We start from the raw sequence: 72,089 nt of genomic DNA on the forward strand, positions 1-72,089 counted from the left end.
GGACGGACGGAAGGACGGACGGAAGGACGGACTGTCGGACGGACGGACGGAAGGACGGACGGACAACCCGAAAACATAATGCCTCCGGCACCACTTCGTAACGGAGGCATAAAAACGAAAATCAAAAAAATAATGTGATTATGAGTAAACAAAGAAGAAAATATAGGTCTGACTGTACTTTTTGAATCTATTGTATGTATAGTACAAATTGAATAAGGATGGGAATAGAATGGTAGGTCCCACTAAAAACCAAAACTTCCAATCTTCGGGTGCAACTTCCTTAAACAAAAAATAAAAAGTGGAGGAGTCAAACACCCTATGTACTCCAATGAATAGGGGAAAAAATTGGGTATCTCCCCCCCCCCCCCCTTCCGTCAGTACTGTGTCTATACATCGTGTTTTATTACTTACCAGCTTTGCTCCACCCACACCAACACCGACGTTGCCGTCAACCTCTACTTTGTTCATGGTTTTCACACCTACTTCCGATTTATTGTTGAGTGACGTCACCACCAGGCAAAGAGAATTCCGAGAATCCGACATTGCCTCACGTACCAAGGCGTGCGAAGGATCTATTTTTCTGAGGAAAAAAATTATACATATATATCTTGAATGTGTAGAGCAAAATACTGCTCCAGAAAAAAACAACAACCCTGAATTAAATGCATTACATTATTTCCGCTTTAACTGACCTAGAAGAAATTTGTCTGCTATTATCTCTCAACAATCACAATTGTACTTTTGCTATTTCTTTTCCATCAGGAGAATGAAAATGTCAGTGTCTAGGGAATAAACATCAGTATCTCTTATTTTCCCTGTTGCTCCACTTCTTGTACCGTATTCACAGCAGTGTGCCTATACCACGGGCGTTGATGGCATCTGAATTAAGGCAAATTACCGATCCTGGGTCACAGAATCCTACTGTGTCTAGGGCCCTGTTTCATAAAGCTGTTCATAAATTTACACATGACATTACGAAAGACTGGAATATGAAGTGCCAATGTGTGTGAACATCCCCCCCCCCCCTTGATACGTTTTAACAAAGTATGACCGTATGTCAATATGTCATTTACATTTGGGCTAAAATACACTTTCATCTATAAAAGCGTGTCTTATCAGGTACAGATATGATAACGATCATCTGCAAATTTTAACTTTAGCTACTGAAATGAACAATGATTAGGAGGCCCAATTGGCTTGTCATACCTAAGTCGTTCGGAAAGTCGTTCGTAACTCGTACGAACAGCTTTATGAAACATAGCCTCTCAATACATGTACGATGTAAGTATATATTGAACTAAAGAAATGAAAAATGACCCGAAACAAAATGATAAATAGTGAAAATTTTGAAAGATCTGAGTTCTCGGGTTCGAATCCCGATGAGAAACCATTTTACTTACTATGCGAGAGATAGTTCCCTTCCAAAACGTATGTGGTACCTGATGCATTGTGGATAGTATAGTGAAAGAAATTAGGCTTGAAGCAGATATGTACATATCCATGTATACATCTATTTTTTTTTCGGGGAGTTTCGTCCGATTGGTTGAGTGCTCGAGATCAGCGGTTTGCACGTGTACGTAGTGTGGTATGGTCATGACCACTTTGTGTATACGCCTTTATGGCCCGAATTCACGAAGGTTGTACAATTAATGAAACCATGGTTTAAACCATGGACAAAAACCATGGAGCGCCAAGTGTCGCACGGAATATTTCGTAACGAAATTGGTCATTTCGTCGAGAAAATGACCGTTTCGTTAACGAAATGATCATTTCGTGGACGACATGTTCATTTAGATACAAAATGTTGTCATTTCGTTTCATAAATAAACATTTCATCGACGAAATAACTGATTTCGTAACGAAATATTCAATGCGACACTTGGCGCTCCATGTGTTTGTCCATGGTTTAAACCATGGTTTCATTTGTACCACCTTCGTGAATTCGGGGCTATGAGTGGGGAAAGCGGACGATTAAAATTGGCCAGTTCAGTATCAGAATCGGCAAATTTGTGAATCTCCTTGCTCTTTTACAAGAAGGCTATTCAAAGAAGATGTACTACTAATTGGCGGGTATTTGATTTAACTATTCTCTCCCCCTTCCGGCCCCATGTACCCTCTTCCTCTCTCTCTCTCTCTCTCTCTCTCTCTCTCTCTCTGTTTTTACCTGTTGTTGACAGCGTTCACAAGGCTTGGGACATGGAGAGAATTATCAACGATGTTTACGAGATCGAACGATATGGTGGATGAGTTCCCGCCTCCCAATTCCACGTCAATGTATCCTTGGGGCGCGGATGCCTCAAGATTTCCTAGAAAGCGCAAACGTTCAAAAGGGTATCGATATTAACTCATAGAATAGGCCTATATTTATTTGCATTGCCCCAAATCATTGGAACTCCCTAAATAAAGGTATATATCATAAGATAAGAATTGCTCCTTCTGTGTTTTCCAAAAGAGACTGAAGTTGTTTCCTGTACAATGTAATAATCAAGATGGGGTCAGGCCAACTTATAGGTGTATTTTACTATTCACTTGCCAAATAAAGAAATCGTATAATCATCTTTAAAAGTGGAGTGAACTAGTGCCGCTACCATATCTCTTGCTCAACTTTGTCCCTCATTTCACTTAGTAGGGGAGCCCGGGTTAAAGTGGACCAACATTTTTTGCCTAGCCAGAACGGGAATTTTAAGCATAGTAAAGCAAGATTTTTGTTTTGTAATGCACTTTCTAAGGACGACCGCTAACCAAAAATCACGAAAAAATGACAGCGATTTTTGTTTCTCATATCATCAGATTAATAAAAAAAAACTGACAACTTAAAAAAAAAGTATGAAAATCCTATATTGCGCTCGGCAGATATTCGGGGCAAACTTCTATTTGTACAACCCCTTTTCAATTTCGACCAGTTATCATCATAATTACTGTATTATTATCATCATGTATGTGCAATTTTGTTTTGCTTTGTACAAAGTTGACAAGGTGAAAAAGAACTATGCTATCATGTTTTCTGTAATACTGATCTTTGAGAAGTACAAAATAAATTGAAATGAAATGAAGCGAAAATATCAAAACATGCAGCCTCTTATAGAGAATTCGCATTTTTTTTTCAGACTGCTATTTCTCTTTATCGCCACTCAGTGAGTTTGACTTGAACAATCTGTCGTATTGTTTAGACAATCATTTCTGAGACCATTATCCTCGTCAAGCGTTTGCTTATGATGATGGTGTCCTGAATTTCTGTTATATCGGAGTTGCTTAATTTGTCTTTCGAACGACAGTTATACGGGATATGTTTGTATTATAATTATGCATGAAATAATGCCTGCTTGCTTACATTTTGCATTGTGTTCGAAGAAAATGTTTGACATTTGAATTCAAGATTCAGTTATTACAGTTATACAGTGCTCAATTAATTCAAGTTCAGGTTGAAGTATTTCATTTCCAACAAACAAATAATTAGAATACAATGAAATGTTCTCATATACAGATAATGTCACGAAATCGGTACAACAATGTGATGAACATAGTAACATGTAATAAAGACACAGGTGAATTATTAACAGAGATAAACTATGGGAAAAGCAGAAACAAAATGGGTGAAAACGGAGAGGACTGCTAACAAACAGAGCTTGTAGTATGCAGTCCCTCATAAGAAAGGGAAAATATCTAATCGCAAAAAAAAAAAATACACCCAATTTGCCTAAGAGATAGAAAAAAAAAAGAGACAGACAGAAAACGCATAAGTACACACAAGGACTCACATTAAAGGACAAGTTCACCTTCATAAACATAAGGATTGAGAGAATGTAGCAATATTAGTAGAACACATCATTGAAAGTTTGAGGAAAATCGGACAATCCGTTCAAAAGTTATGAATTTTTGAAGTTTTTGTGCAGTAACCGCTGGATGAGAAGACTACTGTAGTGTGTGAAAAACTTAGATGTCACATGCGTACAACAATATAAGGAAAATATAAAGAGAATTTCACAAAATTTCATCTTATGAAAAAAGTACACATTCCCCCGACTCGTTACCGACAAATGTTATGGGTAATATTATTCCCCCTGCCTTTAGAAAGAGGCAAGTCAAGTGCTCTTTTATTATGCGAAAAAAAGTGAAAATATGTTGAATTTTCTTTATATTTTCCTTATACTGTTGTACGCATATGACTCACAAGCTTTAGTAGTCTCCTCAACCAGCGGTTCCAACACAAAAATTTTAAAAATTCATAACTTTTGCATCGATTGTCCAATTTTCCTCAAACTTTCACTGATGTGTTCTACTAATATTGTTGCATTCTCTCAATCCTTATGTTTATGAAGGTGAACTTGTCCTTTAACACTCACGAGGAGACTCTCTCGTAAGGGAAGAAAAGATAAGTACATTGAAAGATCTATAAGGAATGTAGTAAGGAAGGTAATGAGTCCTAGGGGGACTAAAAGGGGGTTGTACAGAAGAAGGAAACGGTTGGTCATAACATTGTGTAGCTCCATGGTCATAACCAGGGCACTATTAGAGGCACACTCAGAGGCTTGGGCTCGCTGAGGTACAAAGAGTAGCAAAATAGAACCGGAGTAACAACAATTTTAAAAGTCTAAAGTAAAAAAAAAAAGAAGTAACTTACCGTGTTGTATAAGAAGGTTTTGAATAGTTCTTTAACTGTAACAATATGGAAAAGGTATTTACTGCTTCTCTCAAGAGAATTAAAAGACGGGTCCAGAAAAGGAGAATAAAGATTTGCCCAAAACCGTCCTAGTTTATTCAACTAACTTTGTATTTCATTTATGTACGAAGAAGAAATTCCGAAATCGAATCAAATCAAATCAATTAAAAATCAAGATAACTATACATAGGGTTATTCCGCTTTGCTCTGTGTTCCTCTGTGCCCCGGGTTCCCCTACAGTATTTTCTCAATATGCCTATACAGATCTCTGTGTTTCCGTTGAATCCATCCATGTCTTTTCGATTAGTCAGATTCAATTACTGCCAGTGCAATAAATCTAGAGTCCAGAATAAGATTTTGTCGATTATAGACTTTTCGTGACATGATATGTTGCTAGAGTGGGCATAATTATCCTTTCTGGCATGATTTTAGGCGCTCTAGCGTGTAGCATTATGCTCGAATTGATTTGCCTGTTGTTAGCATGATTCTAGGATATGAATGCTAGAGAAAGGCGTTTTGCATACTGTCGTATTTATACTTCATTTTGGTTTTTCTGTTACTTTGTCAGCTGATTTATCGACAAAGTAGACCTACGCAGTAAATCACTGGCGTAAAGAGAAAAAAAAATGTACTTACAATGTATATGTGAGACAAGCTATATAGTACATGCCCATACTATTATGAATACGTGCTATCAAGCCAGTAATCTTCGAAATTTAATGAACACATAAATAGCCTTTGATTTATTCCTCTATGTAAGTGCCAGTTGGAGTTAATAGGTAAGAGCATGTAAACTCACTTACCGAAGTGGTTTTAAATCACAAGGTGATACGAAATTTGCTCCAGGGACAATTGCTCCTGTCAATTTTTTTCCAAAGACTTAAGGTTTAGGTTGTTATTTTATTACAGGGTTTCGGGTTTAACTTGATGTGAGGATTAGGATTAGGGTTATATTTGTGGATAGAATTTATGTTTGGCTTAGAGTGCAAATACCTCATTGGAGCAAATGTCATATGGAATCACCCACCTTTGGCGATGAACTTCTGTGATGAATTGAATTTTCCCTTATCCTCCGATTTGATCGGTGGAAGGTGGAAAGGCTCCAACTCCACATCGACGTCTTCATGTCTCAGTATGTCAGAGAGCTTGAAAGCAGTAGGGGTAATTTTTTCCCTCTGAAAAAACCACTTCTTGTTCTTCTTTACGATGAGATGACCCGGCTTACATTTTTTAGCATGAAGCAAGTCTGGGGATGGGATGAGATCCTCTGACACTTGTTTGACAAGCTCAGTTGCTATCGAAGTGAAAATGGGAGGAGACATTTTGAACTTTTGAAAAATCACAGGCCCTTTTTATCTCTGTAAAACCTTGTCCTCCTCTTCGGTAATCTGTCAACCTAATGGCACCGCGGTTTGATGCCCAGTGCGTCTTGCGAAGCAACTAAACGTCGTGTGCTATCCGATCCCATCTATTACGAGCTATAAACATTCCGCCCTCCGATTATTGGACGTGAAACGAAACTCCAGTGTGTGGGCATTGAGGTGTGAGCGAATCATAACCCACGAACGTAAAAGATTCTGCTTTATTCATTTGTTTTGGTCCAATCAAATGCACCCAGCCTCTCAATTATTGGGTGAAGTTCTATCAATTTCCACATGCTCCACCCACAGAAAAGCAAAGATTTTTTTTTTCAAACTATAGCTCACTATATTTTGGTTGACCTTATTAATACTTCTTCATAAGGCTCGTTGCTTAAAATTGTCATTGATCGAATTGATCTCAGAACATGTACTATAGTAAGCTCCACACTCGATGGATCACACGTTATGCAATCGTTATGTTCGTCAAGTTTGCTGTCACTTCGCATTTATACGTATCCCACAATGTCACAATGGAATTGAACAAGGTTATTTTGTCTCGTCACCTTTTCCCCCGCAAAAAGAAACCTACAAACAAACCTCATACGTTTACATTTCTGATAATACAAAAATGGAATATGTTATGTTCTTCAAAGAACCATTTTGACTATGTATCACCACCACTCTCCCCAAAATGACATGAAAACATCTGTTCAGCTTCGAAGGATAAAATAACCAGCTTTACCTATAATAGGTTTATTACATACGCAATGGTTCTTACCCCCACCTTTCTCTTGTTCGCTGTATAGTACCATCATTTCATTGCTCTCTCTTCTATACCCTCACAATTCCCACATTCTTACGTAACATACTCCTCCTGGCGAAGAGCAGCGAGCTTAAGCATATGACACGCGACAGCTAGGACAGCGCTTAATAGGCAAAAAAAAAAAATGGTGTTCTGCACATGCGCGTGACAGCTGTTTCCATGATATTTTGTAATCCGGGAATCTGCATCATCTTTAATAGCTTTGCGTCACAGATCTAAAACCTACCAGTATATAATATACACTTACTCTTGATAGTTATACTCTGCTCTGCTCTGGTTGACTACGGTAATGATGCACTGTACGACATTAAATCCTTTCTACTAAGAAATAACCATTTACAACGTTTCCATCACCCGCATTATACAAAGTTTTTTTGTGTGTGTTTTTTTTTTTATAATATCACATGCACATCACATCACATGCGCACAAATTTCAAATCCATGAACGGATAAGATGTTTGTGTGCGCATGCGCTGGCCGTAATATTCAGTGTATGTAGCTCTCCCAAGGTCATCTCGACCGAGTCACATTCAGTCATCAATTCGAACAGAACGGGACTATTGGCAGAACCAAACGTTGTCCGAAGCCTGTTTTCAATACTTCAACTGAATTGGTAAGTCTTCAAATTGAAGAAATTTTTGAATCTTAAGTTGACATTTACCCGCGATACTAATCTGTCATGATTCTGAATGCTACAATGCGAAGCCCCATTACGCTATGCGTATGGGGCTGCACGCTGCTGGCCGCAGTTGTCATGCAATAATGGTTTCGTACAATACGTGTACTAAATCGCCGCCGTACGGCGGCGGCTCTGGTACGAAATCATTATTGCACGATTTCTAAGACATGAGAGCACTTTGGAGCGAGTAAGTCTCAAAGTATGAAAGGTACTTTAACCTGAAACACAAACTAAGACAAGAAAATTCAGGGAAACTTTTGAGGTACCAAAACTTTATATTATCTTTATTTTTTTTTTGTTACGAATAACTTGGTACATTTTATTTTTTGAAGTAATCTTAAAATGAATAGAACGTGGGGTATGTGCAACATAACACGCCTATTCTGGCTTTCTACGCGCATGTATACACACACCATTTCAACCACAATGATAATGAGTTTCTGTTCATTATGTAACTTTGATATCTTTTTTCCCCATATTGATATTTAATCTTACGTCTTTTTTCATAATCTAGCCTTGTTTTGTCGACGTTTCCATTGTTTTTAAACTACACTTTTTGTACAATTTGCTCATATTATTCACATGTATTTTTTAAACATATATAAGAATCTGAAAGAAAGATTGAATCGAATTTGCTTGATGGTGAAATAATCTCAATTAATTGTTGAAACGAATCTTCACCCCCCCCCCTCGCACTACCGAAGGGAAGATGGGGGGGGGGGGGGAGGGGTTGAAGCCTCAATAATTGTTTATACTTAATGCATAGATCATCCTAAACTGGTGTTGTAATGAGTATATGAGGGCATACAATTCAGTGGTAGGGATAAATTACTTATGTTTTCATCAATAGTGCAAGTTACAAATAATTGTACAATTGTATTCCAGTTTGCCAATGAGTGTGTGTATATCTGTAGTGCTTGTGTGTTTTTAGATACGTGTCTGTGTGTGTACATGTATATGTGTTATTTCTACTGCATTATATCTGACGTTTTGTTACATCACCATTATATCACTGAAAGAAGTCTATTTCATCTTAGAAATCACGAACCCTATTCGGATGAACGATTCTTCGAACAACTTCGGAATTAAGGACATGAAATAACACAATTATGAACAAAATGTTGTTATAAAATACCCGTAGAGTTTATTTCTGACAGATCTAAACAAATGAGTTTAATTACATTGGCTTTCCTCTACGCGACATGTTTCTTCCGAAAATAGCGTCAGCCGATTCAATTGAGCCACACTGGTCTTTTCTGACGCTTGGACACGGTCATAGGTTTTGCGTATTCTTCTTTAGGTTTTTTGTATCATTCACATCGGTTAGCGTGTTGATGTTATTTAATTTCGCTTCACCTTTTCTGCATGCTCTTGCATTCCAAGTGCCCAGGAGAGATGTCCTCATCTACATTTTGTGTTGAAAATGGTAATTAGATTATATCGATTTCTCTTTACGAGAAATTCTTCAGTCGAGACCTTTTTCATTGCAACTGATTGACAAATTGCCCGACATAGATGTAGGGCAATTTGTAAATCATAGCTACTACTAAAACACTGATTAGTTCAGTGCATTATTTACGTCGATGTAGGACAATTTGTCAATCAGTTGCAATGAAAAACATCTTGACGGCAGAATTTCATGAATTTGAATGGTTACGCAGTACCTGCAGCATTAGAACCAACATTTTCTGTCGGGCGAATGCTCGGTGTTCCAGTTCAGATGACGCCTGTCCGGTGATAAGGAGGTCGTAGGTTCGAATCCTGCTTGAGCATGTAGGCCCGTGATTTTGTATCATGGCTACTACTAAAGAACTGACCAATTCAGTGCTTATCTATGTCGATGTAGGGTAATTTGTCGATCAGTTGCAATGAAAACATGTCGACGGAAGAATTTCATGAATTTGTATAATTAATGCTACATGCTATAAGGATTAGAACCTACATTTCCCGACGGGCGAAAACTTGGTGGTCTGGTGGAGATGACGCATGTCCGGTGATCAGGAGGTCGTAGGTTTGAATCCTGCTCGAGTATGCACGCCCATGATTTCTCTATCATGGCTACTACTAAAACAATGTAGGGCAATTTGTCAATCAGTTGCTATAATGAAGCATGTTTCCGGGTGAGAATTAATGTAAGAAACAATTTCTCAGTTCTGTTGCCACTGCAAATGGGAATTTAGTGAAACTTGCACACGTATCCATGTCAGTGTCATACTGTTCGGTCCTGTTTAGATATTTTAAATCGCAATTTCGTTTGAAATGTTGGCAGTCCAAACAAAGTAATACAAAACGTTAATGAGAATAAATGAGAAATTGCGTACGCAGTGATATAAAGTGCAAAGAAATTGAAATGTCTGCACGTCTGTAATCGTGCCAGTACCACAAGACACCCAATTCAATGATTTATAATTTCCTACACTGAGACGTACAGACAGTTTATCAGTCCGTCGTCTTTTTCTGTCTCTCTATCTATTGCGAGCGTTCTTCCGTCAAATATCAGAACCAACAAAAATGATAAGTTTGTCACTTCAATTTTCTTCTACGTCATCTACAATCGTGAAGATGTTTTGGCCAATGTCATTATCATGCACCATGTTCACTGTAACAATGCTCGGAACAATCCCACTTCAACACAGAGTACCCCATATTAACCAAATAAACGGAGCCTTCCCACGAGGCCGTCACCCACGAATCACACAGCCCATGAGTTCGTCACGAGGTAAAAACAGCCCGCGATTTCGACAGATAAATCGCGGGGCTTAATGAGTCGGTCTCGTGGACATTGTTTGCTTAGTGTCGAACTCATTGGTTGTATGATCCGTGAGCTATATAACTCATGGGCTGTATGACTCATGGGCTGTATGATTCGTGGGCTGTATGACTCATGGCCTGTATGACTCGTGGGTGATGGTTTCGTGACATGCACCCAATAAACACGTCATATCCATAAAGACGATGAAGATCATCGGTGACATGCTGGAAACTGCATGTGTTTTCATTTGTTTCATTCTAAAATTAAAGAAGACAATGTAAAGAAATTGATGTTTTAAAAGAGTCAACCCACCACCGCACGCTTCATCTTAAAATAACTTTCTTTTTTGCATTTTGACTGTCGTACACACACACACACACACACACACACACAAATGATTAGACAAACAAAGGAAACGTGTTTGTATTCTTACATCAATGTTATTCAAAGCATAAGAAATCTACGAAATGTTCCGCAAGATGTACACAGATATCAAGTTGATAATGAAGATATCAACGTAAATTATGCATTTTTTTTTAAAGATTGCTATAAACAGGTAGCAAATGAATGATAAGAAATTATATCACATTTCTTTATTTTGCGGAATGATTAGTAAAACACGCATTGGTCTTTGGACCTTAGGGAACAACAAATACATTTGTATTGAATGACATTTGATTGCATGCATAACGTTGGGCATCAAAATATCATTTACAGCTGATTCATACATGTTAATATCTTTCCTTGATTACTTTATTGATCCATGCATCACAGCAATCAAAGCAATTTATTTTCGATATTTCAATTCATAATATTCATTGAACATACATATTCCCCTTTTCTTCGGCAATATAAGTTTAATTCAACGACGTACACCAGCTAACACGTTAACCCGGATGTGGTATTGACAAATATCTGGGGGATTATTAAATTTTGGAGGCCGAAGATCAATATTTCCCAAAATGTCTCCTCTCCATCCTGTCCTCATCCAGATGAATTTCACTGAGTTGCAAAAAAAAGTATAAACTGCACAATTCAAAGCAAGAAATCATACCGACAAACATACCATTCATGGCCTACTTAAATCTGGATACGTATATTTTCTTCATGCGTATTCAGTGATATCGTTCAAGTATTCCTGTAATCCAAAAACAGCAAACTGTGCTCAGATAAGTCTCTTCCAAATATTTTCCCGCTTTCTTAAAGCTTTTTGAATGATACTTTATCATGGAAACCGGGCCTTTGAGCAATCAACTTCTTGGAGAATTTCAAAGGCCGAGCATGATTATTTCGTCGAATCCCCCCCCCCCCCCGCGTCTGTCGACAATTACTTACTAACATCATTCACACAACGTCAAATAAAACAACTGAATAAACAATGGTATATAGTCCTGACTATACTGTACACACAATACCAAAACTGTTTAGTCATATGTTGGAATGGAGGATAAGATTTACAAATGTGAATTGTAGGAAATAAGTGGAAATCGAATTATGCAATCAAGTGCATAATACAAAGTATTATTGGCCTACTTAAACATAATTGCCACACTTAACCACCTTGGAGAAAGTTATCATTGTCACCTTTACCAGAAATGCATTCGAATCTCATTAAAAATCAATGTCTAGATATTTCTACTGGAAAAAAAAATACTAGATAATCTATTACAGAGTATATTCCATACAGTGTTAGAGTAAATATGAATATTGAAGAGCTTGAAAAATAACATTACGTTATATGCCTACTTAAGATATTCAATTAAATGCAAAGTCAGTTCAAATGAATTTATTAGGAATTTTCTGCATCTTTACAAATGAAATACAGTCATTTCTTTTTGTTTTCAAGACAATAGAACATACAGTGTGTACATCCGAATATAAAACTGAGGTATACGTGTACAGATTAGATCTGACTGAATTATGGCACATGTATTGGGAATGTGAATGCAGAAGACTGTCGTCAAATAAGCATATAGCTTGAAGATACGACAGCCTTGAAACAGAAAAAAAAAAGATAATGGGCAAAACATACATCTTGCATACTTATCGAAAAGAAAGGAAAAAGAAAGAAAAAAAAAAACCAGTGACATTCTAGCATCACATTGCGACAACAACAACAACAACAAAAAATGTATAGACACTATTTATACAGTGAATAAGATGAGTGCTGGTGCAAGTGAAAGAGCCCAGCAGGCGCGCGATACTTAGGTGCCTTGACAAACTTAACCACCTTAAAAAATATTGTCATTGTCACCTTCACCAGCAATGCATTCGTATTTCTTTGAAATCAGCATCTAGATATTTCTCCTGAAAAAAAAATGCAAGATAATATATTAAAGAGTATATCCCGTAAAGTTTCAGAGTAAATATGAATATTGAAGAGCTTGAAAAATCATATAATATTATAGGCTACTTAAAACATGATTTTCACACTTCACCAATTCAAAGAATATTGACATTGTTACCTTCGTCAGCAATACATTCGTACTTCATGGAAAATCAATATCTAGATATTGCTTCTGAAAAAACCACCCCCACACACAAGATAATCTATTACGGAGTATATTCCGTATAGTGTTGAAGTGAATGAATATCTAACAGCTTGAAAAATTATATATCATAGGCCTACTTAAAACATGATTTCCACACTTAACAACCTTAAAGAAAATTGTCATTGTCATGCACCTTCACCAGAAATGCATTCGTATTTCATTGAACATCAATATCCCGATATTTCTACTCAAAAACCCTGATAATCCATTACAGAGTATATTCCGTATGTATACAATGTTGGAGTAATATAACATGAATATTGAAGAGAGAAAAAAATAAATCTGTCTGACCCGGCGGCGAATCTGGATTACTGATTAAAAAACGATGTTGATTCAATTCTGATTCTGTCTGAGTAATTGTCGCATGAGTGAATGATTATGATACTGGTATTGATAACAGCAAAGTAATAAGATGATAATACATGAAAATCAATTTTTTTCTCCTCCTGCTGCTTACTTTTACACACTCCCTTCTCCTCCTCCGCATCATCATCATATCAAGATAGACCTTGGATGACGTAGATATAATGCAATGCTCACTAAAGACCAAACATGACCGAAGAAGAAAAAAATGTAACGTAATGAACCAAGAGCGAAAACCAAACTTACAGATATGTTGGACAGTAGATAACAACAATGATTCCTATTTGATTTGATTTGATTAAATTTGATTTGACTTGATTTTCTTCAACATAATTAACTACAATAGGTCTAACTTCTTTTCAGTACTAAAATCAGCAAGCGTTAGGGTCAATTTGCGGATTACAATTACAATGTACATGATTCGAAGAAAGGATTTATGCATCAATCAATTATGATAGTTATCAACTAAATTTAAGTATTTCATTTAATTTGCATCTAATTCTTTTTCATTCATTATTTTATTTTCTTACTCATGTATTACTAACAAACCTTATGTAATTTTCAGGCTAAGAACTCTCATTCATTTTCGGATTGTGGACCCTAAATATATCGAATCCTTTCTTATTCTAAATCAACCTTCAAAATAAAAAGGTTCTGCATACACAGTACACCATTTATGCAGTAATTTTTATCACGCGGGAATGGTCTCCGCTGCACCGTAGTTTGTTAAAATTTTGAATAGCTACAGGCAGACAGTTTTACATGTCACATATTTGTCCAAAACTTTCATTCTGTTACGATTACCCCTGCATAGCATGTTATGTGATAGAGGAAATCTTTCGTAACACCTAGGTGTTTCACAACTACATTACATCCCAAACCTGCTTTTCAATCTACTTCAAAGAATGTATCCAGAACGCAAAGAATTATGGACTCATATGTACACCTAAGATTACTTCCTGTAACATTCCTTGATCTTACATTGATGGGTATAGAGAGCATAAGTGAGATATAAAGAAAAATAAACTTTTGTTAGAAACAAGAGGCATCTTTAATATTTATATTTGATATTTTTGTAATATGGACATTGATTATGGACATTGATGGATGAGTGTCACACGCGCTGAACTAAAGTGCATACAATATCGTTTGTTATGTGATAACGGTTTGGTTAAGCTTGCACCGGTCTTTACTAGGTTAGATTACTGGCCCCAGAGAGCATAAATCACTGCCAGCATTTCTCCGGGAGTAACAGATTCGCCCCCAGTCTGCTGGCTGCCTTGGCAGAGATACCACCTCTCATCCATTCTCTCAAGATGTAAGCCGACGCTAACCAGCAGCGATTCCACGTGAGGGAACTCCTCGGTGAGACCGGTAACCCGGGTTTGATCAAGGGGAAGACGGTCTACCGATATAGACTCCGCAAGCTGAAGGCAAAGAAAAATGAAATCAAAGATACACACTTAATCAATTGCAAAGTATTTTAAGCTGTATTTCTTGGTGATTTTTAGCTGTTGGTGTTGTTGGCTTTTTTCTCTTTTATTTTAGCAAGGTGATACGAGATATGCGAGCGGTATTTTGTTTTTCAGTGGAAATGACGAACCTAAAATACGACATAGCTCATGTGTAAAATACATTTGAAGTCACTAGTAGACAGTCTCTCTGTATAGATAAGGTTTATTCGTTGATCCGATACGTGATATCTTTAAAAATACGTTGCTTCTCATTATCATTTCGAGGTAGATTCTAGTTGATGTTGACACATAATTATTCACGAATATTCAAATCACAGTTTGAATTAACACACAGTCGACATCAGTTGTCCCATGACCATTATGAATGCTTTTATGGTTTGTGTTTGCATAATGTTATTGTATTCACTTCCATTCAAACAGTAAACATTATGATCTGTTTCTCACGTTCTCCAAGTTTATCGAAAACAAGCTATATGAAGAAAAATGTTATCCCTTTCTGAAGGAATATTGCAAGCCATCTGAACTACATTGAGCATTTTACCCTCCATCTTTTTAAGGAAGCAGGCTCCTATAACAAAGGTCAATTTTGTTATATCAAAAAGAAACTCTTTAACGTCCTTCTAAAAGGAAACATATCACCATATGGGGCAAACATAAATATCGCGCCCACACCCCCACACACATACTCAAACAAACACACACAGACAAACAAACACACAAACACACACACACACACACACACGAAAACACATAAACAAACATACTGACACACAAACACATAAGCAAACACACAGACACATAATAAATGGAAAGGAAGTACATGCATTACCATCTCCATTAATGCTGATCTCTCGGTCGTTGTGCACTGCAGCAACTTACGACACTGGTCTTCACGGAGAGCTATAAAATATGAATGAAGATTTACAAGACATTATAGTTTAGACACAGTACATGGGCACTTAAGATCGAGTTACTTCAAAACCTGCATTGGGCCAACTGCCAAATCTCTTTTGGAAGAAAGTCATGCAGCACTGATTGCATATCACTATCATGATCATATCATTTTTATACTTCTTATTGTTGTTTCTGTCATATCATCATAATAATTACTGTCGATAAGTTTATATAGCCCTTTATAATCTTACAGATTATTCATGCGCTTAGTATTATTCCCATCTTATAAAACATGACTTTTTTACCCTCAAAGTTTTAAACATTGCTTAGTGTCTATCTAAGCCCCAAATTCATCATGCGACATATACGCCACCAAACAGGCGCTGCTTGACAAAATAACGGCTTCTATTCAAATAGATGGATGAAACTGGTATTGTAAGTCAATGGCTATCAGAATGTTTTTATGTGGGCGTATCAGTATGGAGTAAATTATATAATATAAATAGGAAAATACTTTATTGATTACAACTCTATGGCATAAAAGAACATTCTTCTATCAGTCGAACAGCAAAGTATCTGCAGTTGTCCTACTTCTCTCTCAACGAGGCCAATCCAACAGTCCAAAAGAATATTTCACGAATCTACACTATAAGAGAAACAAAGGCATGTACCAATTTCTCTGCAGTTCTCTTTTGTTTTCATCGCTGTAATCATCATAGTCAGGATCATTTTATCATCGTTATCGTTACCACTGTAATGATCTATATCATGCATTTCAATGTCTTTAAATTTATATACACTGTACCTCTTCTCTATGAATAATGTACACATATATATAGAAATGTATGTACATATAATTTTCAGGCACTGGAATTTTAATATTCAACTCCAAACTAACTAGATTTAAGCAACACCAGAAAGATACCAGAAAGCACTCATTACCAGTTTTTTACCTTCAAATGTATTTCATTTCTTCTTTTGAAGTTTCAATAATAAACAACACTTTAAACCAATTGTTACCTCTGGCGATGACTATACATAGTCATTATTGTGTTGTATGACAATGTATCGTATACTGTCATGACCCATCGATACGGAATATTCGTCATCAGATGGAAATACATATCTGATATTGATGAAAAGAATTTCGAGCAATCTCACCGGCCATAACATCCAGAAGGTCAGCTAAACAGTTAAGCACACCATCCTTGTCCGAACCAGGATACGTCACTTCCGTTTCCTGTGAATCCGAAAAAATAAGAATTTCTTGGCTTTGCTTGTTAACTTTGTTTCTGGTTTAAATTCAATTCAAAGCGGCCACCATAAACATACATTTCAATTCTATATTTCACAAGAAAAAATTATTATTCATATTTTTCGCTTGTGGTCTTTATAATTCGCATTAATCAATAATTGATATACACGGCCTTTTGTCGTTACTCAGATCAATAAACTATGTCCTGTCATTATCATGATTAGGAGTGTCTCAGAAATCAGAAACAGGGGGTGACATGGTCACTGTTATTGTACGTTAGCATTATCCTCCCATGGGCAAAGGACTGTTCTTCCATTTCTCCCGCTGGATAACCCTTGTGAATAATGCATCAATATTCTGCCAGCGGCCACTATCTCAGCAAACACAGAACGTTTTCAGAACGTTTCCTTAACGTTTCTTTTTCTTTTTAGGCTCCCTACGTCTTCGTATAAATTGGACGTTTTTAAAACGAACTTACAACGTCAAATTGGGGACTTAGCATTTATTGCAAAGCACAGGGTTTTTTTTTTTTTAAACGTTTATGGACGTTACAAAAAGTTTTTATTATGTCTCAATGTCTTCGTCCTTTGTAAACGTCCACAAAACGTTTTTATTAGGTCTGTTACGTCGACTTTGTCTTTAATGGATGTTAAAAAAACGTTTTTATTTCGTCCCCTGTACGTGTCTTTATTATGAATATTCATGCATAATTATGAATATTCAAATTAAGATGTGTGATATCTAATTTTAGTAACCATGTCTTCATGCATCACAACATTTTGGTGGCATATGAAAGAATGTGATACAGATTCATAAATTCGGAATAGGGTGTAGTATAGGTGGTAGGACATTAGGAATAGGTTAGAATAGGATTATATAGGATTAGGATACATTAATCTCGGATTGCGTCTAAAATCTCATAACTATAGTTTTTTTAAGTACCCTATAAAAACTAAACATTAGACATTCTTAAAAGGTTTTATGGACGTTCTTGACGGATATGGGAGATTCTCAGAACGAAAAGGGTCATAACACTTTTTTGACGTTCTCAAGGCGTTTTTTGAACGTTCTAGACGGTTTTCAACGGTTTTCCGGACGTCCGTAAAAAGTCCACAGATGTTTTGAATATTCTTAAAAGGTTTTCCACCACGTTCAAAAGGTTTTTTTTGCAGGTCCTCAAAAATTCCAAAAGGTTTCTATTGGTTTTCTAAAAGTTTTAAAAACGTTTTTATAACGTCCGTTTTAAACGTTTTATATACGTGGATAAACTTCCACAAAAAGACGTTCTGAAAACGTTTTGACAAAACGTCCAAATAAAGAACTTGGAATGTTTCAAGAACGTTCAGAAAACGTCCTTGTGTTACCTGGGATGGCACCCGAACTGCTCTTAGTTACTAGTAACTAGTTCTGTTTAATTTGTCACGATCACGTCTTTTGTATAGCACGTCGTACATTAGAATTTAAAAAAAAAAATCAGAATACATGATATTGTCCTCATGCCTTTCTGTTGCCTCGGAGTTTCGTATTAAAAAAAGTGTGAAATACGGAACACATACATTCATTGGATATCTATAACGGAGGGGGAGGGGGTATTGTACTGAGGATAGATTCTCACCCCAAATACAAATCCCGCCACTCTAAGGAGATCCTTATGGGCGCTGAGACTGACTCCTCCGATCATCTCATCCAGAGCATCACATGACACCTTCGAACTTTCATCGCCAACGATGAGATGGTGAACAGCCGACTGAAGCTGAGAAAGTGTGATGAAACAAAACAGATTCATTTGTATTGATGAAAAGCAAAGTTTTGTTGTCATATTACATCGATGCTTTGAACATACTCTTCGTTTGACGAAGAATAGAAGATTTCAAACGGTGACTCGTAAAAATACCGTATACGAAGGCATCCCCTTTAGATTATAGTATAAATGAATTATGTCTTTGAAGTATTTAGTTTTTGAAGGAACCAAAGCTTCAGTACACAGTGACGAATTGGAATTTCCCCATCGTGTTCTCCAAGAGCTACTGGTAAAAAAAAAACCAAAAAAAAAACAAAAAACGTTTTGTACATCCTGTTCCAAGTCTCTGGCACCGTCCTATAGGGTGAAGGAAAGTCATAAGACCTCATTGCGGCTACATGTATTTGAGTTTCTCATCAGCTGGTTTCTGTTCATAATTTCATGCACAAATAAGTTTGTCTGATATGATTATTCAAGTAAGGTTGAAGAAAACAAGTATCGATGGCTATGTCTCTATTGATGCTGGAATAAAAGTACAGGCCTTGTTAGACTTCAAAATCAATTTTTCTTCGGAATGTAGCTTTTTTTTTTTCCAGAAGACGAAAACAAAAATGTTCCGGCACCTTAAATTAGCATCTGGCCTATTTCAGCCATACTATTGAAATACCATGGACCGTCAACAAATATGCTTCACCATGTAGGCGTAGACTGTAAAAATCACGCAAATTGTAATGATGAATCTCAATTCAAGACTGAAAGCTTCTACAAGAATTTAAATGAGATGAACGACGACAAACAAGAGAAATACCAAAACATGAACTAGCTAGTCAGGTACAAATTGGAGTATAAACACTGACCAATCGAGAATTATCAAACACTATTTTGGACCTAAGATTTGCACTTTTGCAATAATTTCAACCGGTTTTATTACAGTAGTATATTCTTTTGAAAACAAATGGATTTTACACACACAGCACATCTTACCAGGTCATTCAGCTTGACAAGAAGTGGCGTCGTCATTAGCTCAAGAAGAGACTTCCTTATGACACTCAGTCCGTCGTCTGGTAAATTGAAGATGGCCTCCATTCCTTCTGCGATTTCACTCCACAACTCTCTTCCTGGATCTTCTTCTGCTGTGTCTGCTTCTAAATAGGCTACGTACAGGAGACAAAGCTGCATCATGCATGTTTTCGGTGCGTTCGAGCGCTCTCCTAAAGCGGACCGTGCCATCTCTTTGGCTGTACCATACCCGAGCCAGAGAACAACTCGAACGCTCCTTAACCCATTGAAGACGAGCCCTAAATATGTGACAGTGCACCTCAAAACGAACATAAAGTCGCACACACTGATTTTGCGTGAGGACTCAAAATAAGTGAAATGGGTCAACCTAGCCGAACTTGACTTTTTCATATTTTCTGAAAGAGCGGGTCTTCTTTTACATCATGCTAAAATTTGGTATCACGAAACAGGCAGGAAAGTGTGTTTTTTAGCAGTTTATCTCGAACATCTTGGGTAGAATAGTGTGATTAGGTGTGTCTTTACAATCCCTTGATCATTTCTGAAAAAAACCTTGTCCACACTCTTCACTTTCAACTCTAATAACTTTTGAAAGGATAGTGCTACTGCTTTGAAAGTTGGCATTAATTATGGACAGAATGTGTTAATGAGGTATGCTTAATTTCAGCTTAATCTGATAATCCCTTCATTGTTGTTACTCTGGTGGTTTACTTCCTGTTTTTTGTCCAATTCATCGCACAGCCAGCACGGTTTGGTAAAGATTATGCGCTTGAATAAACATTGTACTTCAGAGCCTCTTTTCTCAGTTCACACTTTTCCTGAGTTTGTGCTTTCTTTCCAAAATTAGATAGGTTAGGAGAGTCCATTTGATTTGAGTAATACATCATTTTAAAGCTTAAAGTCTGCTCTTTCAGAATATGGTCTTAACTAAAAATTCATGTCTGGCGACTTTTTGTTTGTTTTGAGGTGCAGAGTCACATATACTCCGGCAGGTGTCTACGGGAAATGCATGTTGGAGTAATATCAGCCCGTCCTCAATGGGTTAAAGTGTACGGTACCAAACGATCGATACCGCACCAAAAGTGGATCACTTTCATTTGTGCTCAGAAAGTGTACTAGTTAGCACCCTACTGCATGCAAGAAGTTGGTGTGAGAAGAATGCGCGTAAAGCGTACCTCATAATGTGAGAACCCGTCTAGCACCATTGGGTTTCTGGGACGAACACTGAACTAGGGCTTTTTATATAACGCCTGAAGAGATCCTTGTCATTTGATTGGTTGTTTGACATTGATCATTCGGCCCATTTTACTATGACGTCATCATCCGTGCAATTGTGGCTCAATTTTACCGTGCAATTTCGGATCCATACGATTTGCTCCATCGCACGCTTGCTGAGAGCCCAGCACACTACGCATGTAAAACGCTTGCGTTTGCAGTGCATATATGCACGGACCTAGTACACATGGACATTCATCGTATCATTAATTATTTCATGCACTCGTACATCTCAAAAGCGCCACAAAGACATTTTTAGCATCCCTCACTGCTTTGATCCCATGATCGTCACCGCCAGCAAGCCGGGAGAAGAACAAGACGGAGATTCGAGAAATCTAATACTATATGCGCAGAAGAAAATTACTCACAAAAATCAAGTAAAGCGAATGTGCAGTTCTGGTGTATGTTAGGAAATTGAACCTCAAAAAATTTCGCTTGGGAGAAATAGGCAATTTTTAAAAGAAATTTAACATTTTGGCAGAATGGTTGTCATTTGTAATCTCAATATTTTACTTTTCTCCAGCCTATTTTAGAGCAAAAAGGGACGGTAATGGTAGAGAACAGATATATCTTGCCATTAGGCAAGGTCTTATGCGTGTGCGAAAATGTGCGAATCAGCAATTGCCCATCTTTTGACACAAAATTTGTAATGATCTCAGGTTTACTGCTCCTCATCATCTGTATTTATTCAAAGACATTTCGGTCTGAAAAAAAGGCACATCAGCGAAACAAGACTGAAGTGAGGGAAACGATTCTTTTGTTAGTGACGATACATGATTACACAATCGTTATTGTCAAGACATCTGAATGTACTAATTAAGATGCACATAATCAGGTGTCGGTGGCGATCATTACATCAAAGAAAGACTACAGTGAATAGTCCATGTTATATTAGGTCCTTGGTATATGCGACAGCGCGCTAGCGTAAAGAGCTCAGTGAGCACTCTCGCGATCACAGATTCTCTCTTGTTTCTAAATTAATGAAACATCAAATGGCAAGAATCTAGGCCTATTTTAGGCGTTATATAAAAAAATGATAAATATTTTTCATTCGTGCAATGGACAGAATATTCCATTCGGTAAAAGATGAAATGTTTGATCCATTCAACTCGGCTGCGCCTCGCTGAATCGATCATTCATCTTTCACCTTATGAAATATTCTGTCCATTGTACTCATAAACATTCATTATTTGTACATTATATAACGCCTGAAGAGATCCTTGTCATTTGATTGGTTGTTTGACATTGCTTATTCGGCCCATTTCACTATGACGTCATCATCCGTGCAATTATGGTTCCATTTACCGTACAATTTTGGATCCATACAATTTGCTCCATTGCACGCTCAATGGGAGCCCGGCATACTACGCGTATATACGCTTGCGTTTTGCAGTGTATGTATGCGACAGCGCGCTACATAGCGTAAAGCCCTCAGTGAGCACTCTCGCGATCTCAGATTCTCTCTTGTTTCTAAATTAATGAAACATGAAAGGACAAGGATCTATTCCAGGCGTTATTTAAAACAAATAATAAATGTTCTTCATTCGTGCAATGGACAGAATATTTCATTCGGTGAAAGATGAAATTTTTGATCCATTCGACTCGGCTGCGCCTCGTTGAATGGATCATTTCATCTTTCACCTCATGAAATATTCTGTCCATCGCACTCATAAACATTCATTATTTGTATACTATAGCTCATTCGGTAGAGCACCGGGCTAGCATTCCGGACGTTTCATATTGGGAATGAATTTCAAATTGGGAGTATGGAGAAGGTAAAACTGATAACCTGAAAAGCTGTCTACTATGCACCCCTAAGTCAATAGACAGGTATAATAATACCTCCATATATTTCGACTATGAGGGTCTCATAATTATGAGAAAGATATTTCATTTCATTTCATTTCCGACAATGGATATGGAAAATGTACCGCTGGTATGTATCAATAAGCGGGCATACTACATTGCAGGGAAAGTTTACCTACTCTTAGTATCATGACCTCCAGTCGATGTCAGTTTCGTTTTCTCGAAACCACCCTTCTCGTCCGGAAGCACAACTAAGTCTATGGTTCCATCAGCCCTGATGAGTAGATCGTACGTACGATATGCCATGGCAGTATCGGCAGGAATCTGCAGACGTCGTGCGCTCTCTGACTGTCGTCCTAGTTGCAACTTAACGTCCAAGTGATATATGATATAATGAGTTAAGAACCTCTCAGGGATCGTATATATAGCAACTTGACTGTTGACAATTTTGATAAGCTATCCAGTTGGAAAACTCTGTGTGCGTGTGCGTGCGTGTGTGTGTTTTTTTTTTAATTCTGTAAACAGGTAACAATATATTTTTGATGAATTATATAAAATAAGTGGACTTACAATTAATAAAGAGAAAACATATTTTGTTTGAATGGGAAAGGAAGAAGAAAAACTAGAAATACTTTCATTTGGAAATTTAGTACGAGAAGTAAAGGTTTTAGGAATGTATTTTTCTTTGGATTTAAATATAAGGGAAGAAATGAATTATATGGAGATATTAAGTGAAATAAAAAGATTGTTAGGGTGGTGGAAGCAAAGGGATTTGACTCTTATTGGTAAAGTTCATCTTATGAAAACTTATGCTTTATCGAAATTGAATTATGTTTCTTCTATTACAGTAGTTCCATATTTGGTAATGACAGAGGTTGAAAAAAATCATGTTTGAATACTTATGGAATGGGAAAGATAGAATCAAAAGATATCATAATCAATGTCAGGATCATAATAATGGCGGGGTTAAAATGACAAATTCTAAATATTTTGTTCAGGCGCAACGAATAGTTTGGTTGAAACGTTTGTTATTCGTAAATAAGAATATGAGTTTGAAATTGTATTTTGATTATTGTTGTAGGTCAGTAGGAGGTCTTTTAACATTTCTTTTTTTTATGAATTAACGGGATTGAATCTGAAAATTCCGCAATTATATAGGGAAATTTTGCAAGAGTGGGAAGATAGTGGGTGTAGGAATATGGTTGGGGAATTCGAAAACCCGATTACTTTTGATAATAGAAATATACGTTTGAAAGGACAGATGTTGTTTAATCAAAATTTATATCAAAAGGGGATATATAACATTGCCCATATATTGAAGAAGGGTCATATTAAGCTTGTTCAATACTTTCTGAATCCTAGATCCAGAAAGTATTGAATATTTGAATAGCACTCTTTTTTATTAACAATCATTGATATCTATGATATATATTACCAAATGATTTTAAGAAAGAGAGGATGATTGTTAAATTTCAGTATATAGATGTGGTGACGTTTGATTTTGAATTTAAGATTTTAGAGCAAAAAAATATAATTAAGAGATGTAAATTCAAGAAAAATGTATGATTTCTTTATTAATAATTTACAGAAATTGTATGATTCGAAAGTAAAAGATTGTCATAATAATTTTGATTACAGGGAAAAAATTTAAAGAAATTTTGTTAGACCAAGATCCAAAACGCTTCTTAGTAAATACAGAGAATTTCAATTTAGGTCAATACATGGAGTGGTTTACACCAAAGAGCAACTTTTAAAGTTTGGTTTTGTTGCAAACAGGTTATGTTCTTTTTTACCAAGATCCACAACGCTTCTTAGTAAACACAGAGACCCGAATTCGCGAAGGTGGTACCAAATGAAATCATGGTTTAAACGAGGGACAATAATCATGGAACGCCAAGTGTCGCCCGGAATATTTCGTTACGAAACTGGTCATGAAAAAAAAACTGTTTTTGTATTTTATAAATCCATTATTCAGAGTAGATTCGATTATTGCAGCGTTGTATGGGGTAAACTGCGAAAAACGGATTCTGACAAGTTGCAAATTATTCAAAATAGAGTGTTGAAAACTGTCCTTTTGGTTGAATCAAGATACTTGACCTCAGCAATCTACAATCGTTTGTCATTAGATACTTTGGAAAAACGAAGATATAACAATTACTACATGTTATGTATAAAATTTCTAATGGAGGATTTCCAGAAGATGTTTTGCAATATTTTGAAGAACATATAACAAATCATTTTTTGAGAAACAGTGTGAAGAAATTTATATTGTATAAGGTAAAAACTGAAGTCGAAAAAAGAACTCTTTCCTTTAGAGAAATCCAGATTTGGAATAGGTTAACTTATGATTTGAAATGTAAGCTCTTTCTGTCCAGTTTTAAACGAGCTCTTGATGTATATATCTGCTGTAGCCTAAGCAACTGCCCAGAATTTTCTTTCTTTCTTTCTCTCTCTCTCTCTCTCTCTCTCTCTCTTTCTCCCTGTCTCTACTTGATGTTGTTGAAATAGCATGTTTCTTCAGGGTATTTGCTCCATTTTCCTTTTTTAATGTTTCGTTGTTTTTGTTGATACCTGACACTTGTTCATTTCTTCATTATTGTATATGCACTTTGTTCACGGATTTGTAGAAGAACAGCTTTGGTGAAGCAGATTGCCTTGATTTAATAAACTAAACTGAAACTGAACTGATCATTATATTCCTTATTATGATCTTGTTGAAATACGTGATATGCATTGGACAGACATTTTTTGTTCCACTGACAGGTAGCTCAGTGAGAATTAAGTCTGTTTATCATTATTATTGTTATTATTATTATCATTATTATTATTCATGGTTTATTGAAATCGTGACCCGCAGCAATTTGGATTGCTGAATTGCTCACAATTGTACATAAAAGACATGATGTATACATATGAATATAACAAACCTGTTTGTACTGCAGATATAAACATGAAATTACAATTCTTTATACGTATACGGTAAAATGCGTAAAATGTAATTCCGATACTTTGCTACGAGTAAAAAGCCTCTTGGTGCATTTCGAACAGCTGTTGAGGTGCCTAAAAGATGTGTCTTTAAACATCACGTGTAAATAATGTGTATACAATTATGTGTGTGTGCATTTAACGTGTGTGCATTAAGCGTGTGTGTATTCAAACGTATTATGATTTGTTTGTTCATTACTGAATTGCTCCCATTTGTACTCGAAGAACATGCATAGACCTACACAAAACATAACAAAACCGTCTTTTACTATACAACAAATGCTATCACAAAAACACAACCTTACTCTTTGATTATTTAGCTGAAATATATTATCTTTAACTCAAGAAGTACAGGACTTTTACCATGATTCAACATAATTTAGAAGAGAATAAGGGAAAGTGTTGAAGAAGGAAAGAAATTGGTAATTAAGAGAGGAAAATTAGCTTTGTATTTAATGAAGTGGGAATATGTTAATTAATTGATATGATTGAATAAATGAGTTAGAGTTGGTTATTTGCTTTTGAGAGTGTGACTGGGATTTGTTAGTCTTATAGGGTTCAAACTTCTGCATTTTTCTCTGTCTGGAGCCTGCTGTTAACGCCGATTAGTCTTTCTTCTTTTTTTTCTCTTTCCTTTTTTTCTGTTACTTTCACTAATGGCTAATGCCAATGTTTTAAGATGACTGTTCTAACAAACTCCAATAGACCTATGCAATTAACTCTTGCTATGGATGATTTATTTTTGAAAACTACCAGATACTCTTTACACGTAATAAAGAAAAAAATATATATATAAGAGCCGTGGAACGATACTCGAAGAAAGACAAGGGAATACAACTTTGGCAAGACAATCACTATATGTCAATACTGAAAAAAAAAGTTACGCGAATTACTCTAATGAAGAACATGTAATCGTCACTTCAATTCTCATATGACTTTAACCCTCTAGCATCTGGAGATTCCGTTCGTAATTGCCTATTGTTCCATGGAAGGTACAGCAATATTACTCTCATTTCAACCGCTTTCTAAATTATGTAAAAAGATTCCTGCATGTTTTTCTTTCTGTTATAAGTTATGTATATTTAAAAGCCCATTAAGGCTTTACCAAGAGACTTGTGTCGATTTACATTTTACAAAATAAGCTATACACCGTTATCCGTACTATATCAGACGTACTTAGAGAGCTCTGTCTATTCATATACAAATTATAAATGTTCACGAGTGCAATGGACAGAATATTTTATCAGGTGAAAGATATGATCTATTGAACGAGGCGCAGCAGCATTGAATGGATCATTCGAATATTTTCTTACAACCCTCTGTACTCACGGGTATAGAAAAGGTAAGTGTGACATGATTTTGCTTCCCTGTCTATGTAAATGCTTTGTCAGTGTTGTTGGATATAAAATATAACATAAAGTATCACATGAACGAGTTTGTCTGTCATTGCCTGAAAAGACGTTGTTTCAAATACTCTCGTAGTGTAGCCGCTACAAAACAAGTTTTTATATCGATATGGGGCCTACATGGTTGTGTTCCATACCATCTTTGTTCCACCCGGTACAGCAATGTCGGTGTTGACGTTAGACTCTGCTTCGTTTGTGGCTTCCACATCCACTTTCGATTTACTGCTGAGTGACGTCACCACCACGCAAACGCAATACCGTGACCTTGCCTGACACAGTAAGGTATGCGAAGGATCTATTCTTCTGTTCAATGAAATCACCACAATAAAATTACGGTTAATTTCTTGAATGTTAGATGTGTAGAGCAAAATGATACACAAAACTGAGTTCAATGAACATAATTATTTCAACTTCAACTCTCAATATTTTAAGGACAACACAAAATGAACACATTAAAGTTTGAAATATAACTGGGAGTGAGTGACGCAAAATAATTATTGTCTTAAACAAGAATCAGTATAGAAACAAAAGTACAGAAAGTATAATGACTTAATTTTAGCTTGATGTAAACAAAATAAGACGACGCAATAATGTAATTAAGACGACTCGGAGGACTGGGGGGGGGGGGAACAAAATCTCAACGGGGGCACCTTTATTTGACAGTGTGAGTTCATCGGCGAGGTTTCGAAGCGACCGAGCGGGGGGAGGTTGTGCGAGGGGGTATTCCCCCCCCCCTCCCCCATGGTAGGGACTTTTTATAAAAACAGCGTACGAAAGACGCGTTTATAGAGCATTTAGAAACAAATCTATAAGGAATTAAACATTAAAAAAAAATCACTGTGAATAAGGACTATGCTCATAACTAATGAAACGGGGGGGGGGGTCAAGCGCCCCCCCCCCCCCCCCCCGCTTAGTTGTAGCAAGGATACTGTATGATCTTGGGGGTCTGTAACTATGCGGGGGGGGGGGGGCGAGCGGAGCGAGCGAGAGGGGGAGGGTGTGGGAGGGGGTGTCCCCCCTCGCACGGTGAGAACTGTTTGCATTTTGATATCGTAAATGGTGCAATTTGATGAATATTTTATCGACTTGAAACGGTCCCACTTGTTTAAGGTAGCAGGATATTTCGATGTGGATTATTATTGACCAATTTTCCTATAAAGTGGCAGCATTTAAATAAACGTCTTGCATTGATTCTTACAATGAATTTATGAACTCTGTCTGTTAAGCGATCAAACAGAAAAGGCATTCACACGAGGGTGAACATAAGGGATATATCTCCTTCCACACGAAAGTGATGTTACGTTTTCAGACCTGAAATTCAGCGATCTGGTGCAAACTTTTGGTGCAATACTAGGATTTTTCTTTCTAGCTCCCTTCCCTCCCCCCCCAAAAAAAAAAAGCAATACTGGAAACAACTAGGGTTTTTTCAGGGTAGTGTTAATTGCAAAATCACGACATTTAGCTCTTATTCCGCGTGTGCATTATCTGTGTGTATATGTACAAAGTCTAATGCGGTAGAGGGGGTGTTGTGGGAGGGGGATCGATCGACGGAGCTTTTGCGTTTTTACAATTGAAATAAAGCGATCTTAAGAAACTTTTTATGGAAAATTCGCAAATTGTCATCCCCAAAAGTGTGCCAAGTCTACAGAGGGGACCAATCAATGGGAGGGTGGCAAGATACCCTCCCATATTACAGGGAGCTTTTTTTTTTCATTTTTAGAACTGAAATTTAACAATCTGGCGCACAATTCTGTTGGAATATCTGGAAAATTTGTCAATCAGAGAAGTACAAGTCTGTGGAAGGAGACACAGCAGGATGACGTGGAAGGGGATAGGCCCTAGTCTCCCTCCTACATGAGGGAGATTCTGTATTTTCTGATCGTGTTGGTGCACACATTTTGAGGCATATATTTGGAAAACTCAAAGTGTAACGATAGTCTACTTGTATGTACAGGGCGGGGGGGGGGGGCAAACAGGGAGAAAGCGTGGGAGATTGCTATCCCCACCCTTCTCGTAATAGGGAGCTTTTGCCTTTTTTAAGTTGAAATTGAGATATCTGATACGCGAATTTTTCGGAAATTATCAAAAAAAAAAAAACAATTTATTTTTCGGAATGTAAGTGATAAGTCTTGTACACTCAGAATTATTCAGAATCTTATGGGGTGACCGCCCCCCTCCCTCCTTTGCTACGCCGGTGCTTAGACTGGAACTTTATGTAAGGGCGGAATCTTTGGAAATTCAGCTTCATATGTGATGTGATTTTCCCCCGATTTTCCTTTTTTTTTTTCTTTCTTTGTTTTCACGAACCAAACGTGTGAGTGTGTGTGTGTGGGGGGGGGGGGGGGGCTGCAGCCGCCCCCAGTCCCCCCCCCCGTTCCTGCTTCATGCAATATCCTGTCAGAAACATTTATTTATGCACATTAGTATGCGCCAAAGGCGAGAGCGACAGCTCAGAATCAGAAATTATCGTTTCGCACTGTTCAAGCAATGAAAAATATTCTTATAAATGCATTGATAGAAAGGTAAGAAGAAAAGGAAAAATGAAAAGGTTTACTAAATGTATGTTTCAGGGGGTACACCCGTGGATGAAGGACGCGAAGCTACCATTTATACGCTCAATTTGCAAATAAGTGTAATGTAGCATTTATTTTCAGTTATGACTCAAAATGAAATTGACAATTTTTAGACAGGAATAGTGCCTATAATGCTTCATTTTTGGTCTTTAATTGATGGATTCAATTTGTTACCTATCAGGGGGCACATCGGGAGGGGGCAAAAACTCGTTTTCCTCCCAAAATTTTAATGGGGCCCCCCGGGGGGGGGGGGGGGGGGGGGGCACACAAGCCTCAGACTCGAAAGTTACGTTATGAAATGGGCATTGTCAGATGTGGTGGCGGTGGTATAGTGGCGGTCTTGCCATGCAGATTCCTCTATCAACGGTTTATCTCGAAAGAGTGCGGCGCAAGAAGCGGAGTGGAGGGGAGCGGAGTTCTCAACGCACCCATTCACCCAAATCTCGAACGAATATTCAAACTTTACCTTTATTTTTGTTTATTTTACATTTTTGGTTACAAATTCACAAAAGTACTACCAAATATGTATTTAGTACTTGTATCATTCCAATTTTTATTTTGATTACGAAAAATAGTATAACAAGATGAGAAATTTGGTTGCACATTTCAGCTGTCAAGATGCAACTTTGGTACCCCTGTTCTATACGAGCTGTATGTGGTCAATATATAGCTTGGTATTACTGAACACATACGTATACTCAGTATCATAGTAGGTGTGAGTGTCGCAAACGTTAAACGACATGTGGACGAAATCTGAGAGGAAATTGTGCGCAATGTAACGTTACGGCTTAATACACAAAGCCAAGAGTTAACTTGGTCAATTTGGGGATGCTGATTTCCGGAAAAACGAAACAAAATAAAACACCAAGCTTTGGCTTCATTTTTTCCAAGTTTGGTGCAAAAAAAAGCATGATTATGATGTCAGATATTCAGATGAATATTTTCTGATATTGTGGATTGTCTTGATACAATTTGTAGACTGCAATCTTGAAATTCAAAATGGCCGCCATAGCTATTAATTTCTGTATTTCATCCATTTATTATCAAAGGTTGTAAGCATTATCATGATTATGAAATGTTTACATTTGGGGCAAAAAGTATTCTCATGATGTCACATATGCTGATACATTTTTTTCTTAAATAATGATGGATCATTGTATTTTTAGTAGGTAGCCATCTTGAAACTCAAAGTGACCACAATGACATATGCAGTTGGACCAATATCTCATATCGCATTCATTATATAAGGTTCAGGGCAAAAAGCATATACGTATGATCACATCGGATATTCTGAAACATTTATTTACTCTGAAATGTTGGTTCTTTTTGATAGTTGGTCATCTTGAAATCCAAAATGATCACAATTGCAACAAAAAAAAAAACAACTATTTTCACCCATATCTCTTCTCGCAAATACCATGCCCATGAGACGAACATTTATATTTACTTGCTCTTCTTCTGAAATGGCGGATCATTTTTATAGGCTGTCATTTTAACATTCGAAATGGCTGCTTTTCTACTGAAGAATATCAACATAGTGGCACACAGTGTACATTCTTTGAAAAAATAAACACACACACACATACAATATGTCCAAAAAAATATACAATCAAATTTTCCCATTGATGACACCCAATGTGATTAAACTGTCTAAATGCTTCTTCAGGGTCTCAAAACATAACATCTTAGCTCTATTTTGCAGAAAACCCCATTCCATTTGGTTAAGCGGTCACAGAGAAATAGTGGAATGTTGTAAAGCATGTCATGAGTCTGATTCTTCATTCTTCCTCCTTGACCTTTGAAGCAAATCAAATGGGATTTTCTGTAAGATTTGGGTAATGAGTTATAGTTTCATACCCTAAATTTGAATTTGGATCGATTCTCTACTTTTAAAGATATCATTGCAAAGGGTTCCGTTGTAATGTTTTGGAACGTACGGTATAATATTATATATATATATATATATATATATATATATATATATATATATATAGTCCAAGCAAGTACCCTGTGAGGGATAAACCTGAAATACCCTCTCAGAGCTATTAAGCGGCTCAACGAAGCGTTGCGATCGTTATCTCTATTCTCATTGCCGGTCGTTCCGATTTATGACCAGAAATTCTGCGGATTTTGCAGGCTCGTGCGAGCCGCCAAAAGGGCCAATATTAATAGTACAAATATAAACAAACAATGATAGAAATAAACAAAGAATCAGAAATAAGTAACTATATATTGCTGATATAAATAAAATATCAAAAACGAATGTTATTACAAAAATAAAAAACCTCAAAAATGAAGATAACACAAAATATAAAAAACCTCAGAATCAAAGATAACTGCAAAAATAAGAAACACACAAAGAAAGAACATTTCAGAAACAAATGTAGCTATGAAAATAAGGACACACCAAAATAAAGACAATCGCAGAAATAAATGTTCACCCAGAATTATATAGAAAGTGTTGTAAATATATAGACCACCACAGAAATAAATGTTCACCCAGAATTATATAGAAAGTGTTGTAAATATATAGACCACCACAGAAATAAAGACAACTTCAGAAATATAGACAACCACAAAATTGAACGAAACGACTACTTCAAAATCTTCAAAAATGGACTTATCGGTTTTTGCGAACAAACTCTTCATATCTAGCTGTAGAAATAAGGACAAACCCCAAAATAAAGACAATCGTATTACGCCCTCTCTTATCTTCTCATTGTCAGTCCGTTTGACGTGTTTCCTATTTTTCTGAATACTTTTCTCTATTTCCGGACAGTTCTATATTTTTGGCGAGCTGTATTCGTGATAGACTATAATTCAGTCGTTTCGTTTAATTTTGTGGTTGTCTATATTTCTGAAGTTGTCTTTATTTCTGAGGAGGTCAATGTATTTCGAACACTTTCTGTATTATTCTGAGTGAAGCTGTATTCCTACGACGTAATATTAATACATACGCATCTTATATGAAATAAGAATATGAACATCTTCTATTGACGATCAAACGCAATTTCAAAACCCAGTTTTGGCAACTGAATGGATTTCGTTCTCCTACCTGCCCCGTACCTGCCCGTGGCCGGTACGCGATTGCGGTACGCGATCTTTTTTTCCCGTACCACTAACGCGTCACCTCCATTCAAGTCGCCGTATTATCAAACGGGCAGATCTGACGCGATAGTGGTATGCAAAAAAAAAAAAAAAAAAAAAAAAAAAATCGCGGCCGGCGAACACTTGCCGAACTGTAAAGACGATGGTTATCACACATCTCCTCAACTGGAACTACAGCTGTATTTTCAGTTATGATTCTCTCACAGTCCCAAGTAAATATAACACAAAATGCCTCCTTAGTCTTAAAAAAATGCTATCGATGCAGTCATGGCAGCGTATATTCCATAATTCAGCGAGGTGGAAAGAGATAATAATTATGCCTAGTTAGTGCACAGGGATAAACTGTACCGTGCTAATGGTCTCACTGGCAGCCAAAGAGTTTAAAAGCGCACCCAGTGCCCTGGCAGCTGACTGGTTTTTTTTTTTTAGGAAACGCGGCGAAAGAATTAAGATAGAAACACAAAAACAACATCACTCCCCCAACCCCCACCGAAGAACCCTGGATGGTACGACTTGTATGTGTTTCACAGTGATTTTCCCCAGCAGACGCTCTGCCGAGCGAGACTGCCAGAACGGTCAGGTTAATCAATCTTTTCAATGTCACAGCACTTTCCAAAGATAGACGCAGGGACGTGATCAACGCACATTTTAGTTTTCTGATAAACACCATCTTTTGATGTCCCCTGAAGATCATACTATAAAGATGTAAGCATCGATTTCACCCTACACACTGTATTTCCAAATTTACAGTTGTGATTACATGTACATTATATCAAATGTGAGATGAGTGGGGTTCCTTCGTACAGTAGCGAACGTTAGCCCACGAAAGCGGCGACCAAGCAAGCAAGGCGAGCCAGAGAGCAATACGATCACCATTCCACGTGGGCTAACTGCACGGAGTCACGCGGTGTGTTCGCGTTTTTCTCTGTTTCAGTAGTGATAGCCTGACAAATGCAGACTTATGCTAAGGGTTTTGATTCATTTTGCAAAAGGTATATCATGCCTTTAAAACTGTGCCTGAACAAGGAGGTTTAAGAGATGGAGTTCCAACTGGCTGTAATTATTCACACAGCTGCCATTTTTCTATTGATGCACAAAATATTTCCACAGGTGCATTTGTGCCTTTGATGATCAGGGTTCCATACCGCCCTCTTTTTGAGCAATCTGAAGATTCATTTTAGACTCTATAGGTTTTCCCGGTCAATTTCATACTTTTGTCATTCAAGTTCCTATTCCGAGCATTCGATTTCACGCATTCCACGCTCGCAGCACTGAATCAGCAATCAAATTCGAAATCCGGTCATTCGAATTCACTATCCGAGCATTCAAATTCACTCTCGGAGCATTCAAATTCCCTATCGGAGCATTCAAATTCACTATTGGAACATTCAAATTCACTATCGGAGCATTCAAATTTAAGACAGGAGCACGCATTTCATCAATGAGCATTCAAATTCATGTCAAGCTGGTGACGGAATCTCGTCGGGCATTCAAATTCGTGATTAGGCAACCATGTTCCAAATAACTGCATTCAATTTAAAAGAAGTCCTGAATTTAGTTAGTTTGGGGCCATGTATGCATGTGTTTCTCATTTGGCTTTGAATATATTGGGATTTATGATGATTATTTATTTTGCAGTAGAGGTCCACCTGTTCATTGACAATTTTGAACTCGCGCTTAGCAAATAGGAATATACAGGCACATGTCCCTCGGACTGGACATAAAATGGAGGTCCCATGTGTAAGAGAGTCACAACCCATGCACTTAAAATATCCCACTTCATTCATCGCAACTGAATATGCAGCTGAATATGGGTTATCCAGCCATCTTCTTTTATAGAAAATGAAACAAACAAACAAAAATTAGGCACTGTATAGGCCTACAGACGAGCATAATACGGAGGGTTGGTTGACACTTTCGAAAAAAAGAAACAATTTCGACAACATTGAAACTGATACATGAACATTTTTTTATGTGTTGTTTGTTGTGTATTGCTGTCGTATTTAATTACTTCTGCGGGACTATGTGAGATCATTTTGTGTCAGTTTATCTTTAAATTGATGAATTTTCATTATGTGGTTGGTGTTGGGGCATTGTCAGCATGCAGTATATCATCAAGAAATATGATTACTAGTCGTTGTGTTGTTTGGATGCACTGCTGATTAGATATTGCAATTTGAAATTTATTGAGATGAAAAACAAAGAATACATAAACAGAGAACAATGTAGAACATGTAAGCAATCCTAATTACACTATATGCAAGCTTTCATTGGTTGTGTTGGCCCCTTTTCCTTTCTTAAAAAGTCTCCTCCATTTTACTCGTTAAATTGATTGCACGAAGTAAGAACTTGATCGCCTAAAAATGAATTTGAACGCTCCAGACAAGCTCATTGGGACTATCACGTGACTATCGCATGAATTTGAATGCACGAGTAGGAAAGTCGGTGCTCGCATTCTGAAATTGAATGCCCAATCGTGAATTTGATTTCACGAAAACGAAATAGAACGCTCATAAATGAAATTGATCGCTCGGATTCTGAATTTGAATGCCCGAATATTTTCGCGTGCGTGCGCTGCGTGAATTTGAATGCACATTAATGAATTTGAGTGACAAAAGTATGAAATTGACCGGGAAAACCTATATTATAACGTCTATATTTTGTTTGTTTATTTGTCAAATATAATGAATGATAAAGCACATGAAACAAAAGTAAATCCCGTTCTAGATTATGTGCAAAAAAGTAAACCTGAGCTGTATGTCGTGAAAATGTTTGAAACTGTACTCTCACTACAAAGCCGATTATATCATATTTCTGATCGCTTGCGACAAATGAAACTGATATGGTATAATTTTCGAGTATAGTAAGTTCTTTATTCATTTATGTTAGATTAGTGTAAAGTCATGTAAAAACGAGTTATTCTTATTTTTATTTCATCAATTTTTGTACAATTTTTATTCGCACATCTCCGTGCCGGTACTATTAATGTGCCGCTTGAAGACATTCCTTTGAGAGTGAGGAGTCATGATGCAATGCCACATGAATCAATTGTCTTCCTATCTGTGAGGCAGCTCCAGTTTAGCACATACTTCAAATATTTCTGAGTGGCGGCATGGAAGATGGGATCAAAGGGAATGAGACTGTTGTTACTCCATTTCTCAAACCTCATTGGTCTGAATAACTGATGCCCCCATTTAGATGATTTGGTGGTAGAGATTGAATAAACAATATTAGCCGTAATCCAGTATCCATGATTCATTTAACAATGAAAGAATCTTCTTTGAGTTCAGATAATTGTGGGGTTCCACAAGGAAGTGTAAGGGCCGTTACTTTTCATTATCTATGTAAATGATTTTCTAATTCTTCAAATGTTCTCTCTTTTATATTATTTGCAGAGGATTCTAATCTTTTCTTTTCTCATTCAATTCCTAATAAATGAGCTAATATTATGAATGTAAATTCGAATAAGATAATGCAATGGTTAATAGCACATAGATTATCGCTTTATTTGCAGAAAACAAATGTGATGTTATTTAGTAATACCTTGATAAATTGCGACGCAATTTTTGAAAATTAAGTGATTAAATAGGTTTATTCTGAATAAGATAAAATATTCATAAATACCCCACTCGTCAAAGAGATGAGTATCAGTTATCCCTCACTCTTTTTTACAAAATCTACGTTTTATTTACAGTGGCCCAAAATTATGGAATTCCCTTGAAAAAAAAATTCTACTAGTTTGGAATAATTTTCTATTAATTCAAAGAAATGTCTCATTTTTTTATATGTACCCCATGAATAGTTTACCTGATTTGGAATTGTTTGGTGATTTTTTTTTCTTCGCCCTGCATCGAGAATGCTGACCTGCCCTTCGCCCTCTCTACTCCCTCCTCTCTCTCCCTCCCTCTCTTTTCCTACTCCATCCCTTCTGTATGTATGTGTGTGTGTGTGTGTGTGTGTGTGTGCGTGTGCATGCGTATGCCTCATGTTACCATCGATGTAATGAAAAGCGTATACTTGCACAGATTAGCTTGTTTGGTACATGTATTGCAGTTATGTTAGCTATGTAATGTATTGTAGTAATATGACGTGAGTAAGTGTGGGGACTACTGCACAATTACAAGTTTACAAGTTCATTTCCATCAAGTCCTAAATGAAACAAGATGACGTTGTATTCCTACTAATCACGTGACACTATGTTACAAGAATATACTATCATTTTGATTTGATTTGATTTGATTTGATTTTGATTTTATTGGTTCCTGCATTATATCATTGCTCATGCAGATACATACACATATATCATATGCATTGATGGTACCATACATATAAATGGATATATATAAACATTAGTTGCTAACAAAGTAAGTTTCTTCATACCTTTAGAATAATTGACTCCTTTGACTCACGACAATGAACAAAGATCAAGAGGGTGTGTGTGAGGAATGCGGGAGGAGGTTCAAGGGGAAGAGAGGTGTGGCAGTCACAGAGCATGAACGAGCTGTGGAAGAGTGGCAGCAGGGCATGACTGCACCAGCACTGAGCTGGGTGAGACAGTGGGAGGTTCCAGTCAGGTTTCAGACCACAGAGCCGGAGACCCTCAGCATGCTCTACATGCTGTGTTTGAGCGGAAGGAGCCGATTGCATGGCCACCGGCGAGAAGTGATAAGTGGGAGCTTTTTGACATCAAGCTTGCGGAAGTTTTGAAAGTGGAATTGGCTGGGAGTGTTGAGAAGAAGATGCGTATGTTTGAGGGGTTGTGTTATGGGGCTTGTGCAGAGGAGTTTGGGATAAAGCCTGTGGGTAGTGGAGGTGGGGGGGGGGGGGGAATGTGGAGGGAGGTTTTGGAAAGTCAGGGTCGAGGAGACAGCGGTTGATGGCCCAACTGAGGGCGGAGAAGAAGAGCTTGCGGCGTAGGTGGAGGCAGGCAGACGGGCTAGTCTGAAGGGTCTGTATGAGGACCTGAAGAAGAGGTATGCGGATGTTAAGAGGGCTGTATATCAGTGTAGGAAGCGGAGGAGGAAGAGGGAGAGGAGGGAGTTCTATAAGAATCCGCACAAGTTCACAAAGAGGTTGTTTGAGGAAGGGGTTTCAGGAAGTTTGGAGGTGTCAAAGGAAGAACTCGAGAGGCATCTGAAGGCCACATACTGTGATGGAAGGAGAGAGGAGCCTTTAACTGGGGTGGCAGGGCTATTGAGGCCACAGGAGCCAGAGTTCAGCTTTGATTTGAGTGAGTTGAAGTTGTGGGAGGTTGAAGCCGTGGTCAAAAAGGCTCGAGCTGGTAGCGCAGCTGGGCAGAATGGCTTGTCCTACAAGCTGTTCAAGTATTGTCCTCGTGTCCGAAGGGTGCTGTGGCGGATCCTAGGGGTGCTATGGCGGGAGCGGATTGTCCCAGTCAGCTGGTGTGTGGCAGAAGGGGTATATATCCCAAAGGAGAGGGATGCCAAAGGCATTGGTCAGTTTAGACCGATTCCACTTCTCAACGTGGATGGTAAGATCCTCTTTAGTGTCTTAGCGAAGCGGCTGTCAGAGTTTGTCATGAAGAACAAGTTTGTGGACACCTCTATACAGAAGGCAGGGATCCCGGGTTTCCCTGGATGCACAGAACATGTCCAGATGATTTGGGAGTCAATCCAGAGGTGCAAACGTGAGAAGGAGGATGTGGATGTCATCTGGTTGGATCTTGCAAATGCATATGGATCAGTTCCTCACAGGTGTCTCAGCTTTGCTCTTGAGTTTTTCTGGGTCCCTAGGGTGATCCGGGAGATGGTGCAGAGCTACTACAGCCATTTCAGGATGAGATATTCACGACCCAGACTTACACAACGGAATGGTAAGCGCTAGAAATTGGCATATCCCCATGGGATGTCCAGTGTCGCCGCTGCTGTTTGTCCTTGGGATGGAAGTGTTAACCCGATGTGTGGCCCCGAGAATTGAAGGGTTGATGCTGGCTGCAGATGTGGTTGTGCCTTCGATTAGGGCTTTCATGGACGATCTCACAATCTTGTCTGGTAACGAGACCCAGGTCGAGGATGGCCTCCATAGGTTAGAGGAGTTGGTGGCCTGGACGCGGATGAAGTTCAAGGCCAAGAAGAGCCGCTCAGTGTCAGTGCGGAAGGGGAAGGTGGTGGCAAGGAGGTTTCAGATTGGGGGAGAAGATATCCCTCAGGTCACTGAGCAGGGGGTAAAGAGCCTTGGGCGGTGGTATGAGGGCAAGTTGAATGATAGGCACCGAGGAGTTCAGATCTATGAGAAAGTGGTGGAGTGGTTGAAGAGGGTGGACAGGACGCTCATCCCGGGGAATGCGAAGGTGTGGTGCTGCCAGTTTGGCTTGCTACCACGGATCATGTGGCAACTGCAGGTGTACGAGGTGGCAGTGTCCAGGGTTGAGAGGATGCAGCAGAAGATGAACTCGTACTACCGGAAGTGGTTAGGTGTTCCAAGAATGCTTTAGATCTGGCATTCTTTTGCAGATCAGGCAGGTTGCAATTGCCTATGACGTCAGTGGTGGAGGAGTTTAAAGCTGGCAAGGTTAGGCTAGTGATGATGATGAGGGAGTCAAAGGACCAGGCAATAGCAGGAGTTAGGCCACCGATCCGCACAGGGAGGAAGTGGAGGGCGGACGAGGCTGCGGACGAGGCAGTGGCAATGGCAAAGTGGAAGGAGATGCAGGGTGCGGTTCAGGTGGGTCGAAAAGTGGTCGGGTTCCATCAGGGTGTTAGGTGGTACAGCAAGCAAGGCAGGAAGGGTAGGAGGGAGTTGGTGGTGGAGGCGGTTAAGGAGAAGGAGGAGGAATATCGCTTTGCCAAAGCTGTACAGCAGGGAGTGCAGGGAGCATGGACTCGATGGGAAGGGGTGGAGCAGAGGAAGGTGTCATGGAATGACCTTTGGTCAATGTCCTCTGGAGCTGTGCGCTTCCTGTTCAATTCTACCTTTGATGTTTTGCCGTCTCCAGTAAATCTTCAGAGATGGGGCATTGCGGAGGATAGTGGATGCAGGGTTTGCAACTAGGCGAAGGGCTCATTAGAGCACATTTTGTCAGCATGTGGAGGTCTATTACAGGCCTATACATGGAAGCACAACCAGGTGTTGAAGGAGATGGCGGGAGTGGCGAGGGTGGCAGTGATAATGATAATGAATAACACTTGTATAGCGCTTAAAGGACAAGTTCACCTTCAAAGGATTGAGAAAATGCAACAATATTAGTAGAACACATCAGTGAAAGTTTGAGGAAAATTGGACAATCGATGAGGGACCATGCAAGTTAAGCCGAATGTCCACTGTGCGACCTGAGTTTGCAAGCTGGTGCGAGCTAGTGGGAGCTCCAGCTAGCACCTGCGAGCCCCCTGCGAATTGCAATGAGGTCGCACAGTGGGCCTCACTGGATGACCAAAGCTCGCACCAGCTTGCATCAACTCTCTTGAGCTCGACTGAGCTCGCAAGGTTTTTGGACATGTTCAAAAATCTTGAGACCTGCGGTTAGCTCGCACCAACTCGCAAGCGGTAGCACAGTAGGCGACCTCAGCTCGCAGCAGCTCGCAGCGGCTCGCAAGCCAGGCAACAAACACTCAAACTTACCTGTCCTTCCAAAAGGTTAGATAATTCGAGGAATTGGTGGAAAAGTTGAGTTTTAAAGACAAATTCCACGTTCATTTATCCAAGTTAGTCTCATAATAAGGAATAAAATCTTGCAAGTATGCATAATATTAGAACAGTGACATTTTTGGCTCATCCTACTCGACCGACACCAACGAGTCATACTGCCAACGAGTTTCACAATAGGCATATAAAAATACAGGTACATTCGGATAATTCGTTTTTCTGTTGCCAAAACGGGAAAAGGAAAAACAGAATATTGAGCGAAAGCCGTTTCTATTTTCATAATTTTAAACAGAAAAACGGTCGTATTTTAATGATTTATATCAGGGAAATAACTTTAAAAAATTAAAAATCGGGAAACGTACTGTTTTAATACAGGTACATTCGTTCGACACTGGGTAAAAACAGCTAACAAGTTCGACACATTTTACTGGGTTTAATGTGTCGGTCTCGTGGGCCTTAAATGGGCTATATGACTCATAAGCTGTATGACTCGTGGGCTGTATGACTCGTATGTGTCGGACTCGTGGCGTGCACCCGAAAGTTTTACTGAAATCGAAAAAATGGGAAATTTTGGCATAGTAAAGTTTCTCTAGTTTCTGCTGAACAATTCTCGTAAAGTTTAGATATTTATATGCAAATAGGTTGATGATGTCATAATCTCTCAAGTTTTCATTTCTAGAGTATAAAAGTAATGACAAACGTTCGTTAGTTTTGTTATCAAAGTGTAAACTGTGATGTTGTTCCTAGTTGAATTACGTGAATAATGATCAGTTAGACATATCAGGATTTGAGACCCAGGCAAAATTGAACTTGAATAACAAACTGGAAATATAAAAATCTTTGTAAAGTTGTAAAGTTAGATGCATTGAAGACTTCCCCATTGGTATATTCGTATCGAGTTTCAAGATCTATTTTCCGAAATATTAACGAACTTCAAAGTGTAATAAGTTCTTTGTTTTTACCCACTTTTGATAACATTTTCATTGTTTTGACAGTTTTGATTCACACTGTCCACTCTCACACCCTCCCCCCGCTCGGGTGCTACGCATAACCTCAAGTAGTCTCCTCATCCAGCGGTTCCAACACCAAAACTTCAAAAATTCATAACTTTCGCATCGATTGTCCCATTTTCCTCAAACTTTCACCGATTTGTTCCTTTTAATGTCGTTGCTTTCACTCAATTCACATTTCTCTTTGGGTTTTGGATTCCTTTAAACTGTCATTTCTTGCCGTTTTCTCGCGTGATCATACTGTCATGGGAGAACCCGTCCGAGGTACATCTACAGTAAAGGGGCAAAAGACGAGCTGTGACACAAAAGGATTCCTGAAAAAGCCAAATGGCACAGGGAAATTTGGTGCTTTCTTTGCGATCATAAGACTATGAAACGCCAGACATACATGAGGCTCAGTAATGGTGATACAGGTGCTCGTAAAGAGAAATCGCTACAATCTGATTAAAATTTTCAACACAAATGTAAATGAGGACATCTCTTTTGATCATTCGAAATGCATTGCTATGCAGAAAATGTGAAGCTAAATCAAATATCTTCAACAAGCTAAGCAATGTGGATGATGCTAAAAAAATGACATGCTACGAAACTGAAGCACAACAACAGAAATGTATGACCATGTCCAAAGTGCAAGAAAAGACACATGTGACTCAACTAAAGCGTCTGACGTTTTCGTCAAAGGAAACCCATTGTTGACACCGCAATTATGTACTTATTTGTTTAAATCTGTTAGAAACAAACTCTACCCGTCTTAATTGTGTTCATTCGTGCTTTTTCCGAAGGTGTTCGAAGGATAAAGTCTGTAATCCGACAACGAAGAAAGGTTCGTATTAAATTCCGAAGATGAAATAAACTGATTTTAGTGGCAAAATACGATGATGGATAAAGCACAAAATTAGGACATTACGCTGTGAAAATGAATGAAAACACACACAGGTACACCAGAGAGAGAGAGAGAGAGAGAGACATGTATAGAAATGTACCATAGACAAGGCAAGTGTCAAAATGTGTCTCGCCCATTCGCGTAGAAGAGATCATTAGTTTTCTAAATCCCACAAGTTCATTAACCCCACCAATGACCTTTGACCTTGTGGTGACCTTCAACTCCCCAAGGGACATTTACCAGCCAAGTTTGGTCCCAAACGGACGTATGGATCAAAAGTTATGAGCCATGATCGAAACGCGCCGTAAAAAACTTAACATTAAGCCCTTAGAGTTTGTTGACCCCTGTCTGTGACCTTTGACCTTGTGGTGACCTAGAACTCCCCAAGAGACATCTACCATCCAGGTTTTGTCACAAACAGACATGTGGATCAAAAGTTTTGAGGCATGATCAAAATGCGCTCTAAAAACTTAACATTGGGCCCTAAAAGTTCGTTGACCCTGTCTGTGACCTTTGACCTTGTGGTAACCTTCAAATCCCTTAGGGACATCTACTATCCAAGTTTGGTCACAAACAGACATGTATACACATCAAAAGTTATGAGCCATAATCGAAACCCGCCGTAAAATCTTAACATTTGGCCCTAAAGTTCGTTGACCTTGATTGTGACCTTTGATCTTGAGGTAACCTTTACGTCTGGCAAATCGTGTAACTTTGTAGAACCACTCTTCCCTCCAAGTTTGATTGATATTTAAAGTCCTCAGTAGTTATTCAAGTTTTTGTATCATTGCGGACGGACGACGGACGGACGCCGCAAGCGATCCCTTGTCTGCACTGCCCGCACCTCCACGGAGGTCCGGTGGGCTCGACAAAAACGCACAAACACAACCGATACTCGCATTTGTGAAGCTCCTTGTTCTTTTACAAGAACGCTATTCAAAGCACAGTATGTACTACTTATTTGCGGGCATTTAAATTTAACTGTACCCAGCCCTCTCTCTCTCTCTCTCTCTCTCTCTCTCTCTCTTAAATCTACCTGCTCCTGATAGCTTTCTCAAGGCTTCGGATGTCGAGAGAATTATCAACGATGTCGATAGCGAACGATATGGTGTCGGCTTTCCTGGCTCCAAAGTCCACGTCTACGAGCCCACGAGCCACGGATACCTTATATTTCCCTAGAAGGCATAAATACAAAAGGGGATCGATATAAACTTATAGCATAGGCCTATACACTTGTGCTGGCCCATATTAGTGGAACTCCTTGAATAAAAATATAAGAATTGTTCCTGTGTATTTCAAAAGAGAGAAAGGTGATTCCTTGACAATCTGATAATTCGCCGTGATCAAGCCAACACTAATAGGTGTATACTGTTATTTGATTACCAAATTGGCATTGCCACCTATAATAAAAGGTTGATTTTTTTTTTTCACTAGGATTAAAAACAATATTGAGAAAGTTAGTGAGATAAGTCAGAATTTTATTTAAATCGGTGATTTCAATTGTAATGTTTTGAGTGATAATCCGTTACACTATAAGCTGAAGGCAATGTGTTCCACGTTTAATCTGAATCATTTGATACAAGGTGCAACTCGTTCTACTCCATAAGAATATATTAGTAGCTGTAGTGATTTGATGTTAGTGTCAACATTATTGAAAGAGGTATATTTTTGCATAGCACCAATAGGCTTAAGCGACCATGAACTTGTGTATGTCAACCTCAAAGGATTACGAGTCAAATGGAAGCCTTTAGTTTATGAATTTAGGAGTTTCAGAAATGTTGATGCTTCTGAATTTATTAAAGCAGGTGATTTTTTTTTTTGGGGGGGGATTTGATTATTATGAGATATATGATGTGAATTATTTGTGGAATAATTTCAAGGGATCAATTCCAAACTTGTGTGATAAGTATGCACCATTAGTATCAGTGCGTAAAAGAGTAAATAGTGTCCAATGTTTGACTAATGAATTTTTGCAGTTATCTGGACAACGTGATTGTTTGAAACGCAAGTTTGTTGAATCAGGTGATATGCATTTTTTATATGAGTTTAAACGAGTCAGAAATATAGCTAACAATATGAGTAAGCGTCTTAAGAAAGACAATCATATTACACAATTTGATGCGAATATAGGTGATTCCAAGCGAACATGGAAAACTTTAAAAAGTTTGTCAGGACAGACTAAGGCCTCTAATTGTACAGGCTGGTGTGTTTACTGATGGTAATGATGTCGCTAATGCGTTTAATAATTATTTTGTACAAGACAACGTTACGAGATCAGGAAAGCGAGATAAAGTTCCTGGTGTGGTAAGAAGCCAGTTTAATTTCAAACAGATAACCGAGGAATTTGTTTTTAAAGAGATTTAACTCTGTCTGTTAACATGTCGAGTGGACTTGATAATATTCATTCTCGTTTTACATTTTGATTTTTGATTTTTTTTTTTAATTTGAAACAAATTGAAACAAATTGAAACATATGTGGTAAAATTTCAAGAATTATTGGATACATAATGCAGTTAAAACAGTACTTACCAAGAAAGGTACTGATTATATTGAACATTGTATATCAGTCTCATACTCCCACATATTGACTATACGGTACGGTAATATGGGGATTATCTTCTCAGTATACCTCATTGTAAACCTACAACGCCTTCAGAATAAGTACGCGAGGCTGGTACTGGATGCGGACTTTTACACTCCCAATTCCCCTGTTATTACGAGAATTAAATTGGCAGTCTGTGTCCCAAAGAGTCATATATCAGTTGCAATGTATGTGTATAAAGTTCTAAATGGCCTCGCTCCATATTATTTGAAAGAATTATTTGTATTACCAACATATGAGGTATTAACGAGATATGCTGTAACTTGTCCATTATATTTCCCTAAATCAAGAACAGAATATATAACAAAAATCTTTTCAGTACCATGGCTCAACCTTATGGAATAATATTCCTCATGTTAGAAATGCAGTATCATTATCTTCGTACAAAAAGAAATGCAAAATTCTCTCCAGTATTGACCGGTTATGATATTACGTATATTCGTAAGTGGCTAAGATATTACTATGTTCAAATTTGTTAGTTGAAGTGTTATGTGTATTCATATTTATTGTTTCTTTAATAGTTTTGATATGTGGTAAGGTATATCATTTACTTTAAAGGTAAAATGTGATTATCATATTTTTGCTGAAATAAGCAAGTTTGCAGTTCCATTTTGCTCGTGGTTCGAGGAGGATCATTTGTTCAGTTCAGTTAAGTTCGATTTTATTTCTGCCTTTTTTCGAGGAAATAAAAAAGATTTGAAAAGAAATGACAACACGTGTATCTGACAACAGAATAGGGAAAAAACATTGCATTCATAGTATCATAATGTATCATCATGTAGGTCCCGCCATACTTTTCTTTGATCAACCCCATCTCGATTTCGAATTTGACCAGTTATTACATATAATTACTGTGTTATCACCATGTATATTGTTGTGTTTTGCACATTGTTTACAAGGTGAAAGAACTTGTTTGATTTCTGTTATAATGTCCATAAATGAGAAGTATGGAAATAAAATGAATTGAATTGAATTGAGTAATCACAATCTTTAAGGCATAATCATAACAATGAGATCAAAGGAATCAAGGATACACTTGTTTCAAAATAAAGAGGGAAAAAACAAGCAGGAGACTGCCGTCTTTAAGCACATGATAATGATGGCAGCCTCAGAATCTCAAAAAAAGGAAGTAAGAAGCATAATGATACATATACAAACTGGGCAATTTCCAACTGAAATGCTTTATACTAATTTTGTGGCGTGCGCAAGGGGACGCCAGTGGGATTTAAAAAAAGAAAAGAAAAAGAAAAAGCACCATGTGCAGAGTGGTGAATGAAGTGCATTAAATGCAGTGAAATGTGCTTTTGTTATTACTAATAATCAATTAAAACAGCTTTTATAGATGTGAGTATATCTATTACATGGTTGTGGATTTGCATGTGTTCATGTTAAATGTATTTAATGTGTGTTGTGTGAGTGTGCGTCACGTGTATATATGTGTGTGTTCACGTTTTATGCGTGTGAGTTGATTTGTACTGATTAGTTTAAAAATTTGAAGAAAGCCTACGTTTGTTTCTTATAAAATAAATCATTAGACTTTATACAAATTCTCCAAATGAATAATCAGAAAAGTAATCAACTTTAAGTAAAACTTTTTAAAGGGATTGAAGGGGGTGCGTTCGTAACCAACACCCCCCCCCCCCCCCCAACGCCCATGCGATGCATTATAACCCCATGAAGTAGTCCCGCCTCTCATAAAAACTGGGCCCCGTGAACACGGTGAAAGACCAGCTATACTAGCGGTGCATGTGCATCTGAATACGGTATTGGCAGGTATGGGCTAATAAGCCAGTATTCTCCGGTGGAAAAATGAAGACTCCTCTGATTTATTCCTTATCAAAACCAGTGGGAGTTTACACACGAACATGTAAAATGACTTACCAGGGCCCTGTTTAATTAAAAGATATAATCGATTTTAAATTTCCTTAACTCACAGGCTGCCATAGACTTATGATAGAACCAACTTTATAATCAATTTTAACTCTTCATGAAACAGGGCCCAGAGTGGGTATAGATCACTCACCTTGGGCGTTGCTGTTGAGTAAAAACTCATATTTACACATGTTAGATTCAATCTGAGGAAGGTAGAAAAGCTCCAACTTCTCATCGGCGTCTTCGTGTTTCAGTATATCAGCGAGCATGAAAGCAGTAGGGGTAATCTTTTCCCTCTGCCAAAACCCTTTCTTCCTCTTTACGACGAGATGACCCACTGTACAATATTTGGCATCAACTAAACCTTTCGCTGGGATGAGATCCTTCGACATTTCTTTTGCAAGTGCAGTTGCCGTCTTACGGAAAATGCTAGCAGGCATTTTGAACTTTTGAATAACAATAGGCCCTTTTTAAGCTGTACTAAAACCTTGTCCTCCTCTTAACCGAAAGGTGGCTCAGTCGGTAACCTGTCAACCAAATGGCACCGCGGTTTGATGTCCAGTGCGTCTTGCTGAGCAACTAAACGTTGTGTGCTATGCAATCCCATCTAATAGGGGCTAGAAACACTCCGCCCCTGCGATTTTGGGACGTGAAACGAAAGTCCCTTGTGTGAGCATTGAGGTGTGAGCGAATCATAACCCACGTACGCAAATGATCCTGCTTTATTCATTTCTGTTGGTCCAACCAAATGCACCAAGCCTCTCAATTTGGTGAATTTCTAACAGTTTCCCCATGCTCCACCCACGGACAAACAAGGTTGTTGTTTTTTCCAACTATAGTTTGGTCGACCTTACTAATCTTCCTTCAATATAGGCTCGTCGCTTAAACTGTCATTGGTAGGAGCTGATCTCAGAACATGTATGCTTCATACTCGATGGATTACACGTCATACTATCGTTATGTTCGTCAAGTTTGCTGTCACTTCACATTTCCGAGTTCCACGATGTCAAGATGGAATTACACAGGTTTATTTGACTCGTCACCATTCCCCTACAAAAAAAGTCTACATTTGCATATTTGATGATACAATAATGGAATATTGTTACGTTCTTCCAAGAATCCATTGTAACTAATTAGCATCACTCTCTCCAAAATGACGTAAAAACATCTCAGTTTTGACGGCTTAAATACCCAGCCTTGCCTACAATATGTTCATTACATGAACAATGGTTCTTACCCCCATCCCACCTTTCCCATGTGTTTCCATGTTCGCAATACCATACCATCATTAAATCGCTCTCTTTTTTACCCTCTCGTATACGACTCCCCCCCCCCCCCATTGTTATGCATTAAATACATGTTAAATTCATAGGATTGACATAGAACGATCTGATGCACAATTTTGTGGAATATTCGGAGATTTGTCAATCCCTATACTAATAGTGTGCAGAGTCTAAATCAATGGATAGAAACCCAGCAGGGAAAAGGCAAATCAAAAAATGACAGGAACTTTACATTTTTATTAGGATTGAAGTGACAGATCAGATGCACACACCTGGAATTACATTGTTATTTGTACATGAGAATGCATTATCGATATAACAACCAACAGAAATTACATTGAAACTGAAAAACCAACCCTTTATCCACGCAAACACGTGCGAGCACACACAAAAACAAATCATGTCATTCATTTCATTTCTTTTCATTTATTCCATTGTCCATAAAATGGAAAGTCTTTACTATTTAAGCCACAAAACATAAGTACACATTCTTAAAGCACACATTTCAAAATAAACACAGAAGATAACAACACACATGTCATTAATTTATAAATAAATAGCACAGAATAAAAACTTACACTGAATGAAAAATACATCCACGACATGAAATATTGATCCTGTTACTTCTATGCCTAATCTACATAACTTTTAAAACCCAAGTCTTACAATGCAACAACAGTTGCAAAAACAATGAAATAAAAAAATATGGCTTATATAGCACATAAAAATAATAACAGCAGTTGCAATGTACAATGAAATAAAAAAGGCTTACAAAGAACATACAAAAAAAAAAATTGACATGCCATCCTATGAAAATTTGGAACATTGACGACACTTTCAATAAAAACTTACTACCTTGAATGAAATTTCCTATGAATCTCACTAACAAATTTGAATAAAATCCGACAGAGAAAGTTGCTGATACAACAAGAATGTGACAGATACAGCACACACAAGTACAATGTACTAAAAAATCATTTTGGATATATAAGCCTACTGATTTTTCTTAGTAGGCTTCGTAGCCAAGATTATTCTAGTTGTTTAACCTGGAATGAACTGACATAATTTATTATAGTATTCCAGTTCATTTGATGATTTTACGATGAAATAAACTGATAAAGTTGCCCAGTTTGGACTGTTTGATTGCTCCAAGGAGTCAACTGGTATGCTAAATAGTGTGCCAGTCCTTTACCTTGTTTTCAAAGTCGAATCAATTTCATGTCATTTCTGTTTAGCCGATCTCAATTGCTGATTAATATCAAATACTATTTCTATATCGAAATCACGTGAAAACATGCCGTAAATAGTCTTAACGTTGTTCAAAAAGTGAAAAAAATAACAAAGAAATCACATCCAACTTCTGACTTAATTAGCCGTAAAACTCTGGTTGAATAATTGACGTAGAGCTTCCGCAATGTTATGATCATGGAGGTAACTAGAAAAAAATGATTGTATAAAAACGTCATATTGACGTCTCTAAAATGTTATCAGTCTGCTATCGGGGAAGTCATTACTTGATATAAGTCGCAAAAACTGACGTCAGTATTATGCCATAGAAACGTCGGTAATATGGCGTGATAAATACGTTACAAAACTTACGTAAACATTTAGTCATAGATAAATCGCAAATTATGACGTGATGAACACGTCACAAATCTGACGTGAATTATGCATCATAAATACGTCGCTTATATGAAGTGATCTCAAATAGGCATGAAACTGACGTGAATTTTACGTCATAAATACGTCCGTGAACATGACGTGATAGATATGTCGCAAAACTTAGGAGAAATTTACGTCATAAATACATCGCTAATATGACGTGATAAACACATCACAAAACTGATGTGAACTATACGTCATCAATAGCCCTTCGTCGCTGATATGACGTGATCCTAAATAGTCATAAAACTGACATGACTTTTACGTCATAAATACGTCGCTAACATGACGTGATAAATACGTCACTAAATTGTCGTAAAATTTACGTCATAAATACATAGCAAATTATGATGTGATGAACACGTACAAAACTGACGTGAATTTGACGTCATAAATACGTTACTAATATGACATGCCGTGATAGATATTCGCCTAGGACTGAAGTGAAAATTACGTAATTCAATTTAGGGTCTTAATATGACCTGCGACAGGTTTTACCAGATGCCACCAAATTAAGACGTCTTATTGACGTCAGTCTGCTATCAGTACAGTGTATTAGGAATACGTGGATCTCTTACATTGTTAAAAGTGTACAAAGTCTACCGAAAGGGACCAAGTGGGGAATCTTTTGCATTTTCATGATTGCAATAAGTGTTATTCAACGATCTGATGTACACTTCTGGTGGTATTTGGACAATTTTCCATCTAAAAAGTTTTACATTTGTCCTCGTCTCGGGAATTATTGGGAAAGGGGGTGGACAAATGATTTGTTTTTCCCCAACATTTCCATGGGGGTAGGACAAATGCCCGTTATCCCCCTCCCCCCCCCCCCCCCCCCCATAGGATCAACGCCCCTGACCATCAACGTGCGAGAAGACGAAATTGGTTTTCACCTACAAATGAATGGGTATCGCGCATCGCAGACCACACCTGGCGTGTATTATTTTGTGCGTAGAATAAATGAGCTTGTGCATTGTGCAGAATGCATCGTTCGAGGTACCAGTTCAAGGGATAGTACAGTTTTAGCTGAGACGTAACTTTCCTTTTCTAACATTTTTGGTGAGATAATGAAAAACTTCTTATGAAATATAAAAAGCATGCAATTCATAAGAGAATTCATCGTCTATTTGTTGAAAATTGGTTTTGAAATGGCTAAGATATCCAAAACAGAGCGATTATAATTAAATGTGGGACCCGCCTTTTCTCATAATTGCTTTGTTTTTACTTTTTTGGTTATCTCAGCCATTCCAAAACGATTTTCATCAAACAAACTTTGAAATCCTGTTAGAATATAGTAGGCGCTGTATTATTTCATAAGTGGTTTCTTGGTATCTCGCGAAACGTTAAAAGCCCAATCCTCGCCCAATAGTGCTATTGAAGTCACCTCATGCACGTATAGTTTTGGAGTCATCCCACAAGACAGACACCCACGAGTCATACAGCCCACGAGTTTAAACATTGAAAAGAGGTCCGTGAGTCATACATCTCACGAGTCATCAAACAGCTCATGAGTTAGACACTGGGCAAATAAAGTCCATGATATAGACACTACGTAAAATCAGCCCAAGAGTTCGACAGATACAACACGGGGCTTAATGTGTCGGTCTCGTGGGCTTTGTTAACTTTGTGTCGAACTCATGGGCTGTATGAAGCGTGAGCTGTATAACTCATGGGCTGTATGTGACGTGAGCTCTGTGACTCGTGGGCTGTATGACTCGTGGGTCTCGTGACGTGCACCCATAGTTTCAACCGAGCCTCTCAGGACTTGTATTTGTATTCTATAATCTCTGTCAACTTCTATGCGGGGTTTTATTCCTTCACCACTCCCCACTTGACTTGTTTTCTCCTCCGGCCAGCCCTGTCATCAACCTTCTGATTTAAATCACTTTCATTTACCTACATAGTTTTCTGTATATTCTTTGGGTTCCTGTTCAACAAGCTGAGATTATGAGCCTTATCAACATCCAGAGTTTAAACCTGCTTCACGTTGGTAACAGTACAAGCCCCTGGGAGGCGGGGGTGCTGGGGGTGCTGCAGCACCCCTGACTTTTTGGAGCAGGGGGGCGTAGCACCCCTGTGAAAAATGAAAGTTGGGGGTGCTTTTGCACCCCCATCTTTTTACAGGGAAAACTGCTTGTTTTTTGATAGAAAATTGTTTAAATATCCCACCCAAAGTATGCATCAGATCGCTGAATTTCACTTCTGAAAATGCGAAATCTCCATAGCGTGGGAGGGGTATCCCCCTCCCGCACAGAACAAGCTTATAAATGCAGACAGCATTTTCAAAGCATTCCCATTGTCCCTACATGGATATTTTACTTTTCCTACTTTTCTAATGATTTTTTTTATTCACCTGAAGGGCTCACTAGATTGCTGAATTTCAATTCTAAAAATGCAGAAGTTTCCTCTTTTAGGAGGAGGGTAACCCCCTCCAGGGGAGCCTCGTAATTTCCAAGATGTGGATTTTCTTTATATCCGAAATTGTCTCAATCTTTCACCCAAAGTGTGCACCAGTCAATTCTGAAATGCGAAATCTCCCTTGTATTGGAGGGAAATACCACCTCCCGTGATATTGTCGTTTCTATTCTAGAGTATGCAAAAGCTCCCTCGTATGCAGGGGTGCGGGGCATTTGCCATGATATTACCCCCCCCCCCCCCCCAATGATTTTCGGGATGTCGGAGATTTTGTTGCTTTTTTATGGAAAACTGTCCAAATATTTTACCGAAACTGTACAAGGAATTTTTGCAGTTCAATTCTGAAAAATACAATGAGTTTATACCCCCTCCTACATTCTCCCCCTTTGGTCCTTTCCCATAAGATTGACATATCTCCGAATGACTCTTTCATCAAAAGATCTGTCATTTCAGTTCAAAAAATGCAAAAGTTCCCTCGTGTGGGAACATAATATCATCCTTTCAATTAGGCCGTAACCATTTCCCCGCTTATAGCTCCTCTCCATAGACGTAGTAGTAGTACACTTCGTGGATTGATGATTTCCCAAATTCCACCAAAATGTGTTTGCGAGATAATGTCAATTGGATTCTAAGAAAGCCACAGTTTGCTCGTATTCAACAGCGTCAATCCTGTGGGTGGGAGCTACGCAAACACATCACTTTACCGCCACCCTCCCCATCCCCCCCCCCCCAAAAAAAAAAAAAAATCCCCATCATGCGGATTTGTTTTTAGAAACCGTCCAGATATTTCACCAAAAGTGCACAAGATGGTTTGATTTCAATTCTGAACATGGAAAATGCCCGTAGTGTGGGAGGGATACCCCCTCCCACACCCTCTCCTGTAAGGCCAACTTCCATACACTTCGTAGACTTTTGAGATTGACACTTTCGGAATATATCATCAAAAAGTGCGCACTAGATCTTTCACTTCAATTCAAACAAATTCAAAAGTTCCATCAAGTGGGAAGGGGGTATTCTCTTTCAGTTTACCTTTATTCTCCCACTACATTTAGTAGGCTTATGCTTCTTTGTTTAACAGTTTTTCAAATAATCCATCATAAATGACTATAATTGTGTACAGACAATAATTATATCTTCATTTCAACTCAAAATACAAAGGCTTTCTCGAATGGAAGGGGTTAGGGAACACCCCCTTCCAAAACCCTCCCTCTTGCTGTATTAGCCTCCATCCCATGCATTGAGTATAGCTATACAGTACATTACATGGCATATTAAATCAAAAGTGTGCGCCAGAAATTCCACATCTTTGAATCACAATCATAAAGATGCAAAAGCTCTCTCATGGAGGAGGGAGATACATCCTCCCACATCCTTCCAAGCTTGATCTCCCTCCATAGATGACTTACTACACTTGTCTGATACAAATTCCAGGATATTCAACCGAGATTTTGCATCAGATCACTGTACATTGTATTTCAATTCAAAAATGCAAAAGCTCCGTCGTGTGGGAGGGGGGCTTACCCCTCCCATCCCCGCCTCCTCAACTTCCATACATTTATAACATAATGATGATACACACGCAGAACAAGAGCTGATTGTAGCCTGATTCAATGGTAATTCATATCTATTTTTCATACTTTTTAAAAAATTTCACCAAAAGTGTGCACCCGATCGCTAAATTTCACGCCTGAAATGTCAAAATCTCCCTTGTGTGGGAGGGGAATAACTTTAGGTCCCCTTCCATGAACTTACACAAAGTGGAGATCCACACACATGAACTGTGATACAACTTTTGAGATATTCCACCAAGAGTGTGCATCAGATCATTGTATTTCAATTCTTAAAATGCAAAAGCTCAATCGTGTGGAAGGGGCCTGGCTATACACCCATCCTCGCCTCCAACTTCCACACAGTTACTACACAGTGATGACGCACGCGCAGAACAAGAGCTGATCATACCCTGATTTGATAGACATTCACATTTTTGTCAATATTTATCTTTCATACTGTTTTTTTTTTTAATTTCACAAAAAGTGTGCACCAGATCGCTGAATTTCAGGTCTGAAAATCCAAAATCTCCCATGTGTGTGAAGGGGATACCCCCTCCAACAACCTCCCCTATTAGGTCCCCTTCCATGGAATTATACAAGGTGAAGACTCACACACAATTCTCTGATACAAATATGGACATATTCAGCGGCGTAACTGGGGGGGGGGGGGCAATCCGCTGGTTAAAAAGAAAAGACTTACCAAAAATGGTAATTCAAGGGTTTAGTAAACTGCTTTTCAAGTCGACATGAAAGGGTGATCAAGAAATAAGATAATTTTCTGAGATTTCTTTTAACCATAATTAAAGAGGTATATAGGCCCTACTGTGAAACATTGTTCAAAAAGCCCAAAGCCGACAAAAGATTGTGGTTCAGCGTGATTCCTAGCTGGCATTCGGAATATAAGCAGGATGTGCGCAGTGTACTCAGAACATCCGAACGGCAAAGAGTCGCTGCAATGTTGTGCAATGTGATGTAGAATGTACACCTTTGTAACTTACGCTTCGTTATGTCAAAGCTAGATCATTGATTTTGCAGTGTTGCTTTACATGTCTCTATTAAAATGCCTTGCATTGTCAATAATAAGACTTGACCTGGGCTATTTCCTAACTTTTCCATGCATATAAAACACACACACAAACACAAACAATAAGGGGATGCTCTAAAATGCAGATTTTGGACGTCCTTCCCCTGCTTGGTCACTTTGACGCCACCTCACTGGTCATACCTCCCCCAATCATGAACATGAACCGACACTCTTGACTACCAGTGGCGGATCCAGGGGAGGGGTTGAGGAGCCCACCGGGCTCCCCCCTTAAAGGGACTGTACAGTACTGGTTGAGATGGGGATTCATGTTTTGAACATTCCTATAAATAAGTGAGATAATGAGAAACCTTTTATGAAATATTAAAGAGCATGTAATTTTAAGAAGGATTCAACGTTTATTTGATGATAATTGGTTTCAAATGGCTGAGATATCCAAAAAAAGTAATAATAATAAAAGGCGACAGGCCACAACTTTATAGGATCTCTTTGTTTCACTTTGTTTTTGGATATCTCAGCCATTCCGAAACCGATTTTCATCAAATAAACTTTTGATACCCCTTAGAATTGCATGCTCTTTGACATCTCATAGAGTGGTTTCTGAATATCTTGCAAAACGTTAAATGCTAACTCCTCACCTGGACCAGAACTGTACACACCCTTTAATTTCCAAAGTGAAAAATGTAGCTACAAATGCCAGAGTTAGGACTGTAAAATTTTCAAGCTAGCTCGCTCGCATTTAATCACTATGCCATTCTCCTGATGTTGCTACGAATAATTGCCAGCAGTTGTGACCGGTGCGCTCCATCCCTTAATTTCTAAAGCGAAAAAATATAGCTACAAACGGCAGTTTTTGGACTGTAAAATGTCAAAATTTCCAAGCTCACTCGCTCCGCTCGCTCTCATTTAATCGCTATGACATTCTTCTGATGTTGCTGCCAGTATTTGCCAGCAGTTGTGACCGGTGCGCTCCATCCCTTAATTTCTAAAGCGAAAAAATATAGCTACAAACGGCAGTTTGGGGACTGTAAAATGTCAAAATTTTCAAGTTCGCTCGCTCCGCTCGCTCACATTTAATCGTTATGCCATTCTCGTGATGTTGCTGCTGGGTAATTGCCAGAAGTTGCGCCCGGTGCACCCCCCCCCCCCCTTAATTTTCAAAGCAAAAAAAAAAAAAAAATAGCTACAAACGGCAGTTTGGGGACTGTAAAATACAATGTCAAAATTTTCAAGCTCGCTCGCTTCGCTCGCTCGCATTTAATCATTATGTCATTTTCCTGATGTTGCTGCCAGTAATTGCCAGCAGTTGCGCCCAGTGTGCCCCCCCTTAATTTCCAAAGCAAAAAAAAAAAAAAATCTACAAACCTCAGTTTGGGGACTGTAAAATGTCAAAAATTTCAAGCTCGCTCGTTCCGCTCGCTCGCATTTAATCCTTATGTCATTCTCCTGATGCTACTGCGGTAATAGCCAGCAGTTGCGCCCGATGTGTCCCCCTTAATTTCCAAAGCGAAAAGATATAGCTACAAACGCAGTTTTGGGACTGTAAAATAATGTCAAAATTTTCAAGCACTCTCGCTTCGCTCGCTCGCATTTAATGGTTATGCGATTCTCTTGATGTTGCTGCCAGTAATTTGTCATTTCACACCGCCATTCCATAATCCATGTAAGGAAAACTTACAATGTTGCTCAATGACTGCGGTGTGGAATGTATCACATTCCGTTATGTATTGTAGTCCCCATTAAGTTTGCAGACTGACAGCGCACTTACACACGCACGCCGGCACAAGCATACACACCCTTACCCAAAATTACTTTTACACGAGGTACCCCCCCCCCCAATGTCTTGACCCACGGTACGCCACTGGACATATTCCAAAAAGAGTGTGCATCAAATCGTTGTAATTAAATTCTACAAAACATACATAAGCATGGTTAGCCCCCTTGCTCCCATCCCCGCCTCATCAACTTCCATACAGTTATTTCACAGTGATGACGCACACACGGAACAAGAGTTGATTGTGACCCGGTTTCATGGCCATTCACATATCTGCGAATATCTTTTTGCATACTTTTTAAAAATTTTAACCAAAAGTGTGCATCAGATCGCTGAATTTCATTTCTGAAAATTCAAAATCTCTCTAGTGTGGGAGGGGGATAAAGCAGGATCAAGAGATAACAGATACCTCGTTCAACAACACTTCATCCACGAACAGTATTGTCCACGAGTATGAACTTTTTTTCTGTTTTGATAGAATTTCAAAATTTACCACATAAAGTGTGTTGAATCTCACTAAAAATGCACAAGTTTCTTTGTGTCGTAGAGGGCTTTCTCACTCTCGTTTCGATGTCCCCATCCCCTCTCTCCACCTCCCCCTGCCCCCCCCCCTGAAATTGTCGACAGTGCTTGTATGGCCTATGCATCCCCCCCACCCCCCCCCCCCCCCCCATATACTGAAACTCTGCTGTGGTCCGGCAACTGAACGGGTTGGTCAGGGGTTCAGCACCCCTGTGAAAAATGTTGCTCCCAGGGGCCTGTAACAGTATATACCATGATAGCAGAGACACGTCAGAATGACGTCTATTTCACGTCAGCGTTGTCGTCAGAAAGACGTCGTAAACTGTCGACAAAAATGCGTCATCTTCCTCAAATGGAAGACGTAAAAAAGACGTCATATTCAGACGTCAAAAAGGCGTCTTGGTATGACCACCTAGACGTCAGAAAGACGTCACAAATATGACGTCTTTTTTTACGTCTTCCATTTGAGCAAAATGACGTATTTTTGTCGACAGTTTATGACGTCTTTCTAACGACAGCGCTGACGTGCCGTGACATTTTGACGTCAGTCTAAGACGTTTAAATGACCTCCATTTTCTTTGTTTATTTACGTCGTTAAGAATAACGTCATAACCATCGTTTACACGTCAATTTACGACCTTTTCTACGTGTATTGGTACAGAAAAAAGACGTCTTAAAGACGTCACTTTGACAAAAATAAACAAAGAAAAAAGACGCCAGTTTGACGTCGTTTTTAAGCCGAGATACATTAATTACTATATGCTAATTACCAGATCTAACAAAGGTGTCGGCATCTTCGAGTACAATATTACGAATTTATCCGTCTACTCCTAAAGCCCTAAATCCTATTCCTATACATGTACCTATGCCTACCACCTATTCCTAGTTACTCGACTGTTTATCACGTTTCTTTATAAATGGGCAAAAGTTTGTATTGCTTCATGACATGGTTTACTAAAGTAGGCCACAATTTTGAGAGAATCCCAATTTAATATGAAAATATGTCTCCATAGCACAATAGTACATAGTATACACATGTCCACATAAATTGTATAGAATTACGTAATATTAGTACATGCTAACTATGTGAATGTTTGTGAAGAATAATTGTATTAATATTGAAACTGCAACTTGTAAAGATGAGGGTCTTGCCTTTGCTAAAGCTGTATTCATACATTGCGACTGTACTATACACGCGCTCACTTTTCGTTGGTAACTCAAACAAAAGAAGTTGGTTTGCCAAAAAGTTGCAGGAGTGTCAATTGATGCGAGGAAATCTATGCACCAGTCATCATTTCCTTACCCCGGCTGTCTCGGTAATTTGAAGCTGTGATGGCCTGAAGGTCGAATTCTATTTATTACCATGCCATCCATAAAAATGACTTTACGTGAAGTCACTGGATCCGGTATATTTGTATCGACGGAAATCCATTCAGGTGCTTAGTTTCACAACATTTTTATACACTTTGTTCCCACCCCACCGCATACCCTGGGAAAACAACTGGGCTATGTGGATGACCTCAACGTTGGGAAAAACAATGGTAAGGGAATTAAACATTTAAAAATGTAAAACAAAAAGAGCGCACACATGCCTTTTAACATTTATATCAAAGACAATGCACGTTCCTATCTACAGGGCTGTCATCAGATATGGTCGGACGACTTTCAACAATGTCGTAAATCCATATCGAGTGGGGGGGGGGGGTATGATCAGCGATAGTCACCACATACATTTATAGCACGAACAACAAACCCTTAAAGTACAATGAACGAGAAAATAGGTCGATATTAATAAATGAGGCGAATCATACATCTCTGGAAAGCTTAAGTCTGTAGGAATATGAATAATAAAGTTTCAGAAGGTGAAAACGTCTCTAGAACGATGGATAAATGGTGTTTGAGACCCTTTTCTGACCACCAGAAATTATGACGTCACGTAAGGAACCAACGAGCCCTGCATGCGCTGATGCGCTGTTGTTGGTCCATGCTAGTACAATGCAGGGGCCGCGGAACGTTTTCAGTGTGGGAGTGGGGGTCAAGGTCAAGCCCCCCCCCCCCCCCCCCCCCCCCCCCCCTCTTAGACGCGTCGGCGTAGCCAGATATGATCTTGGGGCGGTTACACTGCGAGGGAGCGAATAGTCTAGCTTCTGGACTCTTTTTACTCGTAGCCGTGATTGTACGCGACAAGCCGTATGAGGGCGTGACACCGGAGGATTGCGATACCCGAGAAAGTTGGGCGCGCAGTCTCTCGATTATCGCAATAAGAAAATTTGCGCCCTCTCTTGGTCGCACCAAGGAAAAGGGGACGGAGCCCAGACTAAGACTAGGGAGCGAAAAGGGGAGGGTGTGCGGTGAGAACTTTTTGCATTTTGATGTTGTAAATGTGACCGTGCATCACGAAATGAACAAAAAGTCGCACACGCTGATTTTGTGTGAGGACTAAATATAGGTGAAACGGGTCAACCGAGCCGATCTTGACTTTTCATATTTCTGAAAGAGCAAGTCTTCTTCTACATTATGCTAAAATTTGGGATCATAAAATGGGCAGGAAAGTGTGTTTTTAGCAGTTCATCTTGAACATTTTTTTTTTGGCAGAATAGTGTGATTACGTGTTTCTTTAGAGTCCCCTTTTCATTGATGAACTATAAAACCTTGTGCACACTTTACATTTTCAACTCCTATAACTTTTGAAAGGATGATGCTACAACTTTGAAAGTTGGCATTAATTAAGGACAGAATGTGTTAAGAAGGCATGCTCAGTTTCAGTTTAGTCTGATAATCCCTTCATTGTTGTTACTCCAGTGGTTTGCATCCTTTTTTTTTTTGTCCCATTCATCGCACAACCAGCACCGCTTGGTAAAGATTAAGCGCTTGAATAGACACTGTACTTCAGAGCCGCTTTTCTCAGTTCAACTTTTCCTGAGTGTGTGCTTTCTTTCCAGTATTTAGATATACATCATTTTAAAGGGTAAGGTCTGCTCTTTCAGAATATGCTCTTAACTAAAATTTCATGACTGGCGACTTTTGTGTGTTTTGTGGTGCAGGGTCACAAATGGTGCAATTTGATGCATGTTTTTGCGTGTTTTATCGACTTGAAACGGCCCCACTTGTTTAAGGTAGCAGGATATTTTGATGTGGATTATTATTGAATAATTTGCCTATAAAGAGGTACCATTTGAATAAACTTCTTGTATTAATAATTCTTAGAATGAATTTCATGAACGCTGTCTGTTAAGCAGTCAAACAGTAAAAGGCAAAGGCATATTTCTCCTCCCACGCGAAGGTGATTTTACATTTTTAGACCTGAAATTCAGCATTCTGGTGCAAACTTTATTCTAGCTTCCTCCCCCCCCCCCCCCACAAAATAATAATTAGTGATGGAAATGATTAAGTTTTTTTTTTTCTAGGGAAGTGTTAATAGCAAAATCACGGCATTTAGCTTTTATTCCGCGTATGCATCGTGTGTGTGTATGTACAAAGTCTAATGAGGTAGAGGGAGAGGGTGTAGGAGGGGGATGCTCCCTCCCGCTCGCCGGAGCTTCTGCGTTTTTAGAATTGAAGTAAATCGATCTGTAGCACACTTTTTGTGGGAAATTCGGAAATTGTTATTTCCAAAGTGTACTAGTCTATAGAGGAGGGGACCAATCAATGGGAGGCCGGGTGGCAAGATACCCCTCCCACATTCGAGGGAGCTCTTTCATTTTTAGAACTGAAATTCAATAATCTGGCGCACATTTCCGTTGGAATATTTGAAAATTTGTCAATCAGAGAAGTGCAATTCTGTGAAAGGAGACATAGCATGATGATGTCGGAGGGGATAAGCCCTATTCTCCCTCCTACATGAGGGAGATTCTGTATTTTCTGATGACAGTTAAACGTTTTGGTGCACACATTTTGTGGCATATATTTGAATAACTGAAAGTGTAGCCATAGTCTACTTGTATGCAGTCAGATAGTCTTTAAGTCAGTAAGTCTTGTGCACTCAGAATTATTCAGAATCTTAAGGGGGCGACCGCCCCCATTGTCCCCCCCCCCTTTTTTTTCTTTTTGCTACGGCAACCAAAAGTGTTGGGGGGGGGGGCTGCAGCCCCCCCCCCCGGTTCCGCGGCCCCTGCAATGGCTGATGAGTATACTAGTACTTTGTCCCATAGTCATGGAAACAGGTATGTAGGAAGCAAATACGCAGCTCCTAATCGTCTAAGTGTTGCCAAGACAAATTAGGTGAAAGTTGATCTAGTGCAGAAAATGAGACTGACAAGAAACGTAGGAACACTATAAAAGAAGCCTATTTTGTGTTTCCATTGTAGGCAACCAGGGCATGTGAAGTCTAATTGTCCCATTCTGAACAAGAAAAAAACATGAAAAAGACAAAGAAAAGAAGTCTCATCCCAATGGATTGGTGAGTCGTTCAGTTGAATCGACAGGTGATTGGTGTGAACAAGTTCAGAGTGATAAAGACAAGATTAAGTCTCATTATGAACCATTCACTTCTGTAGGCTATGTGTCATTGGTAGGGTGTGATGAAGCCAGAAAGGTTACCATCCTGCGAGATACTGGTGCATCTCAGTCATTGATTCTTGACAGTGTTCTGCATTTTGGGTAAACATCGTCCACAGGCACAAGTGTACTGTTACAAGGAGTAGAAGGAGGTTACGTTGAGGCTCCTCTTCACACAGTCGGTTTGCAGTCAGGCCTAGTTTCAGGAAGGGTGAGCCTTGGTTTCAGGAAGTCACTTCCTATGGATGGTGCAGCATTGATATTAGGGAATGATCTTGCAGGAGACAAAGTGACTATTCCAATGGTCAGTGCAGTCCCTTTGGATGAAGAAGGAAATGAGACAGCTGGATTGGTTCAGGAATTCACTGAAGTTTTCCCAACTTGTGTAGTCACACGTTCCATGTCTAGGAAATCAGAGGAGTCTGAAATGAAGGCTAGTCCAGAGGATATCTGTCTTGAAGGGTGTTTTTTCTGTCGGTTGAGTGATTTGGAAGTAAGTAGAACCGCAGCATCAAAATCACGTCAGATAGAGGATGAGTCTCAACCTGTAGATGAAACTGATGATGCTCTTTGATTGACGCACAGAAGAATGATCCACAGTTAGTAGCATTGGTTGATAGTGCTCTTGCTGAAGAAGAAGCACTGAGTGAAAGGACCTGCTACTATATGAAAGGAGATGTGTTGGTGAGGAAGTGGATGCCAGTTGACTCTTCTAGTGATTAAGAATGGCGAAAAGTTCACCAAATTGTCATCCCAACAGTATTTCGTAAACACATCTTGAGTGTGTCGCATGAGTCAGCTCTTGGTGGTCATTTTGGAGTCAATAAGACGGTTGACAAGATTTTGAAACATTTCTTTTGGCCTGGTTTGAGACGGGATGTTTCAAATTTCTGTAGGACTTGCCATGTTTGTCAAATGGTGGGAAAACCTAATAAGAAGTTTCCTCCTGCTCCCCTAAGGCCCATACCACTATTTGATGAGCCGTTTAGCACAGTTATCATAGACTGTGTTGGTCCTTTGCCAAAGACAAAGGCTGGACATGAGTACTTGCTCACTATGATGTGCGCTTCTGCGAGATTTCCAGAAGCTGTGCCACTTCGGCGTATTACTGATAAAGTTGCCCAGTTTGGACTGTTTGATTGCTCCAAGGAGTCAACTGGTATGCTAAATAGTGTGCCAGTCCTTTACCTTGTTTTCAAAGTCGAATCAATTTCATGTCATTTCTGTTTAGCCGATCTCAATTGCTGATTAATATCAAATACTATTTCTATATCGAAATCACGTGAAAACATGCCGTAAATAGTCTTAACGTTGTTCAAAAAGTGAAAAAAATAACAAAGAAATCACATCCAACTTCTGACTTAATTAGCCGTAAAACTCTGGTTGAATAATTGACGTAGAGCTTCCGCAATGTTATGATCATGGAGGTAACTAGAAAAAAATGATTGTATAAAAACGTCATATTGACGTCTCTAAAATGTTATCAGTCTGCTATCGGGGAAGTCATTACTTGATATAAGTCGCAAAAACTGACGTCAGTATTATGCCATAGAAACGTCGGTAATATGGCGTGATAAATACGTTACAAAACTTACGTAAACATTTAGTCATAGATAAATCGCAAATTATGACGTGATGAACACGTCACAAATCTGACGTGAATTATGCATCATAAATACGTCGCTTATATGAAGTGATCTCAAATAGGCATGAAACTGACGTGAATTTTACGTCATAAATACGTCCGTGAACATGACGTGATAGATATGTCGCAAAACTTAGGGGAAATTTACGTCATAAATACATCGCTAATATGACGTGATAAACACATCACAAAACTGATGTGAACTATACGTCATCAATAGCCCTTCGTCGCTGATATGACGTGATCCTAAATAGTCATAAAACTGACATGACTTTTACGTCATAAATACGTCGCTAACATGACGTGATAAATACGTCACTAAATTGTCGTAAAATTTACGTCATAAATACATAGCAAATTATGATGTGATGAACACGTACAAAACTGACGTGAATTTGACGTCATAAATACGTTACTAATATGACATGCCGTGATAGATATTCGCCTAGGACTGAAGTGAAAATTACGTAATTCAATTTAGGGTCTTAATATGACCTGCGACAGGTTTTACCAGATGCCACCAAATTAAGACGTCTTATTGACGTCAGTCTGCTATCAGTACAGTGTATTAGGAATACGTGGATCTCTTACATTGTTAAAAGTGTACAAAGTCTACCGAAAGGGACCAAGTGGGGAATCTTTTGCATTTTCATGATTGCAATAAGTGTTATTCAACGATCTGATGTACACTTCTGGTGGTATTTGGACAATTTTCCATCTAAAAAGTTTTACATTTGTCCTCGTCTCGGGAATTATTGGGAAAGGGGGTGGACAAATGATTTGTTTTTCCCCAACATTTCCATGGGGGTAGGACAAATGCCCGTTATCCCCCTCCCCCCCCCCCCCCCCCCCCATAGGATCAACGCCCCTGACCATCAACGTGCGAGAAGACGAAATTGGTTTTCACCTACAAATGAATGGGTATCGCGCATCGCAGACCACACCTGGCGTGTATTATTTTGTGCGTAGAATAAATGAGCTTGTGCATTGTGCAGAATGCATCGTTCGAGGTACCAGTTCAAGGGATAGTACAGTTTTAGCTGAGACGTAACTTTCCTTTTCTAACATTTTTGGTGAGATAATGAAAAACTTCTTATGAAATATAAAAAGCATGCAATTCATAAGAGAATTCATCGTCTATTTGTTGAAAATTGGTTTTGAAATGGCTAAGATATCCAAAACAGAGCGATTATAATTAAATGTGGGACCCGCCTTTTCTCATAATTGCTTTGTTTTTACTTTTTTGGTTATCTCAGCCATTCCAAAACGATTTTCATCAAACAAACTTTGAAATCCTGTTAGAATATAGTAGGCGCTGTATTATTTCATAAGTGGTTTCTTGGTATCTCGCGAAACGTTAAAAGCCCAATCCTCGCCCAATAGTGCTATTGAAGTCACCTCATGCACGTATAGTTTTGGAGTCATCCCACAAGACAGACACCCACGAGTCATACAGCCCACGAGTTTAAACATTGAAAAGAGGTCCGTGAGTCATACATCTCACGAGTCATCAAACAGCTCATGAGTTAGACACTGGGCAAATAAAGTCCATGATATAGACACTACGTAAAATCAGCCCAAGAGTTCGACAGATACAACACGGGGCTTAATGTGTCGGTCTCGTGGGCTTTGTTAACTTTGTGTCGAACTCATGGGCTGTATGAAGCGTGAGCTGTATAACTCATGGGCTGTATGTGACGTGAGCTCTGTGACTCGTGGGCTGTATGACTCGTGGGTCTCGTGACGTGCACCCATAGTTTCAACCGAGCCTCTCAGGACTTGTATTTGTATTCTATAATCTCTGTCAACTTCTATGCGGGGTTTTATTCCTTCACCACTCCCCACTTGACTTGTTTTCTCCTCCGGCCAGCCCTGTCATCAACCTTCTGATTTAAATCACTTTCATTTACCTACATAGTTTTCTGTATATTCTTTGGGTTCCTGTTCAACAAGCTGAGATTATGAGCCTTATCAACATCCAGAGTTTAAACCTGCTTCACGTTGGTAACAGTATATACCATGATAGCAGAGACACGTCAGAATGACGTCTATTTCACGTCAGCGTTGTCGTCAGAAAGACGTCGTAAACTGTCGACAAAAATGCGTCATCTTCCTCAAATGGAAGACGTAAAAAAGACGTCATATTCAGACGTCAAAAAGGCGTCTTGGTATGACCACCTAGACGTCAGAAAGACGTCACAAATATGACGTCTTTTTTTACGTCTTCCATTTGAGCAAAATGACGTATTTTTGTCGACAGTTTATGACGTCTTTCTAACGACAGCGCTGACGTGCCGTGACATTTTGACGTCAGTCTAAGACGTTTAAATGACCTCCATTTTCTTTGTTTATTTACGTCGTTAAGAATAACGTCATAACCATCGTTTACACGTCAATTTACGACCTTTTCTACGTGTATTGGTACAGAAAAAAGACGTCTTAAAGACGTCACTTTGACAAAAATAAACAAAGAAAAAAGACGCCAGTTTGACGTCGTTTTTAAGCCGAGATACATTAATTACTATATGCTAATTACCAGATCTAACAAAGGTGTCGGCATCTTCGAGTACAATATTACGAATTTATCCGTCTACTCCTAAAGCCCTAAATCCTATTCCTATACATGTACCTATGCCTACCACCTATTCCTAGTTACTCGACTGTTTATCACGTTTCTTTATAAATGGGCAAAAGTTTGTATTGCTTCATGACATGGTTTACTAAACTAGGCCACAATTTTGAGAGAATCCCAATTTAATATGAAAATATGTCTCCATAGCACAATAGTACATAGTATACACATGTCCACATAAATTGTATAGAATTACGTAATATTAGTACATGCTAACTATGTGAATGTTTGTGAAGAATAATTGTATTAATATTGAAACTGCAACTTGTAAAGATGAGGGTCTTGCCTTTGCTAAAGCTGTATTCATACATTGCGACTGTACTATACACGCGCTCACTTTTCGTTGGTAACTCAAACAAAAGAAGTTGGTTTGCCAAAAAGTTGCAGGAGTGTCAATTGATGCGAGGAAATCTATGCACCAGTCATCATTTCCTTACCCCGGCTGTCTCGGTAATTTGAAGCTGTGATGGCCTGAAGGTCGAATTCTATTTATTACCATGCCATCCATAAAAATGACTTTACGTGAAGTCACTGGATCCGGTATATTTGTATCGACGGAAATCCATTCAGGTGCTTAGTTTCACAACATTTTTATACACTTTGTTCCCACCCACCGCATACCCTGGGAAAACAACTGGGCTATGTGGATGACCTCAACGTTGGAAAAACAATGGTAAGGGAATTAAACATTTAAAAATGTAAAACAAAAAGAGCGCACACATGCCTTTTAACATTTATATCAAAGACAATGCACGTTCCTATCTACAGGGCTGTCATCAGATATGGTCGGACGACTTTCAACAATGTCGTAAATCCATATCGAGTGGGGGGGGGGGGGGGTATGATCAGCGATAGTCACCACATACATTTATAGCACGAACAACAAACCCTTAAAGTACAATGAACGAGAAAATAGGTCGATATTAATAAATGAGGCGAATCATACATCTCTGGAAAGCTTAAGTCTGTAGGAATATGAATAATAAAGTTTCAGAAGGTGAAAACGTCTCTAGAACGATGGATAAATGGGTGTTTGAGACCCTTTTCTGACCACCAGAAATTATGACGTCACGTAAGGAACCAACGAGCCCTGCATGCGCTGATGCGCTGTTGTTGGTCCATGCTAGTACAATGCAGGGGCCGCGGAACGTTTTCAGTGTGGGAGTGGGGGTCAAGGTCAAGCCCCCCCCCCCCCCCCCCCCCCCCCTCTTAGACGCATCGGCGTAGCCAGATATGATCTTGGGGCGGTTACACTGCGAGGGAGCGAATAGTCTAGCTTCTGGACTCTTTTTACTCGTAGCCGTGATTGTACGCGACAAGCCGTATGAGGGCGTGACACCGGAGGATTGCGATACCCGAGAAAGTTGGGCGCGCAGTCTCTCGATTATCGCAATAAGAAAATTTGCGCCCTCTCTTGGTCGCACCAAGGAAAAGGGGACGGAGCCCAGACTAAGACTAGGGAGCGAAAAGGGGAGGGTGTGCGGTGAGAACTTTTTGCATTTTGATGTTGTAAATGTGACCGTGCATCACGAAATGAACAAAAAGTCGCACACGCTGATTTTGTGTGAGGACTAAATATAGGTGAAACGGGTCAACCGAGCCGATCTTGACTTTTCATATTTCTGAAAGAGCAAGTCTTCTTCTACATTATGCTAAAATTTGGGATCATAAAATGGGCAGGAAAGTGTGTTTTTAGCAGTTCATCTTGAACATTTTTTTTTTGACAGAATAGTGTGATTACGTGTTTCTTTAGAGTCCCCTTTTCATTTATGAACTATAAAACCTTGTGCACACTTTACATTTTCAACTCCTATAACTTTTGAAAGGATGATGCTACAACTTTGAAAGTTGGCATTAATTAAGGACAGAATGTGTTAAGAAGGCATGCTCAGTTTCAGTTTAGTCTGATAATCCCTTCATTGTTGTTACTCCAGTGGTTTGCATCCTTTTTTTTTTTGTCCCATTCATCGCACAACCAGCACCGCTTGGTAAAGATTAAGCGCTTGAATAGACACTGTACTTCAGAGCCGCTTTTCTCAGTTCAACTTTTCCTGAGTGTGTGCTTTCTTTCCAGTATTTAGATATACATCATTTTAAAGGTTAAGGTCTGCTCTTTCAGAATATGCTCTTAACTAAAATTTCATGACTGGCGACTTTTGTGTGTTTTGTGGTGCAGGGTCACAAATGGTGCAATTTGATGCATGTTTTTGCGTGTTTTATCGACTTGAAACGGCCCCACTTGTTTAAGGTAGCAGGATATTTTGATGTGGATTATTATTGAATAATTTGCCTATAAAGAGGTACCATTTGAATAAACTTCTTGTATTAATAATTCTTAGAATGAATTTCATGAACGCTGTCTGTTAAGCAGTCAAACAGTAAAAGGCAAAGGCATATTTCTCCTCCCACGCGAAGGTGATTTTACATTTTTAGACCTGAAATTCAGCATTCTGGTGCAAACTTTATTCTAGCTTCCTCCCCCCCCCCCCCCCCCCACAAAATAATAATTAGTGATGGAAATGATTAAGTTTTTTTTTTTCTAGGGAAGTGTTAATAGCAAAATCACGGCATTTAGCTTTTATTCCGCGTATGCATCGTGTGTGTGTATGTACAAAGTCTAATGAGGTAGAGGGAGAGGGTGTAGGAGGGGGATGCTCCCTCCCGCTCGCCGGAGCTTCTGCGTTTTTAGAATTGAAGTAAATCGATCTGTAGCACACTTTTTGTGGGAAATTCGGAAATTGTTATTTCCAAAGTGTACTAGTCTATAGAGGAGGGGACCAATCAATGGGAGGCCGGGTGGCAAGATACCCCTCCCACATTCGAGGGAGCTCTTTCATTTTTAGAACTGAAATTCAATAATCTGGCGCACATTTCCGTTGGAATATTTGAAAATTTGTCAATCAGAGAAGTGCAATTCTGTGAAAGGAGACATAGCATGATGATGTCGGAGGGGATAAGCCCTATTCTCCCTCCTACATGAGGAAGATTCTGTATTTTCTGATGACAGTTAAACGTTTTGGTGCACACATTTTGTGGCATATATTTGAATAACTGAAAGTGTAGCCATAGTCTACTTGTATGCAGTCAGATAGTCTTTAAGTCAGTAAGTCTTGTGCACTCAGAATTATTCAGAATCTTAAGGGGGCGACCGCCCCCATTGTCCCCCCCCCCCTTTTTTTTTCTTTTTGCTACGGCAACCAAAAGTGTTGGAGGGGGGGGGGGGCTGCAGCCCCCCCCCCCCCCGGTTCCGCGGCCCCTGCAATGGCTGATGAGTATACTAGTACTTTGTCCCATAGTCATGGAAACAGGTATGTAGGAAGCAAATACGCAGCTCCTAATCGTCTAAGTGTTGCCAAGACAAATTCTAGCAGTAAGACAGAGGTGAAAGTTGATCTAGTGCAGAAAATGAGACTGACAAGAAACGTAGGAACACTATAAAAGAAGCCTATTTTGTGTTTCCATTGTAGGCAACCAGGGCATGTGAAGTCTAATTGTCCCATTCTGAACAAGAAAAAAAACATGAAAAAGACAAAGAAAAGAAGTCTCATCCCAATGGATTGGTGAGTCGTTCAGTTGAATCGACAGTGATTGGTGTGAACAAGTTCAGAGTGATAAAGACAAGATTAAGTCTCATTATGAACCATTCACTTCTGTAGGCTATGTGTCATTGGTAGGGTGTGATGAAGCCAGAAAGGTTACCATCCTGCGAGATACTGGTGCATCTCAGTCATTGATTCTTGACAGTGTTCTGCATTTTGGGTAAACATCGTCCACAGGCACAAGTGTACTGTTACAAGGAGTAGAAGGAGGTTACGTTGAGGCTCCTCTTCACACAGTCGGTTTGCAGTCAGGCCTAGTTTCAGGAAGGGTGAGCCTTGGTTTCAGGAAGTCACTTCCTATGGATGGTGCAGCATTGATATTAGGGAATGATCTTGCAGGAGACAAAGTGACTATTCCAATGGTCAGTGCAGTCCCTTTGGATGAAGAAGGAAATGAGACAGCTGGATTGGTTCAGGAATTCACTGAAGTTTTCCCAACTTGTGTAGTCACACGTTCCATGTCTAGGAAATCAGAGGAGTCTGAAATGAAGGCTAGTCCAGAGGATATCTGTCTTGAAGGGTGTTTTTCTGTCGGTTGAGTGATTTGGAAGTAAGTAGAACCGCAGCATCAAAATCACGTCAGATAGAGGATGAGTCTCAACCTGTAGATGAAACTGATGATGCTCTTTGATTGACGCACAGAAGAATGATCCACAGTTAGTAGCATTGGTTGATAGTGCTCTTGCTGAAGAAGAAGCACTGAGTGAAAGGACCTGCTACTATATGAAAGGAGATGTGTTGGTGAGGAAGTGGATGCCAGTTGACTCTTCTAGTGATTAAGAATGGCGAAAAGTTCACCAAATTGTCATCCCAACAGTATTTCGTAAACACATCTTGAGTGTGTCGCATGAGTCAGCTCTTGGTGGTCATTTTGGAGTCAATAAGACGGTTGACAAGATTTTGAAACATTTCTTTTGGCCTGGTTTGAGACGGGATGTTTCAAATTTCTGTAGGACTTGCCATGTTTGTCAAATGGTGGGAAAACCTAATAAGAAGTTTCCTCCTGCTCCCCTAAGGCCCATACCACTATTTGATGAGCCGTTTAGCACAGTTATCATAGACTGTGTTGGTCCTTTGCCAAAGACAAAGGCTGGACATGAGTACTTGCTCACTATGATGTGCGCTTCTACGAGATTTCCAGAAGCTGTGCCACTTCGGCGTATTACTGCACAGAACGTAAGCAAGGCGTTAGTGAAGTTCTCCACAACGGTTTGCTTACCAAAGGTGGACCCTGTGCAATCAGACCAGGGTGCCAACTTCACTTCAAAGATATTTCAGCAAGTGATGCGTGAGTTGGGTATCAAGTGTGTTACCTCGACTACCTATCATTCACTGAGTCAAGGCGCTCTGGACCGTTTTCATCAGACGCTGAAGAACATACTGCTTTGAGGTCGAGAAGGACTGGGATGAAGGATTGCTGTTGTTGCTTTTCTCGGTGCGGGAGTCTGTGCAAGAGTCCTTAGGATTTAGTGCCTTTGAGTTAGTGTTCCATTGAAGGTCTTGAGAGAGAAGCTATTGTGTGAGGATGAGTCACCTGGTTTGTTGAATTACGTGACTACGTTCCGTGGTGGGCTGACTCGTGCACGCGAATTTGCAGCTGGACATTTGAGAAACAGTCAAAAGAACATGAAACAGTTGTTAGATAAGAGGTCCAGGAAAAGGATGTTCAGTCCCGGTGAAAAGGTATTGATATTGTTGCCCATTCCTGGTAATCCTCTGTGTGCTCGCTTCTCTGGTCCTTATGTCGTGGAAGAGAGATTGAGTGATGTGAATTACATCGTGCAGACTCCAGACAGGAAGAAAAAGAAACAATTGTGTCACATCAACACGTTGAAGAAGTATGTTGAGAGAAGTGCAGGTGAGAATGTGAAGCCAATCATGTGTGTGGTAGGAGAAGAGTTGAATCACACAACAGATGATCAATGCGCTGAATTAGAAAGGAAGTGTTCAAGTGTGAAGCTTAAGAACTCGGATGCACTTTGCGATCTTGACAGGAAATTGTGTCATTTGTCCCATGGTGAGAGAGATGATATCAAACAGATCATTGCAGATTTTCCTGGGTTGTTTTCAGATGTTCCTGGTCGCACAAGTGTGGTGCAACATGATGTGGATGTTGGGGAGTGGCACCCTTATCGTGCTAACCCAGAGAAGATGCAACATTTGCAGAGTGAGGTGGAGTAGATGTTAGAACATAACATTGTAGAGCCAAGCACTAGTGCATGGAGTTCACCCTGTGTATTAGTTCCCAAACCGGATGGCTCATATCGCTTTTGCACGGATTATAGGAAGGTGAATTCATGTACCAAATCGGACTGCTTCCCTATTCCAAGAGTCGATGACTGCATCGATTGTATTGGAAAAGCAAGCTATGTAAGCAAGTTTGACCTACTGAAAGGGTATTGGCAGATACCTTTAACACAGAGAGCAAAGGAGATTTCTGCGTTTGTAACTCCACAGGGCCCTTTTCAGTATACCGTGATGCCGTTTGGCATGGAAAATGCCCCGGCTACATTCCAACGCATGATGAACGAGTTGATTTGTGGACTGGATGGCTGTGAGGTATACATCGATGATGTGGTGGTTTACAGCGATTCTTGGGATGACCATGTGAGAACGGTGAGGGAGTTGTTCAAGCGGTTGTCAACGGCCATTCTCACAGTTAACCTGATGAAAAGTGAGTTTGGGCATAGTGAAGTGCAGTTTCTTGGTCACGTCGTTGGTCATGGTCGAGTTCGTCATGCAGCTGCTAAAGTCCAAGCAGTCCAAGATGTCTC

General features: G+C 39.0%; 1 protein-coding gene across 1 annotated transcript; it reads right to left on the reverse strand.

Annotated features, from left to right (window-relative positions):
- Positions 1-14,240: 14,240 nt before the first annotated feature.
- On the reverse strand, positions 14,241-47,249 carry LOC139716622 (gasdermin-E-like). The gene is made up of 9 exons (XM_071628147.1): positions 46,846-47,249; positions 43,257-43,395; positions 27,182-27,347; positions 22,833-23,019; positions 19,540-19,709; positions 18,430-18,567; positions 16,721-16,799; positions 15,495-15,565; positions 14,241-14,617 (listed from the first exon to the last, which is right to left on the reverse strand). The coding sequence occupies exons 1-9, from the start codon at positions 47,132-47,134 to the stop codon at positions 14,393-14,395; spliced, it is 1,464 nt and encodes a 487-aa protein (XP_071484248.1). The 5' UTR covers positions 47,135-47,249; the 3' UTR covers positions 14,241-14,392.
- Positions 47,250-72,089: the final 24,840 nt, after the last annotated feature.

Source organism: Diadema antillarum, unplaced genomic scaffold (assembly GCF_040938485.1).
Source record: "Diadema antillarum isolate AM-2024a unplaced genomic scaffold, OU_Dant_1.0 scf00000068, whole genome shotgun sequence".
Lineage (NCBI taxonomy): Eukaryota > Metazoa > Echinodermata > Echinoidea > Diadematoida > Diadematidae > Diadema > Diadema antillarum.

What these genes read in the sequence shown, in the direction of transcription:
- LOC139716622 (XM_071628147.1), bottom strand. Translation starts at nt 47,134, where the DNA reads ATGCCTGCTAGCATTTTCCGTAAGACGGCAACTGCACTTGCAAAAGAA. An exon ending in CCTTCTGGATGTTATGGCCG is followed by an intron (nt 15,566 to 16,720) that starts GTGAGATTGCTC and finishes CATATTTTATAG; the next exon opens with CTCTCCGTGAAGACCAGTGT. An exon ending in GATCAGCATTAATGGAGATG is followed by an intron (nt 14,618 to 15,494) that starts GTAATGCATGTA and finishes CTTTGCCTTCAG; the next exon opens with CTTGCGGAGTCTATATCGGT.